Source organism: Lactuca sativa, chromosome 4 (genome assembly GCF_002870075.4).
Source record: "Lactuca sativa cultivar Salinas chromosome 4, Lsat_Salinas_v11, whole genome shotgun sequence".
Taxonomy (NCBI): domain Eukaryota; kingdom Viridiplantae; phylum Streptophyta; class Magnoliopsida; order Asterales; family Asteraceae; genus Lactuca; species Lactuca sativa.
In genome coordinates, this window is record NC_056626.2 from 355,989,667 (window position 1) to 356,061,755 (window position 72,089).

At 31.9% G+C, this 72,089-nt stretch overlaps 2 protein-coding genes and 1 long non-coding RNA gene across 4 annotated transcripts; 1 reads left to right on the plus strand and 2 right to left on the minus strand.

Annotated features, from left to right (window-relative positions):
- Positions 1 to 23,948: 23,948 nt before the first annotated feature.
- On the minus strand, positions 23,949 to 25,514 carry LOC122197551 (uncharacterized). Its single transcript, XM_042901763.2, has one exon. The coding sequence runs from the start codon at positions 25,512 to 25,514 to the stop codon at positions 23,949 to 23,951; it is 1,566 nt and encodes a 521-aa protein (XP_042757697.2).
- An 86-nt stretch (positions 25,515 to 25,600) lies between these two features.
- Positions 25,601 to 29,989, minus strand: LOC111896347 (uncharacterized). Its single transcript, XM_042901764.2, has 7 exons — positions 29,894 to 29,989; positions 29,638 to 29,692; positions 28,670 to 28,915; positions 28,434 to 28,560; positions 27,097 to 28,037; positions 25,747 to 26,961; positions 25,601 to 25,626 (listed from the first exon to the last, which is right to left on the minus strand). Exons 1-7 carry the CDS (start codon positions 29,987 to 29,989, stop codon positions 25,601 to 25,603), a joined length of 2,706 nt encoding a protein of 901 aa, XP_042757698.2.
- Positions 29,990 to 30,434: 445 nt separating this feature from the next.
- On the plus strand, positions 30,435 to 36,852 carry LOC122197422 (uncharacterized). 2 transcript variants are annotated; one of them, XR_006191013.2, is made up of 4 exons: positions 30,435 to 30,713; positions 30,799 to 30,884; positions 36,031 to 36,319; positions 36,459 to 36,852. It is a non-coding gene; the product is annotated as an uncharacterized LOC122197422 (long non-coding RNA). The 2 variants fall into 2 exon arrangements; XR_006191014.1 differs by having other exon boundaries at positions 30,437 to 30,713; positions 36,208 to 36,319.
- Positions 36,853 to 72,089: the final 35,237 nt, after the last annotated feature.

Sequence of the window (72,089 nt, forward strand, 5' to 3'; positions counted from 1 at the left end):
AGATCGAGATGTGCGTTTCACTTCCATATTTTGGAAGAAATTCTATGAGGAGTTGGGTACGAGGCTGCATTTTAGTACCGCATACCACCCACAGACTGACGGTCAGAGCGATCAGATGACTCAGACGCTCGAGGACATGCTCCAAGCATGTGTGTTGGATTTTGGTGGAAGTTGGGACACGTATTTTCCCTTAGCGGAGTTTTCCTTCAACAACAGCTATCATTCGATCATTGGTATGCCGCCCTTTGAGCTGTTGTATGGGTGGAGGTGTCGGACTCCCATTTGTTGGGGAGAGGTACGGCAACGAGTGATGGGTAGCATGGAGATTGTGCTTCAGACAACAAAGCAGATACAGTAGGTCAGGCAGAGATTGTTGACCGCTCAGAGTCGCCAGAAGAGTTATGCGGATAGGCGACGATCCGAGCTTGAGTTCCAGGTCGGTGATTATGTTCTCCTGAAGGTATCTCCTTGGAAAGGAGTGATTCGATTCAGGAAGAGGGGCAAGCTAGGGCCCCAGTATATTTGGCCGTTCAGAGTGATCGCGAGGGTGGGCAGGGTAGCATATCGCTTGGAGCTACCTGCGGAGTTGGAGCGGATTCATAATACCTTCCACGTGTCTCAGTTGAGGAAGTGTATAGCCGTAGAGTCGGCGATAGTGCCGTTAGAGGACATTCAAGTGGATGCGAGCCTGAACTACGTGGAGAGACCAGTTGCGACTGTGGATCGAAAGATCAAGGTTCTGAGGAACAAGGAGGTGCCTCTGGTGTAGGTTCAATGGTAACATCGGAGAGGATCCGAGTTGACTTGGGAGCCAGAGCGGGAGATGCGTAAGAAGCATCCGGAGCTATTTCAGGGATGAGACTTCGAGGGCGAAGTCTGATTCAAGTGGGGGAGAATTGTAACATCCGGAATTTCAGGTATTTTATTTATTCATTGAATTTCAAGTTTTATGGAAGAACTCGACGATTTGATGCGTAGACTCGCCGAGTAGAGACGCGAATCATTATCCGGGTGGATGGCTGGACTCGGCGAGTCCATGTTGTTTAATGAAACCCTAATTCCTCGGGTTTGGGGCCTATTTAAAGGGCCTTATGGCCGGCATTTGCGGCTACCAGACCCTAGAGAGAAACCCTAAGTGAGCTAGAGCGTTTGTGAGAGGAAAGGAGTCATTCCTTGATCATTTGTTAGTGTGTTTGCAAATAGAAGAGGACCAAGACAAGAGGAGGCTGAAGAGGGTGCTAATCCAGTAATTCCAGGGCTCAGAGACTTCATTTTGAGGTGTTTATTTGACCCTTCTTCAGTTTATGGTGTAATTCTTAGAGTTAGGGCTTTTTAACCCCTTTAGAGGATGGTTATATGGAGTAATTGGTCCCTTCTCGTGTTGGTGCTGTAGATCTGGACCCAAAGAGGTCCAGAGACCCTTTTCCCTTGAGCTTTATGGGTATTAATGGAGGTTATGAGCTTAGGATGTCATTTTAGAGGCCATATCTTCAAATAAGGCCTTTGAGCCTTTGCATGAGCACCAAGATGTTAGCTTTACGTGATTATAATGCTTTGCGAAGTCGGATCTATGGTTTAGAGAAGCGGATCTGACCTCAAGAGGTCAATTCAGCTTGAGCATGGCATGAACTCGCCGAGACCATTAGCCGACTTGACGAGTAGGACGAGGGTTTTCCCGACAATCACACAGTTGGTGACTCACTGAGTTGGGGAAGCGACTCGGTGAGTCAGAGGGAATCTAGAGGACAAAGTGCACGATGGTACTCGCCGAGTCAAGAGTCGGACTCGGCGAGTTGGGTCGGGACATTTCACAAATTGTGATCAGTGATGATTTTCAGAGTTGAGGTTGACTCAGTGAGTCGAATGAGGACTAGGAGAGTGAAGAACACGTGTGGACTCGCCGAGTCACAGTTGTGCACTCGGCGAATTTGGTCAAGGTTGACCGTTGTCTTCGTTGACTTTTAGGGTTAGGCAATGTTTGGACCTTAGAGTCATCGGAAGGGTAGGATAGTCTTTTACCCTTCCTAGACGATGAATAGAGAGAAAGAGATTAACCTAGCCCTGAAGGTTGTATTAATTAGAGTATTTATTTCATGTGATTAGGCTGGGGCTAGACCATAGTTTACCGAGTCAGAGATTTACTGAGATATCCGAAGTGAGTCTTCTCACTATACTTTACCTTGAGTAGGTAACTAGAGTTATGTGATACAGTGTTTTTATGCTATATATGTGTTATGTGTTGTACTGCATTATTCTATGTGATTTATGTTGTGCATGTTTATAGAGTTAGAACCTGAGGGTTCATAGAGTTTGGGTGCACGGACCCACAGAGTTATAGCCTCGAGTGGCTAATATGTGTTATATGTGGTATTTTGGTGAACTCACTAAGCTTTGTGCTTACAGTGTTTTATGTTATGTGTTTTAAGTATTAGTGACGATCGCGGAAAGGCGTCGGCTTGATCAGTACACACACGGAGTTTTTATGTTATGAGATCTTGGGATGGATATATGTTATGAATTGAGTTTTAAACAATGATGTTTTTATGAATAATGAATGAATTATGTTTTTATAAAACGCGAAAAATTATTTTGAAGTTTACGGTGTTACACGTAAACACAACTGTAAACACGTATACAGCCGTAAGCACCAAGTTGTATACAGTCCAAGACACAAAAATACATTTTCCTAGAAAATGAAAGTATAAACCATATTTTTGACCCAACACGACCACCACTTTATGGTGGTGGTTTGAGTTTCTTTCCATTATTCTTTTTGCTAATTACAATTACAAAGCTTTAATCCAAAATATCACACATACTAAGTAAGATAAACATAGATGCACAACCACCTAATAGTGGTCGGTAGTGGCGCATGACGGCAGCCACCACCTCATGGTAGTGGTGGTGGCTATACTCGATTTTCCGGCCAAACAAACACCATCTACAACCCATATACATTATTCTGATTTGATAAAAAGGCTTAGCCACCCACCTGGTGGCTCATGATGATGGCAACGACAGTTTCGCGATGGCAGCCACCACCTTACGACGGTGGCGGTGGTTTTTATTGGTTCCCCACCAAGAAGCAACACATCCCGACAACGCTTTTCTCGGAATCTAGAGGCAACCACCACTGGGTGGTGCATGACGACAATAGTAATTGATGGTGGTGATTTGTAATGACAGCGACCACCTTATGGAGGTGGCATTGGTCTCTCTTGGTCATCAACCTAATAACACGCCGACACTCGAGGGATACGACTCGAAACAACAGTCTTCAGCCACCGGCTTGGCGGCTGGTAGCGACACAATGACACAACAGCGGTAGTCAGCGGTGGCGAACGGGCAGAACGATGATGTTTGTCAACAGGGCAGCAGGCGGATTGGGCTGTCGGACTCGGTGATGCAAAAAGGGTGGCTGATGAGGGCTCCAATGGTGATGGCGTGAAGAGGGGGGCGGCGGGTGGGAGACATAAGGGTGGAGTGGCGTCTGATCTCTATTAGGGTTAGGGTTTGGATGGAAGTTAAATACCAGTGCCTTAAGTTAGTTTCCATAATGGCATATATAGTCCCTCATTTCCCATTTCTTTAAAACTCATCCCAAAATTTACCTTTTTAACCCCTGATTCCATAAATCTTTACAATATAAATCCATAATTTACATTTTATCCCTTGCTTCCATAATTTCTTTTATATTGAGTCCTAATTGTTACCAAGCAGCCCTTGTCTTCAATATTACTTACAAATTTAGTCCGGATTTTGAAGTCATATTTGCAAATATAGTTATTAGACTTATCCAAGGGGGAGACTGTTGGATATAGTGTCTAAGTCCATAACTTTATTTGGTATGAACTTGACCCGACCCGGCATGGTCCATTTGGGTTGCATGGCATTGCAATACTTGGATAGACAAAATGAGAGAAAGTACACTTGTGATTATTAATATATTATAAGTTCTAATATATTAATAATAGTATTATTTAATTAGTCTTGATCAAATATTAATTTAAGTTCTAATTTGGTGATGAAGTTGAAACTAATTAAATATATGGGGTTGATTATGACAATCATCTAAACTTTTATAGTGGATTAAATGATCCATGGTTTATGGGTTATGGATATAACTATTTGGAGCTCCATGGATAGTCCATGGGAGTTACAAACCCATGGGTCATGAGAATGGAAGAGTCATGACAATTATGAGTCTTCTTAATGAAACCCTAATTGTGACACCACTATAAAAGGGACCCTTTGGCTAGCAAAATCGGTACCTAGTGTTACTAGAGAGGGCATAACCGATTTTTGAAGTGTAGAAGTATTCTCTCAAGTTATTCCAAGGTTGTAGTGTTGTGTGAAACATTTGAGGCACAACATTTGGGGTGCTAGGCTCACAAACTCTTGAAGGAATCCAAGCAACAACAAGGTATGTATTTCTACTAGTTTTTATGTTTCATATATTCCCTATGCCATGCTAGTTAGGAAATAACCTTGAAAAAGAAATTTGCATGTATATAGAGAAAACATAGATTCAAGGTTATTAGGGTTGCATGTACACTTAGGAAGTGTTAGAATGCTCAAAACCCATCAGTGGTATCAGAGCCTAGGATTGTTTTCTGTAACTTGATGCAAAACTGCTTAAAAATCGAAAAATCTGCTCACTGACGACTGGACTCGCCGAGTTCATGGGGAGGACTCGCCGAGTGCATGAACAAATTCATCCTACTCGACGAGTAGAATCATGCACTCGATGAGTAGGAGCGTGCTGGTCAGTTTTTCGAGTTTTGTTGCTGCAAATGCATTAAAATCATTATCCCAATCTGTTTTGGACTTGTAAAATCTGTTTTTCAAAGTGATAATGATTATGTTAACCCATTTTACATGACTTTTATTAATTTTCAAGTATTGTAAATGTTTATATGATTTCTTGAAATTGCTTGATATGAATTTGTGTTCTTATGAGTTTTTAGAAGATCATAGGAATTATGTGTAACCTCTATGTGTGTTTAATTCATGATCTTAATGGCAACGATGGTGTCTATAACTTGTCCTCAAGTTATGGATAACCAAAATTCACTTCTTTAAATTATGATTAAAGAACTAAAGATGTTTCATAAAATTAAGAGTCTTCATTTTTATGAACCATTAAAACTCATAAGTTACAAATTGAAGAGACATGGAATAGTTTCAATTCTTGCCCTCAAGTTTTGGAATTTGAAAAGTCTTACTCTTTAATACTTTAATTCCAAATTAAACCTTAGATTTTTAAAAAAGTTTAAAAATCAACACTTATACTATTATTATAATTTTATTATATAGATATGTATAGGAATATGTCATTCTTACCGTTAGTAGGCCTCATTCACGAAGTCGGTCTATAAGGGGGGTATAAGGTTGTTGCCTACAAAATGGTGACCTAATGGTTGTCCACTCAAACCCACCTCTTCCTTGATCGGTGGAGGGTCGTTAGCCGAACGGGTAGGATACGACTTTGAATACTTGTTAAAAGTATAATGAATTATAAAGTAACTATACATTATAAATTCCCAATCTTAGTTACTTTAGGAAAATGTGAAATTGGTGCTAGCCCATAAAATTACACTTTGTACCTTACCAAGTCGTTAGTGGAGCATGTGTGGTTAACCGGCACACTAACATGGACTAGTAAGAGTGGCAAAGGGTAACTTGACTTTATTATAGATCGGTGGAGCGTTTGTGGTTAACCAGCACATCGATTAGGTAATATTGTTGAGGGTACCAAGTCAATTTGTATGGTTATTCACACCTTGTTTGTGATCCTCGGCATCCCAGTCACAAACTTGAGAGGGCACAATCGAGATTCAAACATGCCATTGAAAGTTCAATGTATCCCAAAAGATCTAGGAGTTTCAAATCCAATTAAAACTTAATTATATTTCGTTTTTCATGGTGGAAATTGGTAAATCTTCATTTTCCTACATGTAACTATTTTATAATTTGGATTACAGCATACCTCTTCTAGTTATAAATAGGTTATTGGGTCCTAGCCTTAACATTTCATATTGGGTGTTATATTAAGGACTTTAAATCAACTAACTTGAATTTCTCTCATTATAGATGTCTAGTTTAGACAGTTATGGTCTTCCCAAATCTTTAGGAAGAAGCTTCCTAATGAAGATGATATCCCGAATGGCAATCAAGGTGAAAGATCAATCCCTTTGTTGTGCATTAGTGGGACTGAAAATCATACTTCACTTCCTTCACCTACTCCAATAAATCTCCCTATCCCACAAGTTTCAAGACATGATAAGTTCTAAGTCACTCAATCCCTATTGGCAAACAAAGTCTATATGTGCTTAGGTCTTGGAGATTAAATCACATATTGACAAGCCGGGAGAGTCGGGTGTCGAAGTCTTAAGGTAGCTGGCTGTTGACTTGGTCACTCCCTGATGACATTTCACGACATGACCCTTAATGATCTTACCTATTTGCTTGATGATGCTGAATCAGCAATGATTTGGAGCATTGGTAAAGCAAAATTTGATTGGAAGATCAACTTCCCAAACTTCCATGGACATTGAAAATGGTAACATTGGAAGTCCAGAAAAGCTTTCTCTTCCCAATTGAAAGGGATTGGCCTTAGTCAACTCGGTTGACAAAATGGTAAAGAGAAAGGCTAAGTCTGTCATAGTCCCGTGTACCGTTTCCAAAGAGTCCATATGTTTCTATTGCCAAAGGAAGGGCATTGGTTGCAAAGCTGCCTAATTTACCTAAAACTCCATAAGGATAGTAAAGTCAAAGGTTTGACTCTGCTTTTGGTAAAGTCCATTATCTAACTTTATTAAGTTTCTATTATGAGATTGTTATTGCATGATGTGACTGGGTCACATATTGATGTTTAAGAATCAAAGAAGAGTGAAGAAACTTAAAGGAAGTATATGTTGATTCTGATCATGAAGATGGATTTTGATCGCATGGTTCGGTGATCAAAATTTTGAGCTGTTACTTAAGAGTTGAAACATATTGCTTAGGAATAGATAACAACAAGGTTTTCATATGGGTTGTAAGGATAAGTTTTCCGCAAAGTTTTAAAATAAAAGAAAAAAACTGGTTTCGATTTTATTTTAAGTATCCTTACAATGGCATTTGTGAAAAAGATTGTTGCTTATATGTTTCCATTGATAAGCAATATGGGTAAATGGATTTGATTCTTTTCGTTAGTGGTAGTGTCATAATTTACCAAATAAGGAAAGATTCTTATCACCCAAGTTTCAGTTGGATAGAAACTTGGAATCATGCAAGTTGTATTGTGTGATGAATGAGAATTTTCAACTTTGGTAAATTAAGACTAATTCCTTGTTCACATTCGCATGTGAGTCAAGCGAAGGACTAAAGGATCAGGTACGTTAAGTTGTGCACTAGTCAGGTCCACCACAAAGGTAGATAAGATTATTTGTTATTATTTACTAAAGTTTAGTAAATATGGTTATGCTTACGAGTTTAAGTGTAATTCTGAAACATTGGAAAAGTTTCAATGTATGGCAGAATGAATAAGAAGAATCAAAAAAGGCAGAAAGATAAAAGTTTCTCCAATCTGAAGAGATGGGAGAGTACTTGAGTATTATGTTTTATGATTATCTTAGTGAGTATGAAACCATATCACAATTGATCCTCTGAGGACACCTTAGTTCATTTGTTTGGCTAAGGAGAGGAATCATGAGTTGTTGAAATAGTTAAATCAAAAGATAAATCATACATCAAAATCAAATCTTAGAGTCATACTCCAAGATTGAGCCATTGAGTGACATAATCTTTAGAAAGTTTATAACACTTATCAAATGTAGAGTGAGATGAGTCCTACTCTTGTACATTTGAGGTTGGTTAGTTGTGATGTTTTGGATAAAACAAAGACCAAATAAGTCCAATTATGGTAAGTGTTTAACTTAATAAGAATCCGCACTAACTATTGAATATTTTTTTTGTCAAGGAATGGTTCTTGACAAAGAGAATCATATATGTCAAGAGGTCAGTGGGAGTCTTAAAAACATCTTAAGATAGGTTCAAGAACTAATCAAGAGTTTTGTTAATCACTAGCCCACGACTTGAGGTTTGTAACCTATCGTGTTGACATATTCTGTGCTCATCCCAATTAAGGCTGGCTTTGCATTGGAGTTTTGAGAGTTCTCGACTGTTTGCATAACAACCTGGAAGAAATGCTAGGCCCTTGTGCTGCCGGGTGGCAAGAAATTAAGATTGCACAAGTTCAGTCCATATGAATTTGGAAGTGTCACTAACCTAGTCCTGTGATTATGGTTTTGACAAAAATTCACATGGAAAAAGAACACATACACCATAAAATCTAAGTGTCATAAGGTTTCTCTTCGATTCATGAAAATGATGGTAAGGAAACGCTTCCACTAAGAAGATTTTAAGTAGATAGCGGTTGTCATATTTTCATTCTCATATAGTTAGTGGAGCGTGTGTGGTTAACCGGCACACTAACTAGTGAGAATTGCAAAAGGTCTAGACAAACATGTGAGCTATCTAAGGAAAGGTGTGTGTTTTTGATAAAGTCTTATCAAAGCAATCTAGTATCAGAAATATGAACTTTGGTAAGAAAGTCAATAAAGTATTGATTTCTAGAAGTCCAGTTGATTTCTGAGTACATGTCAAAGCTAGTAGGAGCATAAAGTGTTATGTTGGTAATCATTATGCTAGTGGGAGCATGATGATTATGTTAAGTATTGCAAGTTAGCAATGTTAATTATAGAAAACAAAAGTTTCAATTTGCTTTGAAAAGTTGTTTTGCTATCATTAAGGGAGAGGATTTTATACTTCACTCCAATTCTACAAGCTTAGATTGATATTTTAATCTACTTTAGTCAAGAATATATATGAATGTTATGCTGGAATGGTTCAACATAAGGAAATTCTATATATGTTAGCTTAGATTGAGAATTTAATCTGCTCTAGTCAAGAATATATACGAATGTTATGTTGGAATGGTTCAACATAAGGAAATTCTATATATGTTGCGTTCTCAAAATTCGATTATGATTACGGCATCCCTCTTCATAGTTCGAATTTTGAGAACATGGCAAATAAAAATTTTATAGCATGAATCATGTCCCATATGCTTCGGATATAGGATCGATTGCATGTACTATAATATTCATCCATTCTAAATTTTCCTAATGCTTAGGGCATTAAGAAGGGAAAAAGGAGTAGAAGTGGAAATGACTAAAATGATTAAACAAAATTGTCGAGGACAATCTGAGGTTTACCAAAGATTGGTTGCTCATGGACAATTAGAAGTATAGAGTAAGGACCATATTAACATATTTTGAAAAGAGGCAAATCTTGTTTAGAAGTGATGGTCAAAATGGTAATATGGAATTGTCTCCATAGGTGGAAGTTATTCTTTGAATTTGTGTAAGATCAGAGAACTTAATGCAAGAAGGATGTTCAAAGGAATGTACTTTGAATTTGAGACTTCATGGAATTGCTTTCCATTGAAATATCCTGTAATGTCTGTTGTCAAGTCTTTGTGACTTCTGTGCATAGTCATTACAAGGGGATCATTACATATAAGTTTAGAATCTAACAGATTACAGTAAATGGCAAGAGTTTGGTATTCTTGCATTTACAACAAGGATTGGAATTGTGAAATGAGCATCATTGGAATATTGTCAATTGATCTATTTCACAAAGAGAGGACCATATGTAAACATAGTATGCATACTTGGAGTACGGCATAATTGTTGTTTGGAAAACCATAGTGTACATGCTTGGAGCACGGGACAACTAGTGTTTTAATTCAAGCATAAAGTTGATTAATCGAAACATAAATAATGAGTAATCAATATGGTGTTTAAATAAAAGGTGTTTTATTTACACTTAAAGTGTTGGGGCCATATAAGATTAGTATTATTCTTGTGTCTCACTTTGCATGTTTTGACTTCCAGAATAACTATGTTATGGTATATATCATATTATTCAAACCATCCACAGTCAGTCATATGTTGGAAGTAGATGTGAATCAAGACTGTCATGAAGTTGGCTTGTATGATTTGTCTAAAGTGCTTTAGACAATGCAATGGTTGCTACAACATTCATGAGTACTCATAAGGGCTGAGTATTGGATTCAACCCACGCTCACTTGCATCACTTCATGGAATTTATCTTGAGTGATCGTGAGACGGTAATATCATATAAATCTTCAAACCTAGAGATATGAGTTGTTGACTATGAGTTGGTTATTCATTGATTGTACGAAAACGCATTAGTAACTCGATGTTATAAAACGTGCCTTTGTGAATAATTCAACAAGTAGTTAGTACAAGCATATCAGTCGAAGTTTATCTGTTCCTTCTAGAAATAGAAGCGATATATAGGCCCCTCGATGATTTGGTTTTGACCTATGTACCGGGCCCGGTCAGAACCTAATTGATGTGTTGAATTTAGTTCTATGTCGAAACAAATCAGAGATCGAGAAACAAATGTTGGACAATAAGTAAGACCATGTTCCATGTGTTTGTCCGGCTGATATCATGAGAACAGAGGATTATATGATCACTTATCTTAAATGGCGTATCATCATCATCTCAGTTCCGATAGACTTTGAAAGAGCTACGATTGCTAGTCGGATTTTGAAGTCATATTTGGAAATATAGTTATTAGACTTATCCAAGTAGGAGACTGTTGGATATAGTGTCTAAGTCCATAACTTTATTTGGTATGAACTTGACCCGACCCAGCATGGTCCATTTGGGTTGCATGGCATTGCAATACTTGGATAGACAAAATGAGAGAAAGTACACTTGTGATTATTAATATATTATAAGTTCTAATATATTAATAATAGTATTATTTAATTAGTCTTGATCAAATATTAATTTAAGTATTAAATTGGTGATCAAGTTGAAACTAATTAAATATATGAGGTTGATTATGACAATCATCTAAACTTTTATAGTGGATTAAATGATCCATGGTTTATGGGTTATGGATATAACTATTTGGAGCTCCATGGATAGTCCATGGGAGTTACAAACCCATGGGTCATGAGAATGGAAGAGTCATGACAATTATGAGTCTTCTTAATGAAACCCTAATTGTGACACCACTATAAAAGGTACCCTTTGGCTAGCAAAATCGGTATGTAGTATTACTAGAGAGGGCATAACTGATTTTTGAAGTGTCGAAGTATTCTCTCAAGTTATTCCAAGGTTGTAGTGTTGTGTGAAGCATTTGAGGCACAACATTTTGGGTGCTAGGCTCACAAAGTCTTGAAGGAATCCAAGCAACAACAAGGTATGCATTTCTACTAGTTTTTATGTTTCATATATTCCCCATGCCATGCTAGTTAGGAAAAAACCCTGAAAAACAAATTTGCATGTTAATAGAGAAAACATAGATTCAAGGTTATTAGGGTTGCATGTACATTTAGGAAGTGTTAGAATGCTCAAAACCCATCATAAAGAACACTGAAACGCAACTTATAGTGAAGAAGTTATGACCCATCGAAGTTTCACTATTAAACCAACACGGCTTCGCGTATCTTAAGAAGTAAAATTTGGACAAAATACTTTCTAGCCTTAGCAATCTAAACAAAAGTCATAGTATATGTTAAACCGAGATCATGATTATAGAGAATGTCCAAATCTGACTTCGTTTAAGGAAGTTATGACTTCAATAAGATTTTACATAGTAGTATACAGCCCGGAAATCAAATTTTAGATCGATCGATTTTTAGCCAACACAAATTAAACGAGAATTAAACATCTCGTTAATAGGAGCTCAACGATGTAAAGACATTCAAAAACGGATTTTGGATGCCAAAGTTAAGAATTTTTAACGGATTTTAACTGTCTAAGCCTATTAAATTTAAACTTTTACAATAATGTCAACATTAGCCGATAGAGTCTACACGAAAGTCATAGATCACGTTGATATATGTGACAACCCGATATTTCGAATCAATGTAATGACCTAAAAAGTCAAGAATTGTAACCCCTTTTAATATAATGAAATTATTGTCGAAAATAAAATGTTAAAAAGTCATCTAATGGATTTCATAAATGATAGTTATCATGTCAAGGTTTTCAGAAATATAAAGAACACTAAAATCTGAGTTATAACGAAGAAGTTATGACCAACCTAAGAGTCACAACAAAACCGTCAATACGATTAAACGTAAAATGCGAAGTTTTAATAAAATACTTTTTAACCTTAAGTATCTAAATGAAAATCATAGATATCATTAAACCGTGAGCATACATAAAAAGAACGCCCAAATCTGACTTCGTATTGGGAAGTTATGATTTTTCTAAGTTTAGGTTGTAGCAATAAACATCTAAAAACTCGAAATAGAGATCGAGGGATTTTTGACCGAAACAATCTAAATGAGAATCGAAGACCTCAACAATGGTAGTACAACGGTAAAAAGTCTGTCGAAAACAGACATCGGATAAAGAAGTTACGGATTTTTAACGGACCTTTAGTGTCCCGGCCTGTTAAAAATAATATAATTAAAATAAAGTCAAAATTAGCCGATGGAGTCTAAAAGAAAGTTGTAGAGTACATTCTCACCTACGCGTGGATATAAAGAACACAAAATACGGAGCTCGTACGCAAAAGTTATGCAATTTAGAAGTTGGAAAAATCCATTTACGCCCCGCGTACCAGAGGATAGGAGCCTGGTCCCATCGGCCAGTGGCTCTCCCATTGGACAGAAGCCCTCCCATCCGAAGTGCGTAAGCAATGACGTCCCACTACGCCCCGCGTAACCTCGTACGCCTAGCGTACCGAGGCGGTTCAGCCCCTCTATAAAAGGGATGTGAGGTTTCGGGAAAAATTGCTCATTTTCTCTCCTTCTCTGGCGTTTTTATTCCGTTTTGCATGCGAGAAATATCCTGAAGCCCCGGTTTTCATACCCAAGTCCCGAAGGAAGCTTTACGCTCCCGAGATCCCCGAAAATCCCGAGAAATCTGCTTTCTCCTACCAAAGTTTTGTTCGGTTTTCATCTCACCATCTTCACTCTATCAAGTGAGTTCATACCCCTATAACTACATTTTCAAATGCTTTGTAAATACTTTTATACACTTTTAAAGGGGGAAAATACAAGTAAACACACGATTATCCTCGTGTGAAAAACATCCATCTCTTGCTATACTTTTTGTTATAATCAATCATATGTGATTTATAACTACCATACGAAAACATTCTCATACAACATATCATGATAACACTTTGTCTTTTGGAATGAAACATGTTGTTATATAAATATCAAACACTTTATTTATATTTTGAGTATAAATTTTCAATAATGTTATACTTTACATACAAAGTCGACACTACACTAGGGTTTACCATACAAAAAACATATTTTTGGAAAAACTATAATAGGTATAGTTTACTAGATATTCATGAGATTTTACATACTATAAGTAGTATATCAAGGAAATACTTTCATATACAAGAACAAATGGACTTTTCATACGTAAATCTATTTGATACTATGTTTTGTGAGACATTCAACTTCACGTACTTTCAAGTATGCACTTAAAGTCATGTATTATATACCATAAACTCTTGTAGGAAGAGTGTGATATTTGTTTATAGATCTATACGGGATTGACAATCCCGCACCTAAACTGTTAGCTACAGTTAGACCGGCAGGTCTGGGGTGACAAACGTCATAACATTCCAACGCCTGAAGAACGTTGTTACAGGCAGTCTAGGTCAATAGCATGGAAATAAAACTCACATGGAGTATTAAATACACGATGATTTATGGGGTTATCAAATGTATTAGTAATTTTATACATACTTAAATCTGTTATTCTAGACATGAAAAACTACTAATGCATTACAGTTTTGGAACTTTTAAACTACCACACACTCATGGAAAAATATTGGATTTTTTGGAAATAGACTCAGTGATTTTATACCAACCTTACAAATTTAATACATAAATGCTTATGAACTCACCAACTTAATTGTTGACACTCTTTCAAAACTACTTGTATTTCTCAGGGATTCAGTAATACAGGTAAACCCCAGCTTTTGGAGAAGGGACGCTAAGGTGTTAGTTTAAAACTCATTTTTGTCATCATATTGTAATTTATTTTATACAAGTATCATTCAACAATGTAACTTTTAAATTATATATATGATGGTTGTTTTACTTTCTTTACTATGTATTCAATTGTTATGATACTACATCAAGTCATCCGCCCTCAAACGATTATGCCGTTCTGGTTTGGGGGTGTGACAATATATACGCGTGGATATAAATAACGTCTAAAACGAAGTTCCTATACGAAAGTTATGGATTTTAGAAGATAATTAGTTTTCGGAGTAACCAGCAAGTGACACATGGCACAATTTGGGCCGCACCTACTTCCCCACAGATTGCCACCAGATGGTGACAAATGGCCATGAACGCCCAGCGTACGGCTAGGGAACGCCCAATGTTCGGTCTTCAGACAGCCTATAAATAGAGGCACAAATCACTCCCTTCTTCACACGTGTTCATCCATTTCTCTCCTAAGCACCCCCAAACCCTCTAAGCCTTTCTCTAGTACCTCCTAGGTGTTAGTAGCAAGTCCCAGAGCGCCAGAAGGACCCGAAAGGAAGAGCATTCGGCTCAGAAGTTCTGCCCACGTAGATCTTGGTTGTTTGCTAAAACCCCCAGTAAGTAAGTCATGCTTACCATACTTTAAGTATAACTTATATTTAAGTTCATTATCATTATTATGAGCCTATAAAGAAGATTTATCAGTGATTCCATGTCATTATACAGATTGATCTACTTACGGGGATGATGTCCAGGTTGTGAATTAGTGAGGTGTTTAAAGTGAGATTTCCAAACTGTAACACCCGCAGATTTGGGCTAGTCAATTTTGAGATAATAGGGGTCGAAAACGAATTTTTGACAAATAATTATTTAGAATAAATAATCTTAAACAAGTTTTAGAATATGTCTCAAGGGTTCTATACATATAAAGAACGCCAAAATCCAAGTTATAACGAAGAAATTATGGCTCGTCGAAGTTTTATGACAAAACCGACAAGGTACCGGGAGACATAAATTGTAAATTTTTCATAAAGGACTCTTTAGCCTTAGTGATCTAAACAAAAGTTGTATTATATGTTAAACCGAGAATATACAAAAAAGAACGCCCAAATCTGACATTATATGAAGAAGTTATGAATTTTCTAAGATTTGGCTTACCAGTGCACGACCCGAAACTCGAATTTTAGATCGAGCGGCTTTTGGCCAACGCGACCTAAATGAGAATTGAAGATCTCATTATTAGTAGCTCAACGGTAAAAAGACAGACGAAAAAGGAGTCCGTATGTGGAAGTTATGAATTTTATGCGGTCATTTAATAGTATAATCTTCTCTTACTGTTAAATTTAAAACCAGTCAAGAATTAGCCGATGGAGTTAACAGCAGATTTGTAGATCTTTTTTTACCTACGCGTGGATATAAAGAAGGTAAAAAATGGAGCTCATATGCGAAAGTTACGTTGGTTAGAAGTCCGCAGGGTGCTGTGCGAAATCAGGTGACGTGGCTGAATATGGGCCAAGGCTTTCTCCCCAAGAAAAGCCATCAGGTGATGAAACATGGCACTGACTCGGCGAGTCAGTGACCCCACTCAGCAAGTCCATTAGGAATTCATCCTATAAATAGAGGTGTCCAACATTTCCATTTCCTCACACCTCAAGCCTCTTCTTTTTCTCTCTATACTCTCTCTCTCTCTCTCTCTCTCTCTCTCTCTCTCTCTAAGCCTCCATAACCCCCGTAAGACTAGGTAAACCTCCTAGCACCCAAAGGAAGCCTCAAGGCTCCCGGAATCCTAAGAAAAGAGCCTTTCAGCTCGGGAACGCTTCTCCAGCGAACCCCGATTTTGCAAAAAACCTGCTATAAGTGAGCTACGCCTACCCTATCGTTAGTATATCTTATGTTTCAATATAGTAATGTTATTAGGACCTTATAAAAAGTATTTGGGCTATTATTTTGAGTTATATAAGTGTTGTTATAATATCTTTTAACTACTCACGGTAAGGGGAATTTGGTTTAAAGGGCCGCATAGGGTTGTTGGATTTCAGAAGTGTTATATGCCAAAATGGTCCTGCCCTCCAGTGTTTTATGTTTGGCCCCTGTCTGTATATAGTGGTTGATAAATATTGTTTCGGGCTTATATAATAGTAATAATAGCAAGACTATTAATTAGTCTCGGTGAATATTAGACTAAACTCTAGTGGTAATGATACTAGGTTTTGTCAAAGGAAAATTGTGTTAAGAGTAACGAAGTGTTGTACGTGTGCCGAGTCACCACCTTTTCAAGTGAGTGCATAGTTACTTTCATCTTAGACATAGATATGAAGTATTTAATATAAGCTACTTGCTATGTATGCATATTGTTTGAATACCTGCTGTCTGTGCTGATGAAATATTTTTATACATGTTTTAAATGATTTAAACTGTATATGTATTTTATATCTACAAAAATGTTGGGGTAACACATGGGTAGATGTAATAGACGATGTGTGATAAAATGATGAGAGGTCTCAATGTTGTTGTTGATTCTGTCATCTAGCAAAGTATGGATGACGACCACAGACTCTTCTAGACAATCCAGTGGAACGCTAGCAGGCTCGCAACCTGTAGGTGTTTGTGAACGATGTGTTCACCGGTGTACTCCATCCCTCTCATGGTTACCTTAAGGACATTTATTGATGAGGAATCCCGTTAGCATTAGTGGCTATCATGATGTTGATCCATAGTCTAGGTCCCTTATGATAGGTATCTTAGGGATGTAATGTGAGGATAACGGGAATGGGTAATCGGGTTATTGTTGGTTGATGAAATTAATAAACTTATTTATTGTGGGTTAAAAACCCTATGTGCTCACCAAGCTCCCAAACCTGATCCACTCAGTTTCTTGTATTACAGGTAGTGGCGCACGAGCATAGATATGATGTTTGGGATGAGAGATTACGGATATAGGCATGTAGATATGAATAAATGTAGTAAGGCTTACATTGTATTGTTTATGCTTTTGATCTGTAATGAACATGACATCCTGAGTTTTTTAATGAAATACATTTCTACGGAAATGCTTTGATAAATCTTTATCATATTTTGTTTTTGGGAACAAATTCCGCAACACTTTTCTTTAAAATGTTACTCTGATTTTTAACAAAGCATAAACAAATCGTTCTTTTCTGGCCGTGAAAGTGGGGATGTCACAGTTGGTATCAGAGCATTAGTTTAAGCGAACTAGGAATAAGGATTTATTTCTAGACTTAAACTTAGAATGCTAAGCGATGATCGTGAGGAGTGTGTCCAATATATTTTAGATAGTACACCTGAATAGACACAAGCACTAGCTTAATTTGGGAAGATTCCTAAAATGATTTTATGTGCTAAATTAGTTGTGATGCTTTATGCTATTGTTTGATCAGATCTATGGTCTGTTGCCGACCGGATCTGGAAATTTTATGTGGTCAGATTTCTAAACATTTGATTAATGTATTATAACTGGCATGTGACTTTTCGGATTAATATGGAGGAATACACGTCTAAATCTTCCTCTATCTGTATTCTCATCTCGATACACCGAACGCCTGCTTTGGTGTGCATAATATCATGGTGAAGACTCGTAGTGAATTGAGTGAATGGAGGAAATGAGAAAGCTTATGATACTGAATGGTACCTATCTGAAGATATCGTAAGAGTGATATCATGTCTTTAGAATGTGTCTAATAAATAATACGTCTAGTATGGGAGAAGTACATTTTTATTAACAGAAAGAAAGATTTTTGGTATAATCCACAAAGTTATCCTATCGTCTGACGTTTCCATCACCAACCGAGTGAAGCAAAATTGATGCTTAAAGATACACATGGAAGAATTCCTAGTAGAGTCTAGGGAAAATTATATGATTGTTTGTACACATTTTTGTTAAAATTGTTTTTGTGATAATAACTTGGAGAACTTCGAAACAATACTTGGGACGAGAGGCCTATACTACCAAAATCGCAGGACTTGAACTTGGATCAAGGAAAGTCGCAAGGTTACCAAGGCGCTAGTAATTGATTTCATTTTGTTCATGTATGTCGTTACCATCGTTTCGATAATGACTAAGAAGATGATTATTATTCCGACCCTAGTAGTCATATCATGTTGATTCCGGCTAAGATGAGTATGTTATGTGGTTCAGAGAATCAAGTTCGATGTAGCATCTGACTTAAGACGGAAGATTGAAATAAAAAGCGACCAGTAGAGTTATCACGAAAAGTTTCTTGTAGCTAGAAATGCTACCTTTTAAGCTAAGATTAGAACATGAACGAAAGAATTATCTGTTCTGGAAGACTCTAAGAGACATGAGTCTAAGCGTTGCAACATACGATGATAGGTCATTAGAATATGACACATCGTTCCATTGTAGTAACAAAAGAACTTATCTTAATTTCGTATCTAGTGAGGATCGAGATTATGACTTGAAGGTCATAATTTGGAGTCTAACGTGAGATAGGGAGCAAGTACAAGATCAAGCATCGCCTACATTCAAGGAGTCCAGGAGTTAGATACTCGTTCGAAGGAACAAAGAAGTTACGATTATTACCTATGATCAAGAGATAATGTATGGAGTCATTATACTGCCCTGTTTCGTTGATGATTTTGGGACGTAATCTTCCTAAGGGGGAGATAATTGTAACGCCCGTAGATTCGGGCTAGTCAATTTAGAGATAATAGGGGTCGAAAATGACTTCTCAAGAAATGATTATTTAGAATAAATAATCTTAACAAAGTTGTATAATATGTATCAAGGGTTCCGTACATATAAAGAACGCCGAAATCCGAGTTATAACGAAGAAGTTATGGCCCGTCGAAGTTATACGGCAAAACCGGCAAAGCACCGGGAGACATAAATAGTAAATTTTTGATAAAGGGGTTTTTAGCCTTAGTGATCTAAACAAAAGTTGTAGTATACATTAAACTGAGAACATACAAAAAAAAAGAACGCCCAAATCTGACTTCGTATGAGAAAGTTATGAATTTTCTAAGATTTGGCTTAGCAGTGCCCGACCCGAAACTTGAATTTTAGATCAAGCGGTTTTTGGCCAACGCTAACTAAATGATAATTGAACATCTCATTATTAGTAGCGCAACGGTAAAAAGACAGACGAAAATGGAGTCCGTATGTAGAAGTTACGAATTTTACGCAATCATTTAACAGTATAATCTTCTCTTACTATTAAATTTAAAATCAGTCAAGAATTAGCCGATGGAGTTAAAAGCAGAGTTGTAGATTTTGTCTTTACTTATGTGTGGATATAAAGAACGTTAAAAACAGAGCTCATTTGCGAAAGTTACGGTGTTTAGAAGTCGGCAGGGTGTTGTACGAAATCAGGTGACGTGGCTGAATATGGGCCACTGCTTTCTCCCCAAGAAAAGCCATCAGGTGATGACACATGGCACTGACTCGGCGAGTCAGTGACCCGACTCGGCGAGTCCATTAGGAATTCAGCCTATAAATAGAGGTGTCGGGCATTGCCATTTCCTCACACCTCAAGCCTCTTCTTTTTCTCTCTATACTTTCTCTTTAAGCCTCCCTAACCCCCCTAAGACTAGATAAACCCCCTAGCACCCGAAGGAAGCCCCAAGGCTCCCGAAGTCCCGATAAAAGTGCCTTTCGGCTCAGGCACGCTTCTCCAGCGAATCCTGATTTTGCGAAAAACCCGGTGTAAGTGAGCTGCGCCTACGCTATCGTTAGTATCTCTTATGTTTCAATATATTACTATTATTAGGACCTTATAATAAGTATTTGGGATATTAATATTAGTTATATAAGTGTCGTTATAATATATTTTAACCACTCGCGGTATGGGGAATCTGGTTTAAAGGGCCGCATAGGGATGTTCGATTTCAGAAGTGCTATATGCCAAAATGGTCCTGCCCTCCGGTGTTTTATGTCTGGCCCCTGTCTGTACATAGTGTTTGAGAAATATTGTTTCGTGCTTATATAATAGTAATAATACCAAGATTATTAATTAGTCTCGGTGAATATTAGACTAAACTCTAGTGGTAATGATACTAGGTTTTGTCAAAGGAAAATTGTGTTAAGACTAACGAAGTGTTGTCCGAGTGCCGAGTCACCACCTTTCAAGTGAGTGCATAGTTACTTTCATCTTAGACATAGATATGAAGTATTTAATATAAACTACTTGCTATGTGTGCATATTGTCTGAATACCTGCTGTCTATGCTGATGAAAGATTTTTATACATGTTTTAAATGATTTAAATTGTATATGTATTTTATATCTACAAAAATGTTGGGATAAAGCATTGGTAGATGTAATAGACAATGTGTGATAAAATGATGAGAGACCTCAATGTTGTTGTTGTTGATTCTGTCATCTAGCAGAGTATGGATGACGACCACGGACTCTTCTAGACAGTTCAGTGGAACGTTAGAAGGCTCGCAAACTGTAGGTGTTTGTGAACGATGTCTTCACCGGTGTACTCCATCCCCTTCATGGTTTCCTTAAGGACATTTATTGCTAAGGAATCCCCTTAGCATTAGTGTCCATCCTGATGTTGATCCTTAGTCTAGGTCCCTTATGATAGGTGTTTTAGGGACGTAATATGAGGATAACGGGAACGGGTAATCGGGTTATTGTTGGTTGATGAAATTAATAAACTTATTTATTGTAGGTTGAAAACCCTATGTGCTCACCAGGCTCCAAAGCCTGACCTAAGCAGTTTCTTGTATTACAGGTAGTGGCGCACGAACATAGATATGATGTTTGGGATGAAAGATTACGGATATAGGCCTGTAGATATGAATAAATGTAGTAAGGCTTATATTGTACTGTTTATGCTTTTGATCTGTATCGAACATGACATCCCGAGGTTTTTAATGATATACATTTCTATGGAAATGCTTTGATAAATTGTTATCATATTTTGTTTTTGGGAACAAATTTCGCAACACTTTTGTTTAAAATGTTACTCTGATTTTTAAACAAGGCATAAACAAATCGGTCTTTTCTGACCGTGAAAATGGGGATGTCATACAAACAGTATACTTCGTATAACAATCAGAACCTACTTCCAATATGATCCTACATGGTTGTTCCTTACTTGATAGATCATGAATGTAGACTTTGAGTTAATGATAAATCTCGACTAATAATTAGTCGCAACAAATATTAGACTAAAACGCAGTGATAATAATACTAGGTTTCGTTAAAGGAAAAGATAGTTGCAAGAAGCGAAGCACTATCCGAGTTTCGAGTCGTTACTTTAACAAGTGAGTGCATAGTTACTTTAATCTTACACATAAATGTGAAGTATTTAATATTAATGCATGCTATATGTTCTTATTATATGTGTTCTTGATATCTATGCTAGATGAATGATTTATACATGTTTTATGTGATTTAAACTGTATATGTATTTTTATTCCTAAAAATATGTTGGATAAAGATGGGTAGATGAATGATGAGAGATGAAAGATGATATAGATGATGAGAGGTGAAATATGATGAGAATCCCTGACTTTAAAGTTGATCTGGTCATCTAGCAGAGTATAGATGACAACCACAGACTATTCTAGACAGTCCATTGGAACACTAGCAGGCTCGCAACCTGTAGGTGTTTGTGAATGACATGTTCACTAGATGTACTCTAAAAAATCCTGGCAGCTGTGCCTAATGGATAATATTAGCAGTTGTGCCTAATATATAACCTTTAAACTACGTGTTCACCAAAAGTATTCTAAAATCCTGACAACTATGAACTTAGTTCCTTAAAAATGAACATTGGCAACTGTGCCTAATAGATAACATCAACGGCTATGGACTTAGTGCTTGTTGGATAAAACCTAGCAGTGATGGACTTCGTGCCTATCTCTTAGGAAAATCCTTATGAATAAATAATTGAAGAATATATAATTCTTAGGGTAGATCCTTAAGAATAAAGAAAATAATGGGGAGGCGAAATTGGGTTAATAATTTGATGATTAAACATATTAATTATATTATTATCGATTAATAAAACCTATGCCGGTTGAAAATTCTATGTACTCACCAGGTTTCTCAACCTAACCCGCTCATTTTATTGTATCAGAGGTGACTATATGAAAGATACATTGTGCTAAGAGATTTAAGGAGTATTAAGTCACTAGTTTAATTACTGTAAGACTTGTGATATTTCGTTATGCTTATGTTTCTGTATTGACGATGACATCCTAATGTTTTAATATAAATAAAAACATATATCTTTGGAACTCTTGTGATAATATTATTATGATGTTTTTCTGGGAACAAATTCCGTAATACTATTTTTTTCAAAAATGATATTCTAATTTTAAAATAAGCATAAATAAAATTTTTAAAATGACCGTGAGTATGAGGATGAAATAAAGGAGATGATGGGGGCTGAGGGTGGGCTAACCCTAGTACTCACTTGTTTTAGATACGAAATAAGAGCCCCAAAATTAGGGTTTTCTCTCGGGCTAACCTCACTTCGTGAACCATATGTTCTCACGTCGTGAGCGCAAAGCTAATGCACGACTGCAACAACCTCCTCGCAACGTGACACTAAAAATCTCACGTTGTGAGTAGGATCAAACCTTTGAATCTTTGAACTTGACAATTTCTCACCTAAACTGAATGTTACAGCTACGAGAAGAATATGAGAAACAGAGTAGAATTCCGCTTTGTATAGATAACACTATGATAATTCTCATATAAAAGATGTATAGAAAATCTAGGTTGTTACACAAAAATTGTTCTTTATGACACTAAATTTTTAATTCTATCTGATAAGAAAATCAACTTTTTATTTTGATTTTAAAATATCAACGATTAAGACTTTTACTAATTAAAATGAAAAAGAACACCATTAATGCCCTTGGTACATCTATCTAGAAGCCTCTTGTAATGCTTTTTCTTAAACCACACTTGATAATCATTAGCAACGACCTATTGTTTTGTGACCTTATCATTTTAATCGGTAAAAATCTATATAGTTGAGTTTGTGGCTTGAGAAAGTGACTATAATAGGCAATTAGTTACTCGTGATAAGAGCAATGACGGTGTTAATTGTCATTTTAACCAATAAAAATCATAATAACTGATATTTTAAAACTAAAATAAAAATTTAGTTTACTTATTGAATATAATTAAAAGTTTAATGATCTAAAGAGCAAACTTCGAGTTATTAGATTGTCATTTTAATTCATTTTCTCTGTATTTAAATAAAAAAAGATAATAATAAATATTTATTAATAGTATAATTAGAATTTTAATACAATTTGGATCTTTGAAGTCTTGTTTTTGTGATTATATATAAATACAAAAAATACAAATAATAACAAAATTTATTAATAAGTTAATTATAAATTTAATATAAAAATAGACGCGACACATTTCATGTATGAGTTTAAGAAATTTAACTCAACAAGATGTGATTAAGAGTTTTTAAATAATGAATTATGATTTTACTTATCAATAAATCATATATATGATATATATTCTATGTCCGAATAACTATACATTTTAGCCTATATTATAATTAAACAACACAAATCATATATATAGAAAAAAAAATAAGTTTGGTGCATGGGTTAACAACAACTACACAAACCAATTAATGCAAAAGTAACATATATAACCCCACTAGGTTATAACCCGTAGACACCACAGGAAATAAACGTAAAAATAATTCAATTAAATTATAAATTAGTTATTGAGCAATGTTTTGTTTGTAATTTCATAGTGATATAATGATTGGTTGCAATTATGAAATGATAATGGTTTGAATTTGAAATCAGCAATTTGTATTTGTATATATGTTAGAAAGTTATCATTTTGTATAATGCAAATATAAATTTAAAAAAAAAACATAAACATAAATTCATATAAATAATAAAGTTTTACAAAGTTTTTATAAATTTCTAAAAACTTCTTTATACACGACATTGGATGTTTTATTTGATAGTCTACCATGGTTATCTAAAATTAACAATTTTAATCCCTCTCTACTTTGAACTCTAGATAAAGCAACATACAATTGATCATGTGTAAAAACAGGATCCTTGAGAAACAATCCAACCTTCGATAAAGACTGGCCTTGGCTCTTGTTAATTGTCATTGCAAAACATACAGCCAATGGAAATTGTCTTCTTTGGAATTTGAATGGGATTTTGTTTTCAGTAGGAGTTAAAGACATTCTTGGAATGAAATTCCGGTTTCCAATATTACTTCCAGATATGATAACTGCCTCGATTACTCGTTTTCCCAATGATACAACTTGTAGTCTAGTGCCATTGCATAAGCCATTTTTCTGATCAATGTTTCTCAATAACATAACTGGAACACCGACTTTTAAAATGAGATTATGGTTTGGCATACCTGAGATTTTAAGACCATTTAAAACATCAGGTGAGTATAAATTTCCATCAAACTGATCATGGACAAACTCAGATTGGCAGAGGCTATCTGAACTTAAATATTCTTTTGTCTCTCCTGGAATCAATTTTAGCAACCGATCATTTATTTCTTGGACAACTTCATTCTTGGGAGCAAGTATTGCTCTTTCTTGAAAATAACCCGCAATGTTGAAGTTTTCAAGAATGGAAGGATATACAAATTTGATTAATGAACCAATAGGATCACATGGATCATTAATGAGAATGTCTTCTGGAATATCAACAATTGCTTCACCATCATTCGGACTACCAAGATTACCTTCTCCTATGTCCAAAAGCCAATTTGAAAAACCCGTTATTCGATGAACAGCAGATGAATCGCCGCCAACAGTTAACCTCATGTTTTTTGTTAATTTATGGACTTTGCACTGTTGCCATAAATACGAAGAACTTAAAGAAGCGTTAACAATATTTTGTCTACTGCCACCCGGAACAACAGGTAGAATTTGTCTAAAATCACCTCCAAAAACAACCACTTTCCCTCCGAATGGAATATTTGAGTTTTTAGGATCGACAAGTCTTAATATATCCTTCAAAGTTCGATCTAAAGCTTCAAATGCATGCTTGTGTACCATTGGTGCTTCATCCCAAATGATCAATGAGGCTTTTCTTACTAAACTCGCAAGATCACTCTTTGGATTTATTTTACAAAAAGAATCCTCGGTAAGATTTATGGGAATATTAAACCGAGAGTGTGCTGTCCTACCTCCAATCAATAATAATGAAGCAATCCCACTTGAAGCAACGTTTAAAACAATCTCTCCTTGGGATCTAATTGCTACAGAAATTGTCTTCCAGAGAAATGTCTTACCAGTTCCACCATAACCATAAATAAAGAATACACCTCCCTTATTATTTTTAACCTTAGCCATTATATCAAGAAAAATGTTGCGTTGCTCGTCGGTTAATGAAACAAAGAGCCGATCAAACTCATTCTTCAAATTTGATATGTCATAATCTAGCTCCTCGACTATCAAACGATTGTTTGAAGATGAAACCAAATCAGCATCTGGGTAAGGCATCCTTCTATAGTTCTTGAGACTGGAATTGTTTCGGAGTAAAATTTGTTCTATCTCGAACAAAGTCAAGTTTTTAATTTGATCTTCGTTTAGTGATAAACTTGTATGATAAATACTATATTACTTACAACATATTAGAAAAAAAAAGATAATCTGGGAGGTAAAATGTAATTTGATTGCATATTGGAAATTTATATGATACAGTTTTAATAATAATTTAATAAACATATAATACCTGGAGAGTTTAATCTCTTTTGTTGAGAATAAAGAATTCCGTCTGAAAGGTATTCCCATGTGTTTTCCCACACAATCTCTGGTTTACACAAACTATTGGACAATAACATCGTAGCAAATAAGAAACGTAGATAAAAACCAGATCCATAAACACTTGCTTCCTTAATTGCTTCGATGTATTCTTTGTCATCATCCAAAAGGCCCAGATTATAGCATGCATCTTTAAAAGAACATATTTCACCATTGATTGTGCGAATTTCTTCGAAGGATTTTGGACCTTTCACTTTATTTAAAAGAATTCTTAAAAAATACGCTTCGCCAACCTTAGGTGAAACCGAGTGAATTCTACCAATAGAATATCCAATTTTCCTTGGCTTCCAAATATTAAGTTTAGGTTTCCAAACAAACTTTATAGGAAATTCAACATATGTAAGTTTCTGTGCATCTTTATTGATTTCATTACACTTCATCCAAGATGTGAACATTGAAGAAGCAACTGAAGGCTGGTCAAGAACATCTTCAATATCGTCGTCTGCCTCATATACAACTTGTTGTTGACCAGGAAGATGAAAAGGTAGTCTAATCACAGCAGGATACCTATAATGAACATCATAACTAAAAATCCGCCATGATGCTTCACATGCAGATATATATCTACAATCATAGTATTCTTTGATTTCATCCACTGCATCATTGTTATCAGAATCATTATTGCTTGGCTCCATAGCAACAGTCGCTCTATCAGGACCCTTGTTTATATATTTAAATAAATACTTTATAGAAGATCCCTGATTGCACCATTCAACATTAATGTGTGCCTGATATCTTTTTAATAGATATTTGTTGTATGGAACAACATTCCTATTATCTAACTGAACACCAGATTTTTCAACAAAATGTCCATCATTTCTTCTCCTATATAAGGGAAAACCATCTGAATCAACTGAAGTATGATTACAGAATTGCTTTGGAAACTTTTTAGAACACTTTCTGTCCACCATGCATGGGCAATTCAAATTTTCAGCTCCACATGGACCGTGAATCATGAACTCCCTGACAAGTGAATATAATTCTGGATCTTCTTCGATATTTGGAATCTCAGCAGAAATAATGGGATCGATATATTCAACTGTAGGAAGCTTGTAGTCAGAATGCATAAACAAACATATATGACTATGAGGCAGACCTCGTTTTTGAAATTCAATTATATAAACCACTGCATGTAAAAATATACACATAAAATAGAAGTTAGAATTAAAGAAGGTATATATAACCTACACACACACACACACACACACATATATATATATATATATATATATATATATATTAAATTATAATTTTAAAATACCTGCTTGAACCTTGCCAAAAATTTCATTTTCCCTTAAATCTTTAATAAATGCATCCAACTTTATCTTAAATAACCTACATAATATATCCGGTGTATCTTCAGGATGAAGTGGAGTGTCCTTAAGAAACCTTTGAACTTCTGGCCATTTTGGATTACACGTAAAGGTTATGAAAAAATCTGGATATCCAAACCATTTACATAGCGACATGGCATCCAAATAGTTTTGCATCATATAACGTGCACCACCGGTAAATGAAGAAGGTAAAATCACACGTTGACCAACGTTCGAAATATATGTACTACCACGTACTTGGTGATTACGCAGATTCTCATAAGACTCACATCTAAGAATTTTTTGTTGCTTACGTATGAAAAATAATCGCTCGCTTTCAATCATTGTATAACCATCAACCAAAAATTGTTGGAACAACCTTTTTGCATTAAGAAGTAGTGAGAACGATTGATCTCTATCTTGAATTCTGTAAGCGAAAAATTCTCTCATAGTACAGGTCGGGCGCTTGCTGTTACTTGAAGATGTAATACCTCTATGAAGGATGTCAACTTTGTAACCATCATCGCCATATGGAAATAGTAATGGATATTGAAGAGCAAGGTAAGAAGGATGTAATTCACTGATACGCTTTAGTAATCCTGATGAGGTTTCAACAATGATGTCTCTTTTTTCAATTGAATCACAAATGTCACCGACAATTAAAGCGGCTACCTCAGAAGAAGTTGGTAAGTTATACGTCCTTCCATCTTGTTCTTCTTTTCCGATTAATCTTAACTTCAAGTTAGCAACAGGATTATCATGAAGACTGTTTCTTACCATCCTATAAGACTTGACTAACGCATTGTTTGAATCTAACATATCCTTCAAAAATTCTATAATTTGGAGATCATATGACCTTGAACTTGATGTAGAAGCGCTCCTTGGTCCACTGAAAATATTATAGATAATTATTTAATGTTAGTTAAAAAGATAAATAAACTGAAATTAATTTTTAGATGAAGATTATAAAAATATACCCAATACTTGTCGATCTATTTGAAATCTCGTTCTCTGTATCATATATGTATAACTGACAGAATTTTGGTCATGATCCACCTGTAGGTAAAAGACTTCCCATACTATGATAATTTTGACCGTTAAGTCTGAATATGTATGGTGCGTTGCCTGAGTTGATGGATGGATGAACTTTGCCTCCCATGGATGTAAATGAAAACATTGAATTGTAACGTCGAATGTTCTTCATGAAGTGTTTGCTTTTAGAATCTACGGAACGGTAAAGATTTTTGTAAGACGACGGTGCTTCTTTTAAGGGTGGTAACTCAACTTTTCCGTAACCACAACATAAGGAATAAGACGTATTGCCTTTTTTTGTCCTCTAAGCGATTCATCTAGCCATAATTTTGCATGACAAATCTGACATATAACAATCTCGTCTCCATGATCCAAGTAATCTATTGAATGAAAAAAATATTAAAAAGTAAAAAATATATATAAATCAGATTATTAAATAAATTTAAATAATATTAAAACTATTAGAATTATTATCACCTTTTGATATACCGCGAAATTTATCTTCGACAATATGATCATGATTACTTTCTTCATCTAATGTCAAGTCAAAAACAGGTATAGAGGATATATCTGGAGTCTTCCTTTTTAATTGATGTTTTCCTCTTGGTAACTTGATTGATGAAGAATTCTGGATTATTGTCGAACGATTACCGGATGTCGTGGAATTCACAAACATTGAATTGTGTTTGTTAATAGATATTGGTGTTTGAAGGTTATTATTGAATATACAATTGCCTGAAAAATAAAAATACAAATCAAAACATTAGCAATTGGTATGATTTATATAAATATAAAGCATATATTTCTAAGTTTGTGTATTTATAAATGCATACCGTTTGAAATGTTAGAAAAGGGAGTTCTAACATTTATATTTGTTGAAGGAGAATTATAAGTTATTGTGGAACGATTGGTGGATGTCGTGCCAATGCCAAACACTGAATTATGTAAATTAATAGATAGTGGTGTTTGAACTTTATTGTTGAAAATATAATTGCTTGATAAAATTAAAATACAAATTAGAATGTTAGAAATTGTTATGAAGTTATATAAATGTGAAACGTATATTTTTAATTTCGTATATATAGAAATTCGTACCATTTGAAGTATGATGAATACTTGTATGTTGATCTACACATGATTTGGCTGAGTTTATATTTTCCTTATCTAAGGTAACGTCTGTATAATTACATGTAGATATTAATTTAACACGATGACTGTAGACATCTGTTACATAATTAGAAAACATGGTTAGTAATAATAAAAAATATTAATTATTATAAATACACTAAATTAAATAGTTTTGCAAATTTAATATAATTTTTATATTTACAAATCAATTGTAAAATAAACGAATATAAATACCGTTATTTGACATGTAAGAAGTATGTGTAATCGATGAGTTTTGATGGCTTGATGTGCTTGGTAAGTTTTTGGATTTTCTATTATCTAAATATAACTTTCTAATTTTTCTCCTCTCTTTAGCATTTGTAGATTCTGTAGTACTATTTGAACCTGTAAAATCGTAGAAAACAACTTAAAGACATTTTTTTTTATATTAAGTTTAAATATATTATAATTTCTTTTAATTTTTTTAAATAAAAATGAATAACATATTTAAAATCTATCAATAATACATATTATAATTATCAATGCAAAATAAAGCAAGAAGATTACCGTATTGGCAAAATTTTATAGCATGTCCAGTAGGTGTACGAGAGATGATGATGTAGTACAACGTTTTTTGGATTTTCTATTATCCAAATATAACTTTCTGTTTCTTCTTCTCTCTCTAGCGTCCATTGCATTCATGTTCTTGTTTGATATATAATAAAAATAAAAAAGTATAGTGAAAAACAAAATTAATAATTTGATAGTAAATGTTACATCGATTGGTAGCTTATATAATTTGTATAAACTTCATTTGACGAATTGAATACTAACCAAATAGGATATAAAATATTTCTAAATCATAAAATTACATAATTATATATAAATCACATTTATTTATTAAATTGTGGAGCATGATATATAAAATGGCAATTTAAATAGATTATGTCAACTTAAATTAGAAATTAATAATTACGACATATCAATATAAATTCTTAGGTAATTATTTAAAATATAATTATTTCAATAATAAATGGGATACATACCAATCCAAATTATATAAATATTATTGATATAAAAAATTATAAAAAAAAAAAGAACATTTTTTTTAAGGATTCACACAAGTAATAACCCCTATTCTCCCACGTAGAAGATAACCATCTATTAGTAATAAACCCCATTTTTCCCTTTTGCTGTAATAGAAATGGAGCCTAGAACCATCGAATATCAAAATTTATATCTCCGCAATCAAGATTAACATTTCGAAGGCATTCATTTAAGAAAGATATGGAAGTTTGTCCATTGCTATCGTGAAGGAAGATAGGAATATAAAATCATCGAATCCAATTTGAAGGGAGTAGAAGCTTATACCGATTTTACAATTAAAGGTACGAATGAATATGGTATGAAGATGCGACAATTGAAGGTAAGATGTAAATTTTTGTTAACTATTGTTTTCTTAACAGAACATAGATTAGTTGAAAGAAATTGTACCTGATTGTTTTTGGCAGAAATTTGATTCTTATGAAAAAGTTATCGAAAACTGAAATGGTATGAGGAGTAACTCGAAATACGTCAAGAGCGAAGACACAATCAGGTAACTTTCAATTTTCTGAAAGTATGATTTTCATACTCTGTGCGTAATAGTTTGAAATTTTGAAATTTGAATTTCTAAGATTTTAGGGTTAAATTTGTGCATCTGATTAATGTTAGCAAATAATTTATTAATTGAATTTTAATTTTATATACCTTCCGAAATTGGAATGCGATTTTTATATTGATTAGCTAGATATTAGGGTTAAATATATGTGCAAAACGGAGGACAAACTCATATCAGTGCCTAGTGAGTGGTTTGAAATTAAAAGTAATGGTTTAGAACAAAAAATGAATGTAGATTGCAATTTCTTTTATTTGACAGTAAGATTTGAAGACAAAAAATGGCAGAAAATTGCTCAAAAAAGCAGAATTTAAGAATATAACCAACTGATATGCACCCTTTAGATTTAAACCGTATAACACATTGATATGTAACTCAAAACAGATGGTTCAGGATCTAAAGTTTCATAGATGATATAACACACTAATATGTAATTTAATTACACACATATTGACACACATAGAAAGCAACATGACCAAAGAAACACGTTCCTGTTTTAAAAATGTTTATATGTCTAATGTGTACTTTATTAATAAAGGGACAAAAAATGTAAAAAAAAAAATAATGCCGTATGGACCATTTTCTAAATTAATAATATATTTGTGATGGATCAAACATGACCAGGGGCTCTTTTAGAGGATTGAAGTGCACCTTCCATGGTTTCCATTATCAATTTTTTGACCTGCAAATAACACACATATATATATTCAAGAAAAAGATGAATTGGGTGCTACTAAACCCAAGTTTGAACATTTAAAGATTAAAAAAAATAACAGGTCCTATTATAATAAATTACATACTTGGCCACTATAAAAAAAGATACACAAACATACACAGGTACATTAACACACCCACATGCACAATTAATGATAATATAATCTTGTAAATCAATAGAAAGAGTACCCCTCCCCCTAATCAATTTTTCATCTATTATAGGAGGATCAAACTGTACAGAGAAATGAGTTTTTGAAAGTAGGTTAGAAATTGTTTTTAAGCATTATATATATATATATATATATATATATATATATATATATATATATATATATATATATATATATATATATATATTATGGGCTTAAGGCATTAAAGACAAAATAAAAATTGACTTATGGGTTTTAAATAACATTTTGAAAATTTATGAACACGTTAAATAACTTTTCAATTGTAGTGTAGGAATATTAAGACACACAAATTATAGCAATGTGCTTTGAAAGTACATTGCTATAATTGGTATAAATCGATTTTTTTTACAACAAAAAAACATTTCATTTTTGTCTTTTTCTTATTAAGCCATTGTATTACAAAAGTATATTTACACAAACACACAAATTATAGCAATGCATTTTCGAAGTACATTAACACAAACACACAAATTATAGGCCTTGATCTATAAAAATAACAAAAGATATCCAAAAATTAAGCAACTACCACTGCTTTTTCAAGTTGAATATTAAAACGATAAATATTTTAGTATGTAGCATGACATTTTGTACCAATAATGGAAAAGCAATAATAAAATGACATCTAAAATATGAAAAAATTAATTCATAACATGCTATCATAATATAGCATAACAAACCATTTAAAAAGAAAATAATCCCAAAGTGTTAACCTTAATAACCAGAATGTCGCATTAAATCAAACCAAGATAGTTAAAAAGCACCATGCAAATTAAAAACTGAAAATTGTTCATGAAAATCCAAAATGGACACTGTCTTCCGATTCACCACCAAATGAAATTCAGCCACTTTTTTCCAACTTCACCTCCAACAACTGTTTTCTTGGACCATCTAGGGATACTTTCTTTGTTTTTGACGACGATAAGTTGTCATTCAATTCCAAATCAAAGACTTCTTCCAGATTTCGTTTCAAAACTGGTGTTGTGTTCAAAAACTTCATCGGGCTTGTTGCTGAGTTCTTGTCAACTGTGGAAGGAGTTATGTTATCATCCGTCCCTGAAATTTGATCCTAAAGAAAATAGTTTTACAACATTGTTATTTACATCCAAGTATTATTTTAGAACATATTTATCTAATTTAATATGAATGTAACCTTTAAAGGCTTGTTATCTTGAGATTCGAATTCGCCCGAACAAACATCCCAAGAGTGTGTTATACCAATCTGCATAAGACATAAAATAACAAAAAAAAATTGTTTTAGAAATATTATAAGGATATATAGTTAACAACCAAAAAACAATAATTAGTAATTTAATTACCTGTGATTCGGTAAACTTATTTTCGAGTTGTTCAATTAAATCAACATTGTCACTGACTCTAGAAATACCATACTGATTGGTTTTTTTCGACACATTGAAATCCGTAACAGAAATCTTGAATGCCAATTTCAAACCTTTCAATGCATTAATCTCCCCCGGATAGAAATCAGTATTGTCCCCAATCTACATCAAATAATAATGTAAATACACGTTACAGTTAAAGTGAACATATATATAAAACGAAATAATTATTGCAAAATATTCAAACGACCTCTGTTGCTTTTTTAAACAACTCTTTGGCTGATGTCTTCAATAGATACCTTCCTTCTTTTTCAAACATTGTTAAGGTAATAGTCTCGGTATTATCTTGCACGCGTATGGGGATCATAAATCTACAAAAAAAATATATATATATAAAATATCAAAAGTATTATTAATATATATGGAGTAAGAAACGTTTTTGCATGAATATAGTTTATAGTAACAACCTCGGTACAACAGTAGTTGTTTTTTTTGTGCAATTTTGGTTACGACATTCATAAGAAGTTGGTTTTGCATCAGTATCCGGAAAGGCCATGTGGCTGCAGTTTGTACACGCTGGATAGAACCATTTCTCATTCTGCAAGATTCCCTTTATAGTGCCAACTATAATGAAATGGGTTTTCTGCATGAATGATTGGTTATTTATAACATTTGTTTATTTTAAAAATTACAAAAAAAGTATAAATATACAAGTTTAAAAAATTCATATAAATACCGAATGTGGTTCAAAAATCTCAGCAATAGTCTTCAGCTTAGTTTTAACTATGAAATCATCTAATTCAGAAAGTTGTTTAGATTCAATGACGGAAATTGTATTCGAAGACGAATCGGGACGATCATCCCCATCTAAACTGTAAATTACACAAAGAAATAATTTTAAGTATTGTTGTAATGAACATTTGTATATTTAAAACGTACATAGAAATGTGTTGCCTTTTTTTGAAAAGACTAATTTCATCGATATCGCAGTTAATGAACAACTTTGAAGATGTAAAGTAGGTATTAACACTCGGACGATCTATAACACAAATAATAATAATCAGTTTAATAATCAAAGATGTAAAAATTGTTTAGTTAATAAAACAAATATACCTCTTCAAACACTAATCTTTGCAAACTGAAGTATAACAACGACACGTTGCTTTGGTGGATTGTTATCTATGTAATGTTGCATCTTGTAGGCATAATCACCCCATAGATTTACACAGAGTTGCAAAGCACTGAATATTGAACAATTGTTTTTTAAAAGTCATGTTTTAATATAAAATATAATACAAATATAAAGAAATGAACAACAAACTTTGCATCTTGGATGTGAATGGTTAGTCTGTGTTTAGACTTTTCAGGATCATCCCTCATCATCTCAGTAATAGCAACTACCAATCCAATAACATCTGTAATATATATATATATATATATATATATATATATATATATATTTGAAGAGCCCTTTGAAATTTAAAGATATAATATATAATATATAGCAGATAAACATAACTAAAACCAATTAAATATTTAGTTTATAATTAAAATAATAAATATTAACTAACCAACAGATATGTCTTCAGGATGTAGCAACGACAGAACAGTTTGATAGTCATCAAATGAAAATCCAAATGTAGATCCAGAAAATTCTGCACATTCTTTGAGAACAGTATTTTGGACAAATGTTAGTTTTTGATCTTGAGGAGTTATTTTGAAACAACCAGACTTTTGTGATGCAAAACTTGGACTCGTGATGTAAAAAGTCGACCCATCCTTTAATATATTTTTGAATCAATACAGAAACTTTTTCCAAACAGTAGCTTGGATCTTCCTCCCCTATAAAAAAGTAATATATGATCAACTATATAAGTAATTGTACTTAAATGTGTATTTGTAAGAAATAATTAATATGTAGAGTGTAACATACCTGTTCATCAAGTAATATTAATTCAATGGACCAAATTTCATCTTTGTTGTAGAATGACATATGTTTCCACAAGTTGATGACACGAACTTTTAGAGTCAAATCGTCCCTCAACACATCTACATCAGCAATGAAAGTGACATTGGGAGTAGCCATTTAACTGAAAAAACACAAAATTATATAAATTTGGTGAAAATATATGTAAATTCAAAGCCGTGAATAAGTTAACAAAAATAATCCAATATGTTGGTATTATTATGATTCAAATTCAGATTGCATTTGAACCATTTAACTGAAAAAACACAGGATTATATAAATCTGATGAAATATATATATATATATATATATATATATATATATATATATATATATATATATATATATATATATATATATATATATATATAAATTCAAATTACTGACTAACAGAACACACATATTCCTATATGTTTTTATTATAAGGAGGACATGTGTATTGATTTCTTCATTTTGTTTGTACGTAGGAAAAAAATTGAATAGTTTGTGTATAAGATAACATATACAGAAAATAACCGAAGGAGAGGAATATAGATGTAATCAAAATTACAATAAGAATACGAATGAATGATAAACAAAAAAAATTCAGCATAGTTGTTTTGGGATGATTTACCTTCTCTGCAGTGTTTTAGAGTTCAGATACGAAGTAAATGAGAAAATGCAAATGGTTGAAAAGAATTTAGGGGTTCTGTATTTATAGGTGGAATAAAACAACCGAAGTCAATATTGTGATTGAATATTGTAATTCGTTTAAATGAATTTTTAATTACTATAATCATGCAGATATTTTCGGAAACAGATAAACTTTATAAAAAATCATTCCTGATTTTATGCGATATGATGATGATAATGTATGATTTTTATGATTTTTAATGCAGGTATAATATCGAAAAGAGAAATTAAATTGCTTCCTACTTTTTATGCCTACAAATGTTCCTACCCAATAAAATTATGACAAGTGTCATCATTCCATATTTTTTTAACTAACTCCTTAAGGTTATATTAGGAATATATCAATTACAATTAAATTGAATGATGATTTGTCATAATTTTAGTGGGTAGGAATAATTGTAGGCATAAAAGGTAGGAGGCAATTTAATTTCTCTATGGAAAAATAATTGCTGATTAGTAGGAGAATATGTGGACCATTGCCAATTTTCTAGCAAGGTGATTATATTTTATTTTGAATTTTTCGTTTAATATGGAAACAGATTTTTCGTTTAATATGGAGACAGATGTTTTTTGAAACAGATATTAACTTTTGAATTTCTGATTTTGACTTTCTGATTTGTTGTCTAATTTATAGGGATGATTTGGGCGGGAACTAATTTCTAAGGAAAATGTAGAAAATGACACGTGGACTTTGGTTGTGTAGAAGAATGCCATGTGGCACCTTAGGAAGTCTTTTATTAGAAGAGGGGATGCGGTATATCACCATTAGTAGCCCTCAAAATAGTTTTGGAAGGCCCAGGAAACTTGACCAAAATGGGCCGTTTGAAATTCTGCGCTCTACGTGGCGATTCCCTACGCTTGATTCATCGTCATCACTATTTATAGGGAGTTTGAAAATCAAGGTTTAATTTGTCTTTTATGTACATTTTCCATTTGAACTTTTACAAACCTCTGACGCAAGAAAAGGGCTTCTGTTGGTTTGCTTTTGCTCTATAATTTCATAAACATGGCCAACATAATTACCAAAATTTTAACCTTTTTAGACGTTATTAGGACTTCATTTTAATGTTACAAACTCTCATGCAAGGAGTAGACATGTTTTTATACGACATTCCATGTAAAAGGATGAACACTACACATAATGATCAATAAATATGCATATTTTTTTTAGCAACAAGGCATTAGGATTTGTTTATTTAGGAAAAAAATACAAGTCACATACGATATACTTATATCAAATAAAAGACATGTTTACTTTGAAGATTAACTCACTAATAATATTATACTTCCTTTTATCAAGTTAAGATCATTAATATGTTTATCGCAACCCACGAGCATCATCACATCAGGTTTAATTTTGGATTGATTAAAGTCCAAAATCCCCACTTCCGAACTTCTTCTTCAAATCTTACAGTCTAATAATCCACGTTTCGTTCCATTTTACTATTAGGGCTAATAAATTTCTCCCTGTGAAATCGACAAATACATATCAATTGAGAGGCGTATATCGACAGTAGAAGACGGGAAAGAGGATGAAAGCAGCGACTCCACCTCCTTGATTATTTGTTCCATGTGAGTGTCATCTTTCAATTTGAATCGATGTATCAAGTTGAAGTATCCAAATAAATCATGGTGTCATAATCTAAATTTCTTTTATAATTAATTATCCATTCCGTGTTTTCCCATTCCCAGAAAACCGTGTGAAGAACAAGAAACATTAATTATATATCTTTCTTTTTATGTAATTTGATGTCCATTTCCTTTGAATATTTCGATGTTTCTCATTTTTAGCTCATGTCCTTGGATTACTTTGATCTACATTTGTTCTGACCACTTTTTAAGTGGAAAATTATTTATAACATATGGAACAAAGGATTCGAAATATGGATTTACTATGCCTAAAGACCGATTAAAAATGAAAACATGCAATTAGGTTAGGTGTAGTTCTGCCAATTATCATGGAAAAGAAACTTATTAATTTATATTGCTCATTTTCTAAGCAAACATTCTTCACTCTCTGAACATCTGTTGACACTTATATTTTGTGAGCTACTTTATCTTTTACGTTCCACCTTTCCTAGGCGGATATTTTTCTAGGATATTTTTGTTAATCACAATCTTTGTCATATGATGTCATATGAGGTTTTTTATGTTTAGATACGTGTGTAAAGGTGAAAACAGGACTTTAAATCAATTATGTTTGCAGTAGAAAAAGATTGCATCCCTTTCTTATGTAAAGCAGTAGAAAGGTAAGATTTAGCCCTCTTTCTCTTGCCTACAATTCTTTTACCATTTTAGTTTAATGTTTTTTTTTTTATTTAAATCTATTGAAACTACTATTTATTCTTAATCTCTCCTTTTAGCATGGTGTCACTTTCTGAAAATGACCACTTTACCCTTTGACCTAAATGTTAAAAAAAAAAAAAAAAAAAAAAAAGATTTGTTGTTTTGGCCGAACCATTGAGGTATTAATATTTTGCTGATGGATGTTTGCAAGTTGATGATCGTACCGATTTTTCTCGGTTTTTGCCTAAGGGTAAGGTGGTAAGCATAAAAATTGCACCTGGAAACTGTTTTTATATTAATAACATTCAATTTTCATATTGCCCATGCACTGTTTTTATATTAAAAAAAAATTCCATTATGACAGTTTTTGGACGATATTGCCCCTGAACACTGTTTTCATATTGACATTGCAAAGAAAGAGGACAATAATTGTTGACAAGAAGAAAACGATTGGGAAGGGCAAATTAGAGGTTGCAGATTACCATCTATTGTTGCATGAACACCTCGGTATGCATGGATTCTTTTTAAGAGTTAACTTTGTTGTTGTCTATATTTTGTCATTCATAGCATTTCTCTATTACGTTTATGATTATTTGATTATTTATATAAGGTCCGATAATATTGTAGTATCTACAAAAGGTATAGTGAAAATTAAATAGACCATTGGTTTACTCTCCATTTTATTCGTTTATTTATTAATGACACATTTAATTACTTTATAGAATATAAATTTTATTTTTATGATCTTACTTATTATTCGAATATACATGAATTATTGGTTTGACACAAGCTTATAGCTTTTTGGTTTGCAACTCTTTTAGGGGGCTCGAATTCAAATCAATACATATGACATAGCCTTATGAAAGTCGGAATGCTGAGGTAAATGAAATAAAAAACTGGAGATTTTTCCGTTCCAAATTGTATATATTTTCAAAGTATAAAGTGGTTATTGGAAAAAAATTGGAAGTCTATTGTTTTTCCTTGCATTCAACCCACATTGTTTATTTGTAATTTTCTAAAATGTATTTCTCTTTCCTTTGCTTTTAATTATTCTTTTTTAATGTAATATGAAGGTAGGATTTTACCATTTGATATCACTCGAATTAGAGGGATAATCACCATGCACCAAATCTATACATTATTCTATTATCATTTTATGTATCAAAAAGTAGATATGTGTTTATTCATTATTTGGATTTGGAGTGTAACAGTTGCACAAAAAAAGTGACGAACATGATCTGTTTTACAATCAACCGATAGTTTCCAACCCCCGCAACATGTTCACTCCAGATCTCCCACATGTAGGACAAAAAAAAAAATTCACAAATCTGGACCCCGTGAAGCGTGGTCACCCATCTAGTTAAAATAAAACATATCATCATAATATGTTAAAAAAAGTATTTTTAAGGCTAATAATTTATTATATATATATATATATATATATATATATATATATATATATATATATATATATATATATATATATATATATATATATATATATATATATATATATATATATATATATATATATATATATATGATACGTACGTAAGCGGTGAACATAAACGTTAAACGGTAAAATTGTTAGAACAAGCGTTTAGCTGAAAAAAATTGTCTTTAATCTATCATCAATCTTCGTGTATATTAAAGCATCATTTAAAGTTTAATCTCCGTGCAAATTTATTTTGATTAGGAAGATAAGTAACATTGTTATATTTATGGTTTCAAACTGAAGTTCTTATGAATCTTACTGTTTAATTAATCGGTGTTGTCAAGAATTTATAAATTTAACGGCTTGATCACCAAGCTAACCTAAGTGGACCAAAATAACCATATTTTTATGATTCATAAGTAATGTAAATGTCTATTCCAAAAAAAAGGTGAGAGAGAGATTTAAGTAGAAATGTGATGATACAATACATGCAAGATACTATTTGAATATACATATTTTACAAAGTAAGTTTATTTCTTTATATTTCTTTCGCATATACCATTTATTTATGTTTTCTTAAATTTATAGTATAAGCTAGAGTTGGTGGGACAACTGTAATGAATAATTAATTGTTGGTATATTTTGCCTTATGAAATTTACATTACTAATAGATATACTAGGTCTGACAATTAGGTTGGATTCGGGTTGACGGGTCAGAATACATTGACCCAACCCAACCAATATAATATATAGGTTGGTGGGTTGGCGGGTTGAAAACATCAATCCAATTCAACCCAACCGTATAAGTATATGGGTTTGTGGGTTGATGGGGCAATGAGCCGAATCCAACCCATATAACTCATTTAATAAGCAACACATTTTAAGATGAAATTAAAAAATACAAATCAAATGAACTCACAAAGTCTTAAATATTCAACATAAAGTCATAAACAAGAGTGACGACGACGAGTGTTGTGCGATAACCGGAGGACAAGAAGACGAGTGGTGTGCGTGTGACACTACGACAGTCGATGACTCAATGCCTCAATTGACAGAGACGGGAGATACGGAGTCCTAAGTTTGGAGACTGAAGACTGAATTTCTTTTTGATTAGGGGCTAGGGGACGTTGAGTCGACTCGAAAATGTTTTGCAGTTTTGGAATTTGGAAGACGATTAAACGATAATCAAATATTCAAAACTAATAAATAATTAAAAATATTTTTTAAACATAATATATATATATATATATATAATCGGGTTAGCGGGTTGACCCGCGAACCCAAACAGGTAACCCAACTCAACTCATGAAATAAACGGGTTGGCGGGTTGGTGGGTTTGCAGGTTGGCGGGTCAAAAATCTCAACCCAAACCCGTTTATTTTCGTGTTAGGCCAGTGTCGGGTTGGGTCAGTATCTGATATACTGATATACCGGAAAAAAATTAGTTTTTTTAAATAGCTTTATTCACAAAATCTTAAATTTAGGGTTCTTTAAATTCTAATTGTAGAATGGCGTTCTCTCAAGGTCAACACATATATTTGTAGAAATGGCATTCTTCTAATTTTAGGGTTCTTTTAACAGATATGCAGTTTGTATTGATTCCGATTCCGGTTAATTCTTACATCCCTAAATTTTTATTATATCATTTATTTTTGAAAAGATATATAATTTACACTCTCTTTACATAATAACTATAAATAAATTTACTAGAGACATGCATCTCTTAATCTTACGAATCGTTTCCTGTAAATTATATCAATAAAAGCAATTTTGTCGTTACATTTTAAACTATTGATTATTGATTAATAGAATATAGAAAAATAAATATATGCATAATTTTTTCTGGTCAAAAACGTATAAAATGCAATTAGCGAATAAATTTTCCACCAACAAAAAAAAAAAACCATCCGTATAAAACTATAATGTTACTGAAGTTGGGTGTATATATATATATATAACCATCCGTATAAAACTATAATGTTACTGAAGTTGGGTATATATATATATATATATATATATATATATATATATATATATATATATATATATATATATATATATACCCAACTTCAGTAACATTATAGTTTTATACAGATGGTTTTTTTTTGTTGGTGGAAAGTTTATTCGCTAATTGCATTATATACGTTTTTGACCAGAAAAAATTATGTATATATATATATATATATATATATATATATATATATATATATATATATATATATATATATATATATATATATATATAGAGAGAGAGAGAGAGAGAGAGAGCTAGGTTCAAATGTTTCTAGCAACTATTGTGTGAATGAATGCACCAATAGGAATTTAGGAATAATTAAATAAATAAAAATTGTTATAAGGGTAATTATGTAACTTTAGCATAACAATTAAAATAAAATCCCTTGATTCATGGAAATTACCATAAAAATATCTTTGACTAATTATTTAACCCTAGCCTCTCATATGATACGTATTCTATTTCTGCCTCCTCCCAATTTCTTTTCTTATTGACGAATGAAGAAGAAGTCATGGATCAGAAGCTGCAAATCAGTTTTCCCCATTCCGTTGACAAGATGAAGATGTTATTCTCGACGACTCCATCTCTAATCGAAGCTAGCTTCTATCTCCAATAGTTGGTCAAAGAGATTTCTACAATTTAATTTACCAGACTTGCAATTCCATTCCATAGAAAACAGGTTTTTTTCTTCGTTTTTCCAACTAGCCAATTTCTATAATTTCAACTTTTAGTTTTAGATTTTTATAATGGTGTTGAAATATATTGTTGTTCATATGATTTTGATGTTGATGGTTCTGAATTGGATTTTTTTTTTCATTCATGATTCATAGAAAATGTGGTGATTTAGGGAGCGTCCTTAAAGTGTTTGATGAAATGCCAAAGAGAAATATGACAATCTCAGATTGTATTCATGGTTAACGATGGAATGTTTATTGTTGTGCATCTCATCTCCTAAGGTAAACAAAATAAAAACAGTGAATTATGTTATTCTATCATACTTAAATTTAGAATTACTCTCATTTTCTTTCAATATTGAAAGAGAGGGAATCATTTTTCGATTATGAAATAAAGTGCTGGAAATCACATAAGAATATTCCTGTAGAATAATTATTGGGTGTTTATTCTTATCTTCAATTTTTTCATTATGTAAGAATAATTATTTCATTCTTTAAGAATATTCTATGGAGAGTATTATCATCTTGGAAATCACATATGAATGATTCTGCCAGAATTGTATTTCCGGTATAATCACATAAGAATGATTCTGCAAGGGTTGTATTGCAATTGGCTGATGTTTTAACATGATTTTTGTTTCTTATGTTTTTCAGGTGTTTGAAGTTTTGCCAAGGGATCATTTGCCATCCTCGAGTTTATCTCCTTTTGCAGCTCCTATAAAATCATTCTCATACAATACAATTCTGACAGAATGCAAATCTCACAAAATGTCAATCTCATAGAATGTTAGATATTTTGAAGTAGCTTAGAGGTCAAACATACACAAGACATCTAGGAACGAAACAAGAAAGTGAATGAGGATTCTTTCAAGAATGCCGATATTTTTTTTTACAAGAGATTTCAAGAATGAATGTAATTTATGTTCATAGTTGTATTCTTTAAAAATGAATGTAATTATTTATTTTAAACTATTAAACTTCGTCTTATATAACATTTGTAATTAATTAAAAATTATTGATCTTGATAATATGTGTTTATAATATTATGTTCATAGTTGTATACCATTCTGACAGAATTACAGAATATCATTCTAACAAAATAACATTATGAAAGAATAAAATCGTATATGCTTACAAATTACGTTTGAAATTGAATTGATTTGAATAAAAATCAGATTTTTTAAATCAAAATCATTTATCATCCCATAAATTTCGATTTTTCCTTTTTTAAATTTGTCTTAATTGACTAAAATGCCCTTATGCTGAAATTTGTTTGATTATATGGTACATGCTACCCTATTGTAATATCATAGACCCTCAGATCCTAACCTTTGATTCTATTTCATCCGGTGGTCCAGATCTGTGCATTCTGGCACACAATAGTTAGTAAAAACAAAATAACCTAACCATATATATATATATATATATATATATATATATATATATATATATAGGATTAGATTCATGTGAGACGGCCTAATTTTGTGAAACCATGAGACACATTTTTTTATTTATTTTATTTTATTTTATTTTATTTTTATTTTTTTAGTTAATTCAAGTTCCGAAAACAATATTTAAAAAAAGAATTTTTGGATTTTTCCATTTATTTTGTATTTTAAAATTATTTTTTAAAATATGTATAGTGTAATATTCTATTAGAATATTTCACGTATTTTATAAAAAAACGGAATTTTTTTTTATTTTTTTAGTTAATTCAAGTTCCGAAAATAATATTTAAAAAAAGATTTTTAGATTTTTTCATTTATTTTGCATTTTAAATTTATTTTTTATAATATGTACAGTTTAATATTCTATTAGAATATTTCACGTATTTAAAAAAAAAAAAACGGGATTTTTTTAATTTTTTTATTTTTTATAGTTAATTCAAGTTCCGAAAATAATATTAAAAAAAATAATTTTTGGATTTTTTCATTTATTTTGCATTTGAAAATTATTTTTAAATTTGGTCTCACGGTCTCACAAAATTAGAATAGTCTCAAATGAACCTGAACATATATATATATATATATATATATATATATATATATATATATATATATATATATATATATATATATATATATACTAGTTTATAACCCGTGGGAACCACAGTTACAAAATAAATAAATTTTCATAGTAAAAATTCATAAATTATTTATCAATTATTTTAAATAAATAATTAATTATGAGATATATCAAAATTTTAAAGTTATTATAACTTCAAACTTAAAATATAATTAAAAAAAATAAATTTAAATTTTAAAGGGTTGCCTAATATATCTCTTTGACATGTGGCATGATATTGATGAAAAATTTAATTAGAGTGACACATGTCAAATGGAAATTAAAACTATTCATTTATTAGAATAGTGAAGTGATTTCAACATATATTTGACATGCTCCAACTCATAGGTTTTTATTTACATAAAAGATTACATCTAAATTCATTTTTTTTGGATTTTGGATTAGTTTCTACCAAATCTAAATCATATTTTGAATTTTAGATTTGTTTTGATTATTAAAAATGAGAACTGAATTTTACAAAATAAAAATGAATTTTGAAAATCTATGAAACTTAAATGAAATCCAATTAGACTAGATTAAAGTTTATTCTGAAACTATTTGAATAATCTATATTTTGAAAATCAAAATAAATTAAATTTACATGATGTAATTGTTGTTCATCCATATGAATACCACTTTATATTTCCTATAAATCTCTCACCATCTTACCAATTCGAAAAGTATATAATATTGCACAAATTGTTAAGTTTAGACTTAGACGTGGCGTTCTTATATAGTAAAGAATTATCAAAATTATTGAGTCACATTTGAAATTGGAAAACAAGTTAAAGATTAATGGTGTTTACTGTTTAGATGACTATTAAAACTTTTTAATTGGTCCTAAAATTACATGATTGATTGAGTTTTGTAAATTCGTGATATCATACATACTTATAAAGCTAGCATTTTTTCTTGAATCTCATGCATTTGAAACCCCCATTCTTTTTTTCTTTCACCACATTCATTTGAAACTCCCATGACTTTTCAATTTCTTTATAATAATAATTATAATTTGGTAGTTAGGTTAGATAAATATCAAATCTAAAGTGTATTCATATATAAACTAAATTTCAATATTAAAATAATATCTTTAATTCTACTTATAAAATTATGTTTTTTAACTTTTAACATATTATACTTAATTTATTAGTTTTAATATATTGTTGGATGTAAACCATTATAATTTTAAAGGGATAATTTTTGAACAATTTGTATAAAATACTTAAATTATTAATTAAAATATAACATTATAGGCTCAACTTAAATATAAATTTTATTTAACTTAAACAACCCAAAGATTATTTTATAAATAGTTAAAAGTGATAAATTATAGTGTCTTTTTAATAATGATTGTAAGTTGGTTAATAAGGTTACATAAATATCAAACCTAAAGTGTAATCATAAATAGACTAAATTTCAAATTTAAAATAATATCTTTACTTCTATTTATAAAGTTATGTCTTTAAATTTTAACATATTATACTTAATTTATTAGATTTAAAATGTTGTTGCATGTAAACCATTATCAGTTTAAAGCTATAATTTTTGAATAGTTTAGACAAAATACTTAAATTATTAATTTAAATATAACATTATAGTGTCAACTTAAATATAAATTTCAGTTCCACTAAAAAAACCAAATAATATTTTGTAAATAGTTAAAAGTGATAAATTATAGTGATAAACGTAAAAAACTAAATTGTAATATATCAGTTTAACAAAAATATTTCCTAAATATATTTATATAATCGTTAAAAAATTTCAAATAAATAGCTTAAAATAACTTATAATAACAATAGTTAAAAATAACTCTATATAAATGATTATATTATTACATTTAAAATCAAAAAAATAATGTTTGATGTTTTAAATAATTATAATGATAGAAATTAAAACATTAAGCAAATATATTTTAAAAAATTAGTTAAAAATAACAACTATAAATAATATTAAACTATATATAATATTTAATTTTATTGATATGTAACTCACGAGTAGAAGTCATTCAAACGATTGAGATTATGACGTTATAATAGATTTATGTATTATCATATAATTCAAAATAGTCAATATATTATATCAATTTAATATATGAATTATTATATCAAGTTTAACAACAATGTTAGTGTTATATTTTAAAAAATATATATTTGTAAAGACTTCAATTATATAGGTGTTTCTGCGCAATACAATGTCAATTCAAATATAAATTTCAGTTCCATTTAAAAAAAACTAAATAAAATTTTGTAAATAGTTAAAAATGATAAATTGTAGTGATAAAAGCAAAAACAAAATTGTAATTTCAATATAACTAAAATATTTCTTAAATATATTTTTATAATCGTTAAAAGTTTCCAAATAAGTAGCTTAAAATAACTTACAATAAAAATAGTTAAAAACAACTCTATATAAATGATTATATTGTTAGCTTTAAAATAAAAAAACAATGTTTGATGTTTTAAATAGTTATAATGATAGAAATTAAAACATTAAGCAAATAAATTTTAAAAAATTAATTAACAATAAAAACAACTATAAATAACATCATATCATATATTATATTTAATTTTATTCATGTGTAACTTGCGGATAGAAGTCATTAAAACGATTGAGATTATGAAGTTATAATAAATGTATATATTATCATATAATTCAAAATAATCAATATATTATATCAATTTAATATATACAAATTATTAAATCAAATTTAACAACAACGTTATTGTTATATACAAAAAAAAAATCATATATTTGTAAATACTTCAACTATATAGGTGTTTCTGCGCAACGCGCGGACATTCGCCTAGTTATAATTTTAAAAGGATGTTTCATTTGGCTGTTTTTCTTAAAAGTCTATTTGCTAGTTTTAGTTTATAATTTTCTAAATAAAAATAATATAATATAGTATAGTATAGTATAGTTCTAATATATTGAGAAGATTTTTAAATGATACAATTTGTGAGTTAAAGTATAAAAGTAAAAAGTTAAAAAGGTAATATTTGGAAGTAGTAAAACCAGGCATATGTTTGGGATTGTTTGTTTTAAACATGGTACGTATAATCATAACAATATCAAGCACCAAAAATTATTTAAAAATAGTTGCACAAAAGGCGATCACGGAAGGTTCTATCATTATTTAGAGTTTCATACCATAGTACTACATTTATTCCTTAATTAGGCGAATGCCCACGCGTTGCGTAGAAATACCTATATAGTTGAAGTATTTATAAATATATGTTTTTTTAATATAACAATAACGTTGTTAAATTTGGTATAATAATTCGTATATTAAATTGATATAATATATTGATTATTTTGAATTATATAATAATATATACATCTATTATAACTACATAATGTCAATCGCTTGAATGACTTCTACCCGCAAGTTACACATGAATAAAATTAAATATAATATATAGTTTAATGTTATTTATAGTTGTTGTTATTGTTAATTATTTTTTAAAAATTTATTTGCTTAATGTTTCAATTTCTATCATTAAAATTATTAAAACATCAAATATTGTTTTGTAATTTTAAAAGTAACAATATAATCATTTATATATAGTTATTTTTAATTATTGTTATTGTAAGTTATTTTAAGCTACTTATTTGAAAACTTTTAACGATTATAAAAATATCTTTAGAAAATATTTTAGTTAAACTGAGATTACAATTTAGTTTTTGCATTTATCACTACAATTTATCACTTTTAACTTTAAACAAAATATTCTTTGGTTTTTTAAAAGACTGAAATTTATATTTAAGTTGACACTGTAATGTTATATTTAAATTAACAATTTAAGTATTTTGTCAAAACTGTTCAAAAGTTAAAGCTTTAAACTGATAATGGTTTACATACAACAACATTTTAAATCTAATAAATTAAATATAATATATTAAAAGTTAAAGACATAACTTTATAAGTAGAAGTAAAGATATTATTTTAAAATTAAATTTAGATAATTTATGATTATACTTTAGGTTTGATATTTATTTAACGTTATTAACCAACTTATAATCATTATTAGAAAGACACTACAATTTATCACTTTTAACTATTTACAAAATATTTTTTTGGTTTTTTAAGTTAAACTAAAATTTATATTTAAGTTAACCCTGTAATGTTATATTTAAATTAATAATTTAAGTATTTTATAAAAATTATTCCAAATTGTATCTTTAAAATGATAATGATTTACATCCAACAATATATTAAACCTAATAAATTACGTATAATATGTAAAAAGTTAAAAAAACATAACTTTATAATTAGAAGTAAAGATATTATTTTAATATTTAAATTTAGTTTATCTATAACTTCACTTTATGTTTGATATTTATTTAACCTTATTAACCAACTTATAATTATTAGAAAGAAATTGAAAAGTCATGGGAGTTTCAAATGAATGTGGTGAAAAGAAAAATGAATGAGAGTTTCAAATGAATATGGTAAAAGGAAAAATGTTTCATTTATAAGTATACTAGGCGAATCCCCGCACGTTGCTCGAGAATAGAATTATATAGTTAAAATAATAACTTTTACCAAATTATTATTTAATATTTCTATTTTGAAACAAAATGTTGGTAGTAAAGCAAACATATAGTTACCATATTAGTTTTATTAAACATTATAGTTTAATTTTTAAGTCATTGTGATATATACAACTATTTGATAATTTTATAAACCGTTTAAAATTGTGTAAATTATATATCAAATGAATGATAATATAACGGGTAACAAAACGTATGAACAAAAATATGAACTACAACTTTTAAAAACATAAAAATAGAAAAACATCTATTATAACATTTGTATTAAAAAATATATAATACAACGAATAATAAAAAAAATATGAAAATAAACACTATAACTTTTAATAACATAAAAAGACTAAAACATCTATTATAACATTTATATTAACTCTTCATATTTAAATCACAAATCTCTTCAAATAATGAGCAAAACTTTACAACCTTATAAAAGAAAGGAAAATAAAAAGTTATTAGTGATTACTAATTAATAATCATAAGTTAAAAACTATTGAGTTGTAACTAATAAATATGCATTAATTAGAAAACTTTTGAGTTGTAGTGTGAGTTTCAAATGAATGTGGTACTTGAAAATGTGTATTTATTATTATTATTATTATTATTATTATTATTATTATTATTATTATTATTATTATTATTATTATTATTATATTCGTCTAAATAATTGGTTTTGATGCATCATTTTAATCCCTTCAATTATTAAACATAAAGATATTTAATTATAAATTTATAACATACATAGGTGCATACACATGTTAAACAAATCACATACAATATATATATATATATATATATATATATATATATATATATATATATATATATATATATATATATATATATATATATATATATATATATATATATATATATATTCGTAAATGTCATATGTAATTTTTTTCATAGTAACATGGATAAATTACTTTCATATGAAAAACATATTATGATAAGTCTACCATAATTACATGTCAAATGTTAAAAATTATGTTATCTTTTAAATATTGTCTTTTAAATATGTTGTGTAGGATAACCCAACAAAAAATAATAGAAAATAAACATAATCAGAATAGAAAAACTACTATCAAATAAATAAGAGCATTGAGTGATTGAATATATAAATAAAGATGTTACATAAACATACATTTAAATCAAAAGAAAAAACTAATATTCGTCAACTTTGCTCAAACAAAAAAATCTATATCCGTTTTCCGAATCTTCTTTCTTCATTTAACACCATTTAACCATAGAAACTTGATGACAATTCTTCACTAACTTGCAATCAAAATATTTTTCTTGAAAAAGAAGAATCAGAAAGATATTACAAGCAAAACATTGATGTTTGGAGAGTCACATTCAAGATTGAGTAATACATACAAATCACATATAACGATTAAATGAGAAATTGAATATAAAGAAAGAATAGAAAAGCTTCATTTGTTTTGGTTGAAATATATTCCAAGCAAAACATTGATGTTATGACATCCTTCTTACATGTAAGATTTTATATAACACAAAAGACACAAAAGATTGACTTTTTTATAGTAAACTTTTCACTAAATGTTAATTAAACATAATATAAGTTATACAACTTTTAAGTGTTAAATCATATTTAAGAAAACTTTTGAGTTGCATTAGTTAAAAAATGATGTTTCAAATGAGTGTGGTTTGAGGAAGTTAAAAAATGGGGGTTTCAAATGCATGAGATTCAAGAAAAAATGCTAGCTTTATAAGTATGTATGATATAGATAGATATAGATTCCATAAATAGAGCTAGGACAACATTTTTGAAAAAGTAGCATTACATAGGCATCATCCACATCATCATGTCTGATCACCCATTACCATTACTCTAGATGTTACGATTAGCTCTACGAGCAACTGCGAATTCTCTTCAGGACATCTCCAAATCTCCAGCCCACCCTCAAACTCCATTTCTTCCCTATTCTTCTCCAATCCTATCTCGTTTTCATCTATATTTTTGGAGATATGAATACTATTCCCCATATATGGAGGAATACTATTCATATCTCCAAAAATGGAGGTGAAGTTTGGTTGTCAATTTTAGTCCCTCTCATTTTTATTTTATACATTTCTAGTTTATTTTATCTATTAATTATAATTTAAATGTAATATTTAATATTTATAATATCATGTTATATACTAATTTATATTAATTAATCATAAGTATAGAGTTTAATTAGTAGATGGATGTATTTGACAATATATATAATTTATAAAAATGGAATTTCTAGGAATATACTTTTTGAGGTAAAAAATGGAGTAGGGTTGAAGATGAAACACTATTTACTCCATTTATGGAGGAAAAAATGGAGATGAGTTGGAGATCGTCTAAGTAAAACGAAATAGAAACTCATACAAATATTTTCATGAAGAATTTTCATCTAGAACTTCTCACTACAATCAGCTTCCTCCTCATCTACTACCCCCTTCCCCTTCATCATACCAACAAAAAACAAATACACCATGGTCATCAAGAACATTCTTCTATATCCTCACAACAAACGGTTGGTATCATCTCTCATAACAGAATACACTCCTAAATTCCATGTTAATAGAATGACACACGAAACAAAATCCAGAAAGGAGAAGAACTCTTTCAACATTTCAGTATATATAGGATCAATGCTAACAGTTATCCATGCTATGTAAGAGATTACTTGAATGGCTACAGAAATTATACAAAACACCACATCTATTTGCTGCATATGAGGTCTAATATGAACCCAAGATGAGAAAATGAGTTGGATAACAAGTAGAAGATGAGCTATATCCATGATTCTAGATATATAATGATGTGCAGTTAAGCCATGAGCAGACATGAAAGTAAGTAAAGTCAATACCCTTACAATACCGACTCCAACAAGCAAACGATTCATGACAAGGAAACCACGATTCGCGGTTATGCACTCGTTTACCCAATACGATCCAACAAACGCCACGCACACCATAGTAAACCCACTGTAGGCATAACTAAGCTTACTATCGCAGTCATATATATCTTGTTTTGTTAATATTGCTTTCTACGACGTCGGAAACCAGTGAGATTCAAGCTTCAGGGTTTTCGTCTCCGTCTCCGTCTTCCTCTCCGGTGTTATCATCTTCCTTTCCATCGTTGCTGACAATAGTATGAACAGAACCATTATTGTGCTGAAAACCCTAACACTCTTGGCCATTATCGTTCAGGAGAGAGATAGGTGGAGAGAGAGAGAACAAGGGTATTGGGAGAGAGATATGTTATTGCTACCCTTTTTTATTATCATAACCTCTAAATCACTACTTTTTAAGTAAAAATAATTGGAATATGACATCATTTTCCGTGTAAGAGTGTTTCTCTCTCTTCTTCTCTCATTTTTAAGTAAAAGTAATAATTATTGTTTAGGTAAATAGTTTTATTAATTATTTTAAATATATATAATAATATAATATAAAAGATATATCTATTTGTTTTTTGTTTGATATAATATTATTGGATAAATTTCATAAAAACCATTTTTTTTAGTTTAGCTGCTGTTTTTTTTTTTTAATAAATAAATGTTGTTTCCTACACTTTCCTATTTCCTTGTGTTTCGCTTGGATTTTTTTCAAATATTCCAATCTTGGTCTTCAAAATAACTACAATGACAGCGAGTTAAATATATACTCCCTCCGTCCCAATGTTATTGTCCACAGACAAAAAAACACACAGATTAAAAAAATCATTAATTACTCTCTCTGTCCCAATGTTCTTACTTTGCATTTAATGTTCCATTAAATGCCTAGTTGGTTAACTAATAATGAAGGAGTATTTTGGTAAAAATGTAATTTATTTTTAGAAGTGGACTGTTATTTTAGGACATACCAAATAAGAAAGATGGACTATAATTTTGGAACGGATGAAATATTTTTTATTATTTAATATTGTCACAACAATATTGGCCATCGATAAGTGAATTGGGTTATAGTTTGCTTATAGCCAAAAATTATTTTGTTTGTCCCACTAAAAAAAAGCAAATTATATTTAAGATATATACAGACCAATATTTTTATAGATTTTTAAACATATAACATATTTTTCTTTTAAAATATATCAAACTCATATGTTTTAATAATGTATCTTTTTAAAAAATAATATAAATAAATTATCTATAATTAAACCAAATAAACAAATAATATTTTAATAAACAGGTTTATAAATATTAACTAATTATACATTAAAAAACTATTAATAATAATTATGTAATCATAATTTAATTATTAAAATAACTAAAAGTAGTAATGAATAGTAAAAAAAAGTAAATTTATTAGTATAACAATGATTAAAAAAATGATTAGAGGATAAAGATAAATGAAGATGGGATAGAAATAAATAAAGCCTTGGGAAATGCAGCTAACTATATGTGTAATGCAGCTATGCTACATGATAATTGATTTATATAGTAGTAGGTAGGGTTCACGATATCACTGTTTAATATTTTGAGTGTGATTGGACATAAATATAAAATGAGAATGTTTTTTACACACCAGTCTGTGTGCTGACATTTTCTTTTTTCCCATGCAGTCAACTTTTGTTGGCTTTTTTTTTCCAATACAGTCAACTTTCATTACCCGAGATAATTAATATTTTTTTTTGTTTTTTATCTTAAAATGTTTATTTTGTAGGGCTTTAAAGTCAATGAATCTAAAAAGAAAATAACCTCAACAAAAAATACGATCTGTAAGTCCGTTCACTCTCTTTTAAGAAGAAATTTAATTTTAGTGGAAAAATAAATTTTATTGATATACACAAATCAAATGCACAAAATACCATAAAAATTAAAAATTACCATCCTATTTAATTTACTGTCCAAATCAAAAGTAAAAATTATACACAACAGAAAAAACTCTAACTTAAATACATCGCCGGAAAGAAAAAAAACTATGGGAGCATTTTTTGACGGAAAACCCTCGCCGGAGCATTTGGACGGAGAAAACGTCGTTGTAGCAGTTTTGGATGGAAAAGGCGTCGTTCGACGTGCATTGATAATCGGAAAAAACGTCGTCGGAGCCTCATAGTTGGCCGGAAATACTCAGGTATGTTCTTACTCTCACTTGATTTAAAATGAAATACCCGTTTGGTCTGGCTGGAAAACGTGTAAAGAGAGAGTGAGAGAGAATACAACGATTGATGGTAGCGAGGCGGCGACTTGGTGGTCCAGCGAGGCTGCGACTCGATGGTCCGGCGAGGCGGCAAGGCTGCGACGTCGGTGACTGCAAGAGAGGGTGAACCTGGAGGAAGTTGGATGACTATGAGGATAGAATTTAAGGTTTTATGAATTTATGTGGGAAATATGGGTTGCATTTGTCGTGGGCTTTTGGGCTAAAAAAATTAAACTTTGGGCTTAAGATAAAATAGACTTTGGGCTAAACAATATAAGACGTTAGCCTATTCAAATTTTCAATATTAAATCAGATTTTTCTTTTAAAAAAATTGTGTTTTTAATTAATTTTTATTATTTTTTAATAAAAAATTCTTATTCAATTTTGCAGGAGAAAATGGTGAAGATTCAGAATTTTCTACCGATGAAGTATGTATTTTTAATATGTAATTTACATTTGTATATTTATTTGATATATTTATCGATTTTTTAACTCTTAATTTTTAGGTTTTTAGATCTTTTGAATATTTGAAGAATTGGGTACAAAATATCGCGCGTTCTCAAAGTTATGTTACAGTCACTAAACGATCGAAGACAACAACTTTTGGATTCAAATCTAAAGTATTTCTTTGTTGTGATCGTAGTGGTATACCCAGAAGTAAAAATGCGGAAACAAAAAAAATTAATTGTCCATTCGAATTGATAGCAAAGTATTTGAAGGTACAAGATGGTTGGAAGTTACAGGTCGTACGTGATGATCACAATCACGAACCATCAATATATATGAAGGGTCATTCATTTGCAATGCGATTGTCGGATAAAGAGACTCGTTTGGTACATGATTTGACAGAGCTGAATGTTAAACCGCTAGATATTTTGTCAACAATAAAGCAGCAAAATGAAAATAACATGTCTTCTCTGAAAACTATATACAATTGTCGCCATAAGTTTACGATATCTCAACGAGAAGGTAGAAGCCTGATACAAAATGTCATGCACATTTTGCATATTAAAGGGTATAATTATGAGTACCGTTTAAATGAAAGCACTAACGAGTTAGAGGAGTTGTTTTTTATGCACCCAGTATCATTACAAATGTGGCAAGCGTTTCCGTATGTGATGTTGATGGATGCTACATATAAAACAAACAAGTATAATCTTCATTTTCTGGAGATTGTTGGTGTCACTTCTACGAGACTAACGTTTTCCATAGCTTTCATATTCATGCATAGCGAAAAAACAAGAAACTACGTGTGGACATTGACTTGTTTGAAATTGACGATTAACAATTCTTTTTGTCTTCCTGTCATCGTCACAGATAGAGATTTGGCGTTCATGAAGGCGTGCGAAGATGTTTTTCCACAAAGTAATCATTTACTTTGTAGGTGGCATATATTCAACGATATAACAAAGCATTGTAGGAAACGTATAAAATCAGTTAAGACTTGGGGTTCTCTTCATCCAATGTGGAAGAAATTAGTCGAATCTCCGTCACCGAGTGCATACATGAAAGCATATGCAAACCTTCAATCGTTATTATCCAAAGATCCAAGTATCATTAATATATCTCCTAAACTCTTAATTTCTTTAATAATTATTATTCAATCAATCATACTAATTTGATTTTTCTTCACATTTTAGTTGTTTTTGGGTATCTTTACAATACTTGGTTGGAGAAGTATCCCGACAAATTTGTATCATTGTGGATCGACAAAAGCACCAATTTTGGAAATTCAACAACAAATAGAGTTGAGAGCCAGCACGCTAAGCTAAAAAAACACATGGCATCTCAAAAACGTGATTTGGATAAATTCATATATGTTATTGAAACAGTTGTACAGTCACAAGACACAACTATCAAAGAGAGTTTCACAAGGAGCATAATCATTCGTAAGCCAAAGTTTAAGGATGAGATATTCAATTCATTACGACATCTTGTTTCAGAGCATGCTTTGGATAAAATCTTGGAAGAGCTTCATTGGTTAACAGGATTTGTACCAACTCCTGAGAATTGTGGTTGTCAACTACGGACATGTTTTGGTTTACCATGCACTCATGAACTTGCGATGTATGTCGATGCAGGTATGTCAAATGTATTGTATTAAATTGACAAGTTTTATATGTATAATCACATTATAACATTTTGACTTTTTTACTACAGGTTCACCTGTTCCGTTGGATTCAATTGATATTTTTTGGAGAACGCTTGATTTTTAGCCTTGTGTATCTGTGGATTAGGGAAATATTAATGTTGATGATCATATACAAAGGTGGAAGAAAAAATTCAACAATCACCCAGATCATGTCAAATGCAGTTATATAAGAAAGATGGAAGAGATAATTGACCCTTCAAAAATTATGATCAATGAGCCTTCGGTTAAGAAAAATAACCGTGGACGCCCAAAAGTGAAGCGTGGTCACCATCAAAGTCAAGCTCCTTACCGATACAGATGTTCAGACTTGAATCAGGAACCACCTGGGCATAGTTCATCATTCTTTGACTTAAACGATGAACCGACTAGGCATAGTTCATCATTCTTCAACTTGAACGATGACTCGACTAGGCATAATTAATCATTCTTCGACTTGAACGATGAACCGACTAGGCATAGTTCATCATTCTTTGACTTGAACGATGAACCAACTAAGCATAGTTCATTCCACATGGGCATAAACGAGGAACCAATATGCCAATGTTCGTACCAGTTTGAATTGAATGAGGAACCAACATGCCAATGGTCGTACCAGTTTGACTTGAAAGATGAAGCACCGATGTAACATAGTTCATTGTTGAAGAGTATTCATGATGTATTTCATGATTACATTGACAAAATACAAGATGTACTCGGTGATGGAAACTGTGAGTTTCGAGCGGTCGCTGTTAGTCTAGGGCACAGTGAAAACCAATGGCTATACATTCGAAAACAATTGCTTGAAGAGTTACAAAGTTAATTTTATGCATACCAACAAGTTTTTACTGATGGGTACAATAAGGTATACGAGTCTTTGTGTTGGTTCGAATCACCTGCATATTTGTTATAATATTTTTAAACAAAATGATTTTAATAAATTACATTCAAATAACCTAAAAATTTATAAAAAAATTTATATTTAACCTATTTTATTATGCAAATAAATAAATAAATAAATAAATAAAAACTGACATAGAAAAAGGACGTAATATTTTTTATCAACCGGCATAGAAAAAAAACTGTGTCTTTATACTTCTTTTATCGATAATAACATGTTTTTTTTTATATAATTAATGATATTAGGTTTACGAAAATGAAATAAAAAGTCTAAAAAAGACGAGTGCAACTTACGTGTAGCAAAATATAAAATTAGTCAAAAAATTTATGCTATAAAAAGATGGGTTTACGGAAATAGAAAAAAATAAAATGTATTAAGTTTGTGGGATTACGGCAAGGATAAAAAAATTGATGCGGATTTATCTGGAATTTTATTTTTTTAAATATTTTTTATATTATTATATTATAAAAATAATATTTTTTTATGTTAACAAAAAATTTGGTGACTAACTTGTTTTTAATCCCACTTTCCTCCGAACTTCCAGATAATCCATTCATTTATATATATTTATTTATTGTTAGCATTTTCTAATGATTAAAAAATATATTATTTTTTAATATAAACTCAATAGAACTATTTATGTATACTAAAAAGGTATAAAACGTTCGTATACAATTAACGATTTGTGTCTATCAAAATTAAAGACACAAATGAAAAATATAAATCTTATCACACAAAATATTATCCGAAAAAGTAGATTATGAATGGTTTTTAAAAAAATTATGCCATTTTTATGTGAGGTTTGTTTTTTTCTTTTAAAAATCACAACTATTTTTTTAATGAATTTATTTGGAAGTAGGAATTTTTATAATATTATTTATTATATTATTAAAACAATATTATTGTTGTTTTTTTATTTTAATAAAAAACAAATTTAAAGTTATTAATATTAAAAAGGTTAATAAAAATTTAATTATTATATAATAAAATTTTTATTGATTATGATATAGGAAAGTGATGATAAAAAATGGCTATAATTATCCCTACCCCTTCCTACTTATTAATACCCCCTAATAATTACTTTTTAATAATTAAGCTATAATTATATACTTTTTATTAATTATTATTACTTTTAATAATTAAATTGGTAATAAACGCATGTAAAGTCAAATCATAACAACATTTGACACACTTATTTGTTGTCTTTGTAAACATTTTGGCATCCAAGTTTGACATCGCTGCATCACTTAAGCTATAAGGCTATAATAATTACTTTTTAATAATTAAAAGATAAAATTTTTGGGTATAAAAAACTTACTTTCTTTTGAACCCTAACAAATGTATTCAGCCGCCACAAGAACAAATCCGAATCCGTCGACTTTCCGGTGGCTTCAAGAGATTTCCGGCAAGTTTCTTTGAGCTTCTCTTCCTCTCGTTCTTTGTACCACAGTGATGGCAGTGGACCAGGCGATTTCCGGTGGCTTCAAAAGATTTCCATCGACTTTCCGGTGGTTTCAAGAGAATCCGTCGACTTTCCGGTGGCTTCAAGAGATTTCCGTCAACCTCAGGCGATTTCCGGCGAGAGAGACAACGATTCCGTCAGATTTAGGTGATCACGGTGACGTTTCAGACTCTTTTCAGCGATGTTTCACGCTTCAGGTGACGATTTCCGGCGAGGTTTCACACTTCAGGTGGTTTCCGGCGATGAGAGCTATGCAAATATCTCTTTCTCAGTCTATCTCTGTCTCTTTCCTCTATTCTCAGTAGCTATTTTTTTTCACGTTCCCTTTCTCCGGCGACTGAAGCACCGTTAGTGTTGGCCGGCGGTAGTTAAAGTTAATTGTTACGGGAAGTCATTACATTTTATCAGATTTGTTTATTGTTTGATAATATTCCTTAATCATTCTTATTTTACTTGTTGTTTATATATGTATTGTTTATTATTGTTTGATTAAGTGGAATAATGATCTTTAATTTACTATGTAATCGTTGGTTGCAGGTTATACAGTGAACACGTTTTAAAAGATAAAATCCAGTCTTCAATGAAAAAAAGCTGAAATTATAAATTGCACTGTCTTTTATGTAATGTTTATTGGCTAATAACTCTAAATTTAAAAAGCGGCAAATTGGCTAATAACTTTAAATTTAAAAAGCTGCAAATAAAAGAAGCCAACCACCTAAAAACTAATAATTGCAGGGGTATAGAGATATGGTAATAATGACCTAAAAGATAAACCTAAAGATATAGGATGATTGTGTAGATTGGTGTTTACAAAATAAGACTCTTCAAATAATTATAAGACATGATATTTTAGATATTTTCATAGTTTAACTATAATCTAACCGGAAATTAGGTGGTCCCGTGTTCAATCGAAGAGATATATACTTATCGGTTGTGCAAAAAAAAAAAAACTATTTAGATTTTATTTTTACAAAAGATTAATTTATTTTATTTTTACATAAAGCTAATCCTGATCATTGTACTCTTTAATTATCGGTTCATTTTGTCATTATTATTCATACACTTTAATTTGACTCAGATCGTCTTTCCTACATATGTTAAAAAACATGTATAGTCTTTATTTTTAAAAATTAATACGGACGGTCATTCAATTGTTTTAAACTTGTTCGTTCCATCCCTATTGAGATGAAATTACTATTTTGCCCTTGTTAATTTCTTTTTTCTTCTTCTTTTATTTTTTTATTATTATTTATTAGAAAATATAAATAAATAAATATACCCTTCTATTTCCCAGTCCTACCTTCGTCCCATTTCTTTCTCACCCATTATCGTCACCGACGCCCCCATCATCATTATCATCTCAAAGCCTTCAAACCCGCAACAAGATTCAACAATAGAAACCATCTCCTCCACAAATTACCCACCCTATGAAACCAGATGTTCATCATCATCGCTCCACTGCCATCATCGTTTCCCTGTTATCAATATGCAGCAAATCATTAAATCAGAAGCCAAGAAGGAAGTTATGATTAAGGTAGTTGTAGTTTGTCGATTGAAGTGAGAAAAGCGTAGAAGGGCCCACCATCATCACGAGTCAAGACTATTGGGTAGCCGGATCTTACGTCTATTAGGTTTTGGCTTCGATTTTGGATTTTCATTTTAGATTCATTTTGTTTTCGGATGGTATCATTTCATAACCTAGTTACCCTTCTCTCTTCTCTCTGTCGGAAGCTGTCGACCAACACCGCTCCACCATCCTTCTTGCATCTCCTTCTTCTATTTTTAGTTAGATTGACATAACTAAGACCCTCTAATTGCACCAACTCTTTCTCTTTTTTTATTTCTCTCTCTCTCTCTCTCTATCTCTCTCTCTCTCTCCCCTACTAATATATGAAGTCTTTGTTGGATTAGGTGTCTAAGCCCATAACTATAATTGGTATTTACTTGACCCGAGAGTAGCATGGTCCATTTCGGGTTTCTTATCACCTAGACAAATTGATATAATGGATACTTAAGTAAGAGGTTACTTATGATTTATTAATATATTATAAGATATAATATATTAATTTGAAACCATATTATTTTATTAGTATTGATCAAGAATTATTTTGGAATTATTTATGTGATCAAAAGAGACTAATTAAATATATGAGGATTGATTTGGTAAATCAATGATTCTTATAGTGTGGGCCAATTGTTATTTAGGATGAGCTAAACCAATATGGTAGTCCATGGATAGTCCATAGAGGTTTAACCCATGGAGCCTAAGTAATATGAAAGGTCATGGGTACTAGGGTTTGCATAGATGTAACCCTAGACTTTGCCACACTATAAAAGGACTCCCTTAGCACCTAAAATCGGCCACTAGAGTTCTTGGAGTTCATTAGAGCCGATTTTGGAGCTAGCAATATCTCTCTCAAATTCTTATTTGTCCTAGGTGTGTTGTGAACCGTTCGAGGCATCACACTTGGGGTGCTAAGTTCTTAAAGGCCAAATACAACAAGTTCTACCAGCTACATAAAGAGGTAAACTCCTAACTAGCATTTTATGTTGTTTATGTCAATTGTATGCTAGTTGTAGGCTTAATGCTTTGGAAACAATATTGCATGTATAATTAGAGAAAACATAGATCCAAAGCATTTAGGGTTGTATGTGCACCATAAGATGTTGTAGCATACTAAAACCAAACAGTGGTATCAGAGCCTAGGATTTTTTTTCTGTTATACTTTATGCTTGTTAATTTTTCAAAGCTGAAAAGATTGATTTTCTGGCCATCTGAATGATGAACTCGCTGAGTCCACTCGTTATAGAGTCAACTTGGCGAGTCATGTTCATGCACTCGACGAGTTGATGCTTCTGATGACAGATTTTTGGGATTTTTGGCCAGTTTTGGATTAGTATCATTACCAAAAAATGTTTTAGTTCATAAATTTTGATTTTGTTGATATGGTATTGATCATGCTCATCCAATTAAAAGATAATTGTCAAAGTTTCAAGATTTGTATTAGTTTATATCATAGGCTAATTTCTTGCAAATTGTTGATATGAATTATCTTGACTTATGGGTTTAACTAGATCATAGAAAAATTATTTGATAGTTTTTATTAGTTAGAATATTTGATCTAAATGTATTTTATGAACTCCATAACTTGTCCTCAAGTTATGGAAAATGAAAAGTCTCTCTTTTAAATGGTTTTAAAGTCTTCCATGACTTGTACTCAAGTTATGGAACATGAAAAGTTTTTCCATTAAAAATGCATTAAAATCATAAGTTATAGAAACCAAATTTTTTGAATAGTTCAAAACTTTCCCTCAAGTTTTGGAATTTGTAAAGTCACTCTTATGGATACTTCAGTTCTAAACCCTAGAATTTTAAAAGTTAAAATTCAACCCTTATACTATTATAAATTTAAAAGTTAATACTTATATATATATATATATATATATATATATATATATATATATATATATATATATATATGTATGTATGTATAAGAATAACTCAGTCGTATCGTTAGTAGGCCTCATTCATGAAGCCAGTCTATAAGGGGGTATAAGGTTACTGGCTATAAAATCGCAGTTTAATGGGTATCTATTCTCACCCACCGTTTCCTTGACTGGTGGAGGGTCGTTAGCTGAACGAGTAGGATAGGACACTAATTCTCATTATAAGTATAATGATAATTATAAAGTAACTAGACTTTTATTAAATTACCAATCTTAGTTACTTTAGGAAAAATGTGAATATGGTGCTATCCCATGAAATTGCACTTTGCACCTTGTTAAGTCATTAGTGGAGCATGTGTGGTTAACTGGCACACTAATGTGGGACTGACAGTGCGTGACAAAGGGTAGCTTGATGTTAATCATAGATCAATGGAGCGTGTGTGGTTAACCGAAACATTGATTAGGAGATTTGTAACATTGTGTGTACCAAGGTAATTTCTATGGTTATTCACACCTTGTTTGTGATCCTCGGCATCCCATTCACAAACTTGAAGGGCACAATCGAGATTTAAACATGTCATTGAAAAGTTCAATGAATCTCAAAGGATCTAGAAATTTCAAACCAATTAAAACTTAATAATCAATTTCGTTTTTCATGGTGGAAAATGGTAAATCGTCATTTACCTACCTTCAAATATTTTACAATTGGATTATGGCATTCCTCTTCCGAATTGTAAAATATTATGTGATGGGTTTAGGTCATAAGACATCCTATGTGCTCATACAAACCCTAATGCTTGGATCTAGGTTTCTCTATTGTACATGCTTTGAATCCAAGACTATAAACCCTAATTCTAGCATATGGAAATCGATATTAACATATAATTAGGTTTATGATATTACCTTGATTGTTATGTAGCAATAACAATCCCAATTCCTCCTTGAATTGACTTTGGAAGGCTTAGAGTCACAAGTGTCACTCCTCTAATGGCTTACAAACACCAAGAGCAAATGGAGAAGGTATAAAGAGAGAGGGGAGGTATAAGAATTCGTCTCTAGGACCTCTTGGGAAGGCATGGACGAATTCATGAGCATTGGGGGGTCTTTATATAGGTGTAGAGATTAGGGTTTTAGTCCTTATCGTTATCTAGTTGCTTGCCCATCAAGTAACCATAAGATAAGCCTTGAAAACCCTTATCCTAGTCGAATTCTAAGGCCTTATCACCTTAAATTCGTCCAACCTATTAATAAGATAATCCTTACCTTATTTTGTAACTATCACATAATTACAATTCAACCCCTCTAGTTTAATTAATTACACTTGATCACAAAATTAATTCTTAATTAATTATTGACCAATATTATTTAAACAAATATGATTTCTCCTTTAATATATTATTATTATTATAACATATTAACAAATCATAATAACCTCTCTCTCTAGTTATTTCTCCAATCAAGTTGCTTTGGTGAAGGCAACCCAAAAGGACCATGCACCATCGGGTCAAGTACATACCAAAATAGTTATGGACTTAGACACTAATCCAACAGTCTCCCACTTGGATAAGTCTAATAACTATTATGCGTATGACTTCAGATCCTGATCTGCAATCGTAGCTTTCCAAAGCCGCTGTCAACTCTGATCCTATCAGATACGCGTGTCCTTAGATAAGGGATCATATATTCCTCCATTCTAGATATCATATGAGATATGATTTCAAATCATTCTCTTTGTACTATATCTCGATTCCGATTATGACGACTGACTAATTGAACAAATCAAATTAGCCCTAGCCCGGCCGAGCATTTACGTTTGTCATCACTAAACCATCGAGGGGCCCAAAGATATCGCTTTTATCCTACTTTGGATAAAAGGAATGGATAACCTTTGATACAATGCTTGCTTGTACTCACTAACCAAATCACACACAACAATATGTTTTATAACACCAAGTTACTAGAGCGTTTACATATTATCAATATACAACTGATTCGCAAGATACAACTCACACATCTCGGTTTCAAGAATATAAGATGTTATCATCTCACCAATCACCCGTGATACAATTCATGGAGTGATCCAAGTGAGCATGGGTTTGATCCAATGCTCAAATTCATATTCATAAGCACTCATGAACGTTGCAGCAAACATTTGCTTATGTCTAATACTCTTTTAGACAATCCACACACCAATTCACGACAGTCTTCATTCATATCTACTTCCAACATATGAATGACTGTGGCCCGTTCGAATAATTCGATTATTCTTAATAAACTCAATTATTCTGGAAGTCAAAACATGCAAAGGTGAAACACAAGAATAATACTAATCCCATATGGCCTCAAACCTTTGAGTATAAATAAAACACCTTTTATTTATCACAATATCGATTACTCATTATTTGTCGTTTCGGTTAATCAACTTCTTACTTGAATTACAACACTTGTCCCATGCTCCTAGCATGCACACAATGTTTACTCATGGTTCTTACTTTGTGAAATAGATCACATTGAACACATTTCCAATCATTCTCATTTCACAATTCCAAATCCTTTTTCCATAAGTGAAAGAATATCAAATTCTTTCTACTTATAGAATATGCTAGATTCTAACGTTCTATGCAACTTATCCTTTCGTAATGTCACTGCACCAAAGTCACAAAGACTATTGCCAATGATATTACAAAGTCTTCTATCGAAGATTGTTGCAAGACAATTCCTTAGATATGATGTTTCTCACTCAAAGTACATTCCTTCAAACATCCTTTTGCATAAAGGTTTCTAATCTAGTCATAGATTTTTCAATATTCAATTCCCAATATGGACACGCTTCCATATTTTCCATATGACAACTCATTCTTAATAGAATCTTATCTATTCATAATGATGTCGATATGGTCCATCCAATATGGAAACATTTTTATATTTTCCAATACTATACTTCCAACTACTCACAAGCGACCAATCCTCGTCGAACTTTGGATTGTCCTTTGATAGTTGTTTAATCATTTTAGTCAAAATCAATTCTAGTCCTTTTTCCCTCTAAATGCGCTAGACATTTGGAAATTTTAGAATGGTCAAAGGTTAAAGCATTTGCAATCGATCCTATACCCGAAGCGTATGGGACACGACGCATAATGTTTTATTTTCTATGTTCTCAAAATTCGAATTGTGAAGAGGAATGCCGTAATCATAATCGAAATTTTAAGAACACACTATGTACCTTTGACTAAATTTATTAACATTCCACAACCTAAGCCTTTAGATTTGAAATGAAGCATAATATTCTCTCCCTTAATTACAGCAAAACAACTTTACAACCCTTACTACTTTGCAAGGTATAACTCTTGTTTTCTATAATTAATATTGCCAACTTTGCAATACGTGCCTTAATAATCATACAATCATAACTTTTATGCTCCCACTATCATGATGATTACTATAAAACATAACACTTATGCTCCTACTGGCTTCGACATGTATTCATAAACATCTTAACTTTCAGAAAAACAATACTTATTGAATTTCTTAAGTTCATGTTTCTAATACTTAGTGCTTTGATAATCTTTTATCAAGGCTTCTTGAACTTATACACCTTTGCCTTCAATAGTTCATATGTGTGTCTAAATAATTAAGACTAATTGCCAAACCTCACAATTCAAATTATGGAAAGGGATACCGTAACCATAATCGAATTCGAGAATGCAATTTTACAATCACTATCTTCTTAAAATCTTTCTTAGTGAAAGCATTTCCTCACAATCATTTTCATGAAGGAGGAAATCTTATGACACTTAGATTTAAACGGTGTATGTGTTCCTATCCATGTGAATTTGTTAAAACCAAAGTTTATGACAAATTCAAACTCATATGGACCGAACTTTCTTAATCTTGATTTCTTGCCTTATGGTAGCACAGCTGCCCACCATGTCTTCCAAGTAGTTAAGCAGCTCACCCTTTCCTATCAATGTACCTTTCATTGATTAAGGTGCTTTGCCTTTTATGCGTTCAAAATGAGAACTCATAGAACTCTCATGCATAATTAACTCGATTGGATTGACACAGAACCAAAAATAATGTCATCACGATAGGTTGTAAACCTCAACTCGTGTGCTAGTGATGATCGATAAGGTTTATTTGATTTGTTCTTGAAACCTTTCAAGACCATTAAGACTCCTACTGACTCCTTGACATATAAGATTCTCTTGTCAAAACATTTCTTGACAAATAAATATTCAAGAGTTAGTGTAGCTTTTATCAAAACACTTCATAACTTTGGTCCTAGTTGGTCTTTGTATTATCCAAGACATCACAACTTTCCACAATTGATGAATGTTATAAACCTTCTTAATACTTTTTCACTCAATGTCACAATCTTAACTTTAAGACTTGTTTTGGAACGAAGTATGATTGACTTTTTGATTTAACCATTTCTTCAATTCTTAATTTCTCTTCTTAAACATACAATTGTACTTAGAGGATCAATTGAAATATGGTTCTTAATCATTAAGACCTATCATAAAGCATAAAAGGTACTCTCCCTTCTTCTTAGAATGGAGAAACTTTTATCTTTCTGCCTACTTGATTCTTGTTATTCGTTCTACTGTTGATTTAAACTTTTTCAATCAATTCGGAATTACACTTAATCTTATAAGTATAATCATATTTACTAAACCTTTAGTAAATCATGACGAATATCTTGTTACTCTTATGGTGGACTTTGATCAACACACAACTTTGTGTACTCGATCTCCTAGTCCTTCACTTGACACTTTATCAATGAATTAGTCTAATTTCCAAATACAAAATTTCTCATTCATCGTGCATCCACGTTGCATGATTCCAAGTTTCTGTCCAATTGAAACTTGGGCGATGAGAAACTCTCTCTATTTGGTAAATTCTCGACTTTTCCATAAACAACATAAATAAGAATCATATCCATTTGTTGTAGAAATATGCAAACACCAATTTTCATAATGATTTCATTGCAAGGAAATAAACAAATAAATAAATAAGTCAAACGAAAATTTATTTTATTTATAAAAGCAGCGGAAAACATTTGTCCTTACAATGCAAAATCCATTGAAAAACTATGTATTTCAAAAGAAAAAATTTCTAACAACTCTATCATAACTATCTAAGCTCAAAATCTAATCTTCAAGTCCATGTGATCAAGATCCATTCCTTGTGATTAGATTCATCTTGCTCTTTCACCAAGCTTCCTTTCTTTTCATCGATCCTACAAAAAATTCAAATGCAATCTTATCACATTATTTAAGAATCAATGAATAGGAACTTAATGGAGTTAGATAGTGGATTTTACCTGAAGCGCAACCATACTTTTTGACTCTCCCATCTTAGGGACTCTTCAGGCTCTTTGGGCAGACTTGTATCCAACACCCTTTCTTTTGGCAGCAAACACAGGTCGGTTCTCCTAGAACGTCCTCGGAAGCATGGTTGGTTGACTTTCCCAACAAATACGCTCCATTGCTTTGCCAAATCATTTCTGATTTAGCAGCAATGAGCATGTAAGTTAGGTCAATGAGGTTGTCGTCATGATCCATCATATAATACTTTCTTTTGAACTCATTATATGATTCAGGAAGTGATTGCAAAACCCAATTCACAGCCAACTCATCTGGGAATGACACACCCAACATTATCAACCTATCAATGTGTGATTTCATTCCTAGAACGTGGGCACACACAGGTTTACCATCTTCATGTTTCATTTCCAATAGGGCTTTAGTGATATTGAACCTTTCAATTCTTCGATCTTGTGGGTTAGGGAGAACAATAGGAGGAGGAGGAGGAAGTGAAGCATGATTTCTCGTTCCTCGATTGAATCGTGGAATATCATCTTCATGTGGAATGCTTGTTCCACGGGATTTGGGAAGACCATAGTTGTCGAACTTTGACATCTACAAAACGGGAGAAAAACAAATTCAAGTTAGTTGATAGATTGAGTCCTTAGTAAATCACCCAAATGAGATACTAAGGCTAGGACCCAACACAATATTCTACAACTCGGGAGAGGGATGCCGTAACCCTAATTGAAGAATATTTGAAGGTAAGTGAATGACGATTCACTAATTTTCACCACGAAAAAACGAAAAAGAATTTAAGTTTTAAATCTATGAAAACTCCTAGATTCTTTGAGATTCATTGAAGTTTCAATGTCATGTTTAAATCTCGATATGCCCCTCTTGTTTGTGACTGGGATGCCGAGGATCACAAAGCGGGTGTGAATAACCATGCAAACTTACATGGTGCCCTCACATGTTACAGTCACCTATTCGATGTGCCGGTAAACTACACACGCTCCACCGAACTATGACAAACATTGAGTCACCCTTTGCTACCTTTGCTTAGAACCATTTAGTGTGCCGGTAAACCACACACGCTCCACTAACGTCTTCGCAAGGGCACAAAGTGTAATTTCATGGAATTGCTGTTGGAATAGTGTCTAAGGCTGTAACTATATTAGGCAATTATTTGACCCGGTTGTGCATGGTCCTTTTGGGTTGCCTTCACCATAGCAACTTGATAGGATGATTTATTAAGAGAGAGTAAATATTATTAATATATTATGAGAATAATATGTTGTTATTTGATTAATATAAGTCATAGAATTAATTGGAATTAATTTGGTGACTTAAAGAGGTTAATTAAATAAAGGGGTATAAACTGTCAATTGTTTGATAGTTAAGCTTTAGACTATAAATCCTTATAGATATATAGTGGACGGATTCTAGAAGCTAGGATAGCTTCAAAATCGTCCATTGCTTATCTAAGGAAAGGATTTGGATAGCCTTAAGAGAAGATTATCCAATTAGGGTTTAGGTTGTAACCCTTAAGGAGTCTACAAGTATAAATAGACCCCATGGCTAAGGGAAATCAGCATCTCACCTAAAGTAAGAGAACCCTGTCCGATTTCCTCCCCTCTCCTCTCTCCTAAATCATCTTCCTTGCTATTGGTGTTTGTAAGCCATTAGAGGAGTGACATTTGTGACTCTAGAAGCTCCAAGACTACAAGATCAACAAGGAATTCAAAGGTATGGTTCTAGATCTATTTCAATGTTGTTATTTAACCTAATTAGCCATTAGAAGTCTTGGATTCAAAGCATGTTTAATTAGAAAGCCTAGATCCAAGCATTAGGGTTTTGCATGCGCACATAGGAAAGTTCTTATGGCTAAAACCCATCAGTGGTATCAGAGCCTAGCTTGGTTTTCTTTAAATTGTTGCTTGATTAACTGAAACAAACTTGCAAAATTCGTTTTTTTTGGTTTCTGAGTCATGGACTCGGTGAGTTCCAAAGTGCACTCGGTGAGTAGGCCTGACTCGGCGAGTCCCTTTGTGCACTCGGCGAGTCCAAGCGTCAGGAATGGCCAGATTCGGGATTTTTTCATAATTATCTTATGGAAACTTACCTTAATCATAATAGATCAACCTAAATCTGATTTTTTGATATCTATGACTATTATCTTGATCTAGTTAAAGGTATTTATCAACTAATAAAATATTTAGTTTCCTTATATGATAATTAATTAATTATTTTAATTATTTTGGTAATTATCTTTCAAAGAAATCTTGAATAAAATCAAATATAGATAATTAGGATATTAATTGTTAATTGGAATTATTTGTTATTTGATCCTCTATGTTTTAAATGTTTAAAACTTTCCCTCAAGTTTTGAAATTTATATTTGTGATTAAAAGTTTTAATTTAGACAACTTAAATTTCAAACCCTAGATTTTAAAAGGTTTAAAATACAACCCTATACTAATATGATATTACTAGAATAATATATATATGTATAACTAAATGATAGTCTTACCGTTAGTAGGCCTCATTCACGAAGCCGATCTATAAGGTGGGTATAAGGTTGCGGCCTATAAAATGGCGCTTAATGGGTGTACACTCACACCCACCGCTTGCTTGATCGGTGGAGGGTCGTTAGCCGAACGGGTAGGATAGGGCAACCTCATCCTCTCATTAAAAGTATAATAAGTAATACAAAGTAACTACACATTTTTTAAAATTTCCCAATCTTAGTTACTTTAGGAAAAGTGAATTGATGCAATCCCATGAAATTACACTTTGCACCCTTGCTAAGAAGTTAGTGGAGCGTGTGTGGTTTACCGACACACTAATTGGTTCTAAGCAAAGGTGGCAAAGGGTGATTCATTGTTTATCATAGTTCGATGGAGCGTGTGTGGTTTACCGGCACATCGAATAGGTGATCGTTACAATGAAGGCACCATGTGAATTTGCATGGTAATTCACACCCGCTTTGTGGTCCTCTGTATCCCAGTCACAAACAAGAGGGGCATATCGAGATTTAAACATGCCATTGAATAGTTTCAATGAATCTCATCCGAACCAAGGAATTCTCAATACACTTAGGACTAATAGTTTAAGTTTTTGTGATGGAGAATTAGTGAATCGTCATTCACTTACCTTCAATTTATTTGCATGTTAGATTACGACATCCCTTTTCTAGTATGTAAATGTTATTGTTGGATCCTAGCCCTAATTTTTCTTATTCGGTGATAATTAGGGATTCTTATTCTAATCCATCTTTGTCCTTTTTTCTTTTGTAGATGTCGAATGCAAACAACGCTGCTGCTAGTTCTTTCACGTTGATGAGCCTTTGCCAAAAGGTCACCTTCGATGGAACGAACTTTAGCGAATGGATAAGATACATTCGCACCATTGCTCGCTATGAGGATAAGGAGTATGTCCTTGATGAGAAGCTCGAGAAAATCAACCCTGAAATCGCTACTCCGGCCGAAATCACCGCTTTTGAGACTCATGAGCGAGATGCAACGAAGGTACATTGCATCATGATTGCCACCATGAACTCCGAATTCCAAAAGTCCTACGAGGACATGTAACCGTACAAGATGCACCAAGACTTATTGGAGAGATATCACCAAAACGCGAGACAAGAGCGTTATGAGATTTTCACTAACATGATTTCCGCTAAGATGGGTCATGGAGAATCTCTTACCGTGCACCTGCAAAAGATGCAAAGGTATGTCGACCACCTTCGCAAGTTAAATGTTGACTTTGGAGAAGACTTGGCGATCGACATGGTGCTTCACTCTTTGCCTCCGATGTACAACCAATTTAGGATGACCTACCACATGAACAAAGAAGAGGTCACCCTAAGCAAACTCCAAGGTCTCTTGAGGGTTGCTGAGAGCAACTTCAAAGACAAGTCTGTTGCACCAACTCCCAATCCGCCTGCTGCTCCTGTCTTGGCTATTGGTCAAGGAAAGGGAAAGAAGAGGACGGCTTCATCGAAGAACTATCGCAAGGTCAAAGCCTGAGATGGTGCCTCTTCTAGTGGGACCAAAGTTGATCCCGCTAAGCCCTGTCCTAACCCGAAGGAGGCAGAGTGCCACCACTTCCACAAGATAGGACATTGGAAGAGAAGCTGCCCAGAGTACCTGCAAGCAATCAAAGAAGGAAAGATCAAGCCATCTTTCGCAGGTATATACACAATTAAATCTAATGATTCTAATCATGCTATTTCTTGGGTTCTTGATACCGGTTGTGGTTATCACATTTGTTCTAATGTGAAGGGACTAAGAAGAAGTAGGGATGTGGAGCAAAGAAGGATCAATCTAATCATGGTGAACAGAAGATCGTCGTCTGTGACCAAGATTGGAGTGTATTCTTTACTATTTAGGAATAATTTGTGTTTAGATTTGAACAATTGTTGCTATTCGCCAGAAATGGCTAGAAACATCATTTCATTTCATGGTTTATATAGACAAGGATTTAGATTTTCTTTTAATAATGAGAATGGTTATATTTTGGCTTATCTAAATGGTGTCTTTTACTTTGAAGCTATACCATGTAATGGAATATATGAAACTGTTATGATTGTTGATAACTTAGGAAATGATGTTTTGAATATAGATTCTTCCACTAGTATGGATAAAGCATCCTTGTGGCATTGTCGTCTTGGGCATGTCAACAAGAAACGCATAGCCCAACTCCAAAAGGATGGAGTGTTGGAGTCATTCGACCTTAGGGAAGATGACACATGCGAGTCTTGTTTACTTGGAAAGATGACTAAATCAACCTTCACGAGTACGTGTGAAAGGGGTGAGGGTCTATTGGACCTAATACATACCGATGTATGTGGACC

Coding starts and splice junctions, on each gene's coding strand:
- LOC122197551 (XM_042901763.2), bottom strand. CDS start 25,514: ATGCCTTACCCAGATGCTGATTTGGTTTCATCTTCAAACAATCGTTTG.
- LOC111896347 (XM_042901764.2), bottom strand. CDS start 29,989: ATGAATGCAATGGACGCTAGAGAGAGAAGAAGAAACAGAAAGTTATAT. Junction 29,693..29,893: donor GTACTACATCATCATCTCTC/GTACACCTACTG, acceptor ACGATTTTACAG/GTTCAAATAGTACTACAGAA. Junction 28,038..28,433: donor TATGTTGTGGTTACGGAAAA/GTTGAGTTACCA, acceptor TAATATTTTCAG/TGGACCAAGGAGCGCTTCTA.